We start from the raw sequence: 72,052 nt of genomic DNA on the forward strand, positions 1-72,052 counted from the left end.
AGTTTTCACGCACCAGCTGGGCTTGGTATCTCACGCCTGGTTAGAGGGGGACTGCCAGGTACAAAAGAAGAACAAGAACAAGAAAAGCAAACACGAGAACATGAAGAAGAGAAGACATGACGCAGCATAATTTGCGCACCTTGAAGACCTTGGTGGCTCAGTTCTGTTTAATGGCAGTCAGTTAAACACAAAATAAGAAGAAAATGAAGATGAACACGAAGATAAAGAATTCTAAGAAGATGAAGGAAAAAAAGAAAAAGAGGAAGAAGAAGAAGAAGAAAAAGAAGAAGAAGAAGAAGAGCGAATAGATGCTCTATGGGTCACAAGAAGAGGAAGAAGGCGCATCATCACGCGCCTACAATTTTAGTGATCAAGGCCTTGTTAATGTGAGGCAGCCAAGCACAAAAAGAATAAGGAAAAGCAAAAACAAAAATAAGAAGAATGAGAGAATGCATGAGAGCTCACAACAAGACAAACAAGACGCCATATCACGCGCCCAGGAACTTCGTGACACATACCTGGCTGATGGAAGACACCCAAGCACGAAATGACAAAATAAAGAACAAGAAGAAGAGTGACAATTGTAACGGTTCTCGTATGGCTCACACACACACACACACACACACACACACACACACACACACACACACACACACACACACTGGTCAACTCACACTTCACTTTTCGAGCGATTCAGTCTCAAGAGGTCTCGAATGATGTTTTGGGCCTGCTCCTGCCCATGGTTTTCAAGATTTCCCTCGCTTCACGAGGCAACAAAATAATAATGTATCGAGTCAGGGGCCGAGGTTATAAGAGAAGGGCACGAGGTAAACAAATTGAGTGGTCTCTCACCTTCTGCATTGACTACAGGTGGTTGGCCTTCCTGCCTCTTACGTTCCTCGGGTGTGACTCCTCTAAGTTAGGTAATGTGTTGGGAAACTTAAAACTTCCTTGTTGGTATTGCTGGACAACTCATTTCTATGTAAAACGCTAATATTAAGGCAGGATAAGGATTTATTGTTATTGCAAATTAATTGGAATTATATTCATTACAAGTAATTGGGTTTATTCTTGCCTTTATTCATTTACGTGTTCTAATATCTATCCGTTATATTCCTTCGAGATAATTTTGTTGAGTATATTATTACGATTTGTCAGTCTTTCCCTAGACTCATCACCTCTCCTAACTGTCAATCGTAGGACAATGTTTATGGGTCACGAGAGGAGGAAGAAGACGCATCATTACGCACCTATACACTTGGCGGCACTGGCTTGGTTAATGGAAGTCAGCCAAGCGAAAAAAGACAAAAAGGATAAATAAGAAGAACCAGAGTCTTAATCATAAGTTACAAGAAGAGAACCACGTTGCCAGACTGTCGTAATCAGCCTCTTATGTTTGCCGATTTCCAACCCCAAAACTGTCTCCTCCACCCCAATAACTGGCTGCATATATAGTTATCGTTAAAATGGTTAATTATTGGTGTTTCTTGGCAATAGTTATGCGCCAGAAATCGGGAAATACGATGCTCAGAGTACGATAATCTGGCAACGGTGAATTGGCCGCCCAAGTCACACACAGCCATGTTTTTAAACACTGCGGCGCCCACGAACACTTTTTTGACAAGGCTTTCGTAGGGTTTTTGAGTATTTCCATGGGTACTTATGACCCTGGCGGCAGCGTGACCATTTTCCTGCACCATGAATCTTAAAAAAAAGAAACTCAAGAAAACCCGAATAATCTTCTTTTCGACCTTTGGAAATAGTTGATGTGAGAGGCGGAAGCGTCTACCGAACATTATCACGCACCTATGAATTTGGTGACCAAGGCCTGGTTGGTGGGCGACATCCGGGCACAAACAGGGATGCTGGAGAACACATCCTCCCACGTGACGGCCGCCTGTGAGTTGACGCCCGAGGAGATGGTGCTGTGGAGAGGGTGGAAAGGGATGAGAGGGAGTGGAAATAAAAGGTGGAGGGTGGGGAGTGGAGGGTGATTGGGGGTAGCGTGAGAGAAGAAATAAGTGGAGGGAGGTGGGAGAGGGTAGGAGGGAAGTTGGAAGGGAGTGAAGGTAAAAGGAAGGGGGAGTGGAGAGTGGAGGGTGATTGGGGGTAGCGTGAGAGAAGAAATAAGTGGAGGGAGGTGGGAGAGGGTAGGAGGGAAGTTGGAAGGGAGTGAAGGTAAAAGGAAGTGGGAGTGGGGAAGGTGAAGGGGAGTGGTGTGAGACTGGGGGTAATGTGTGAGAAGGAAGAAGTGGAGGAATGTGGGAGAGGGTGAAAGGAGAAGGACGAGAGGGAGGGGAAGTAAAAGGTGTCGAGTGGGAGATGGGGAGTTGTTGGGGAGTGGAGGGGAGACTGGGGGTAGTGTGAGAAAAGGAAGAAGTGGAGGGAGGTGGGAGAATGTGGGAGGGGCGTGGGATGGAAGTGGGAAAAGTTAGAGGATGGAGCGTGAGTGGGAGTAGAGAGCGGGAAGATAAGGTGAGAGGAGTGAAAAGGAAAAAAAAATATAAGGAAGTGCATAGGAAGTAAATGAGTGGAAGGAAGGAGTGGAACAGGATGAGAGGGAGGTAAGTAAGAGGAAGAAGTATGAGAGGAAAGGAAAGCGTGTGAGGGAGTATTACAAAAGGAGGAAAATAGCAATGACATGTGAAGAGGAACAGGGACAATTTTTTTTTACCATACTTGTCTACACATTGATAACTTTTAAGGTTTTATTCATCTATTCATTTATTTATTTTTTTCATTAGTATCATTCATAAGACGCATTCACACAGCTCAATAACTAAGGGGGACGTCATAAAAAAAAAAGATAAGAGGGTGGGAGGGAAGAAAGGGGAAGAAGAAGAGTGAGGGAGAGGGAAAGAGTGGGCTGAGAGGAGGAAGAGGGAGGAAGAGAGAAGAGTGGGGGAGTGAGGGATAGGGAAGAGTTGTGTGGGTGAGGAGGAAGGGGGTGTTATGTGAGAAAAAAAATAGTGTAAGTGGAGGAGTGGCAAAGGTACGAAGAGAGAGAGAGAGAGAGAGAGAGAGAGAGAGAGAGAGAGAGAGAGAGAGAGAGAGAGAGAGAGAGAGAGAGAGAGAGAGAGAGAGAGAGAGAGAGAGAGAGAGAGAGAGAGAGAGAGAATAGTATTAGTATTAGTAGTATAATAGTAGTAGTAGTACAGTGGTGGAGAGTGATATCAGTGAAGGTCAGGAGTGACATGAGTAGGGAAGGAAAGGGGGATCTAGACGCAATAGATGATAGGGTGTTATGTATAGATTTAATGCTAAGTAGTCTTAGTGATAAGGTTGGATGCTAGTCTTTAGCGAACAGAGTTAGGGCTAATGACCTCTAAGGTATGGAGCCCTCCATGATTATGTGTCGGGAAAATAAACATGAGTGGAGGTATCTTTTATGTAGTAGAGAAAGTAGTAGTAGTAGTAGTAGGTACGATTATTATTATTATTATTGTTATTATTATAATATTATTATTATCATTATGTAGTAGTAGTAGTAGTAGTAGACTTTATGGAATTTGGGCTGGTGGTTGATAGTCGTATCAACCACAAGCTCTGTTAGCTTAAAAATAAAATGTTTAGTAAAGTTTGTAATATTAAATAAAGATGGTTGTCGGCCACAGTCATTGGCGGGGTGGGGCCAATGAATTGCTTTGTGAAAGGATATGAGAAAATATACCGCTCACAACGCAACTCTAATAGATGGAGGCCCGTTGAAAAAAAAAAAAAAAAAAAGTAGTAGTAGTAGACTAGTACCCAATTCTTCCGATAGGGTATGCGACACACACACACACACACACACACACACACACACACACACACACGTGGACTGGTCACGTGTCCTCGTATACATAACCGCTGCGTACAGAACTTGGTGTGCCTCTGGCCTTGTGGGGAATAAGGGACGGAGGGGGGGAGGAGGGCAGAGGGAGAGGTGCGAAGGAGAGGGGATGGAAAGCGGGTGCGAGAGAGCGAAAAGTTTTGGGATAGGAGTATTATTCAGGGGGAGCGAGGGAGGAAGGAATGACATTACCATACAAGCAAGTCTGGGTGCGAGAGGTATTTAATGAGGTCTGATCTTCGTCCAAGGGCACAATGCACTCAAGCTAGAAATCAAGCAAACAGGGTACTGGGATTCATTTCATATAAAGTAAGCAACAGCAGCGCCGAAGTCATCCCCAAGGTATATTTAGCATTAGTTAGACCTTATCTTGATTATGCTGTTCAGTTTTGGTCACCTTACTATAGAATGGACATCAAATTGTTAGAATCGGTACAGAAGAGGATGACTAAGATGATTCACGGGTTAAGAAACTTGCCTTACGAGGAAAGACTTAAACAACTAAACTTGTGTTCTCTAGAAAGGCGAAGGGTGCGAGGAGACTTGATCGAGGCTTATAAATGGATGAAGGGCTTTAATAAGGGAGATTTGATAAAGTTCTGATGGTAAGTGAACCGGGTAGGACACGTAGTAATGAGTTTAAACTGGATAAATTCAGATTCAAATGGGACACAGGCAAAAATTGGTTTACTAACAGAGTGGTAGATGAGTGGAACAGGCTGGGGAGTCATGTGGTGAGTGCCAATACAATAGTCACATTAAAAAAAAAAATTAGATAAATTCATGGACAGTGATATTAAATGGGGTTAGATTCCCATGAGCTTAGGTCCACAGGAGGTGCTTTGTATACAGGCCTACCGTCCTCTTGTCAGTGAGTTTCATAGGAAGAGAGAAACAGGAAGAGAGAAACAGGAGGTAAAAGTGAAGAGGAGTTTAGGAAGCAGTTGCCTAAAGAGAGAAATAAGCAGGTGGTCAGTCATGAGAGGTATGGAGGGAGACAGGAAGTAAGGGGCATGGGAGGGAGGGAATGAGATAGGAAGAAAGCGAAGAAGAGACGGGCAGTATATGGGAGAGGATTGTCTCCTATACTGACTGTAGTTTCTTAATTAAGGAACTTATCGTACCTTGTCAAAGTTTTTCTGGATATTTAGATATATAACATCATTTCAGATATGAGCAAGGTCCAAGGACCGTGGATGTGAGTATACCAGTTTTCATATATAACTTGGAAGAAGTCCAATAAATCCCGGCATGATGGCTCCTCTCAAGTACCTCAGTAGCACGCATTGCCACCCGTAGGAGTAATCACTAGAATTCATCAGAAAACTAAATAATAACGATAGAATCGATATTTTATCATCAGTACTGATGTAAAAGAAGAAAAAAAACTAGGCGCGCTGCTCACCTGTCAGGGGTGGGCGCCGCACCTATAAGTTGTCCGTTTAAGATGCGTTTTTGGCATAAATTACGTATGAGTGTTGACAGAGGCCATATATATCTGTAGCAGAGTTTTAGTGATTTTGAAAAATGTTCACAATTTTTCGATATATTCGAGGTGGGCGGTCTATTTCAGCAGACACGCTTATTTCTGTAGCTGTGCTGGATATCGGAAATCATAATATTGTCTTCTCGAAGAGTTTGTCTCATTTTTCTCAAGGCTATTAATGTCAAACTTATGGTTTTGTAGTTGAGGAAGAGGAAGGAAAAAGGAGTAGGAAGAAGAGTACAAGGTAGTTACATTGGAAGAGAGAGAGAGAGAGAGAGAGAGAGAGAGAGAGAGAGAGAGAGAGAGAGAGAGAGAGAGAGAGAGAGAGAGAGAGAGAGAGAGAGAGAGAGAGAGAGAGAGAGAGAGAGAGAGAGAGAGAGAGAGAGAGAGAGAGAGAGAGAGAGAGAGAGAGAGAGAGAGAGAGAGAGAGAGGATAAAAGGAAAGAAGGAAAGGAGAATTGGAGTGAAGGAGGGAAGGGTTCTTCTTCTTCTTTTTTCTTCTTCTTCTTCTTCTTCTTCTTCTTTTCTTCTTCTTCTTTTTTCTTCTTCTTCTTCTTCTTCTTTTTTCTTCTTCTTCTTCTTCTTCTTTTTCTTCTTCTTCTTTTTTCTTCTTCTTCTTCTTCTTCTTCTTCTTCTTCTTCTTCTTCTTCTTCTTCTTCTTCTTTTTTTTTTCTTCTTCTTCTTCTTCTTCTTCTTCTTTTCTTCTTTTTTTTCTTTTTTTTCTTCTTTTTTTTCTTTTTTTCTTCTTTTTTTTCTTTTTTTCTTTTTTTTCTTTTTTTTTCTTTTTCTTTTTTTTCTTTTTTTTTTCTTTTTTTTCTTCTTGTTCGTAGTAGTAGTAGTAGTAGTAGTAGTAGAACCGCATCACTATCAATATCATTACCATTATTATTTATATCATCATAATCATGAGTCAAAGCATTAGGCACTTATATTACACATCAAGGAAATGAGCTTCAAACGCTGACCACTTATTTGTTTATTCATAATAATTTCTCAATACTGAGACTCAATAGTGAGACCCTCTCTCCCTCCTGCTTTGAGGTATGAAATAGAGGGCTGGAACCAAGAAATAACTCTCTCTCTCTCTCTCTCTCTCTCTCACACACACACACACACACACACACACACACACACACACACACACACACACACACACACACTACTTATCTTTCCTCCTTTTTTCTTATCGCCTCGTCTCCTTTCTTATTCACATATATCTATCCCTCTGTCCCCCTGACAGAGGGAGAGGAAAAGCGACTCTGCCAGATTTCGTCTCCGTCGATTTTGAGTGTCCTGAGGAGCAATGGTTAAGATATACTTGGGAAGAGATCGAAAGAGAAAGAGAGGGATAGATATATGTGGAATAAGAAAGGAGACGAAGCGATAAGAAAAAGAAGGAGGCAAGAGAAGTAGGATGACCATCACAGGGAGGTGGGTATTCCCCGAAGCTAAGAAGAAAAAAAATAGTGTTCGCTTACATAAACCGCAAACGGGCTGGATACAGGTAACGGAAAGAAAGAAAGAAAGAAACAAACAAAGAAGAAAGAAAAAAAGAAGGAAGGAAAGAAGTATAGAAGGAAAGAAAGAAGGCAAGAAGGAAGGAAGGAAAGAAGGAAGGAAAGAAGGAAGGAAAGAAGGAAGGAAAGAAAGAAGGAAAGATCAACAGACAGACAAGCAGAGAGAACAGCTTGTCATTACCTGAGGGCGCCGGAAAAGGTGCAGGCCACAAAGAGTCCGGGAAGTCCAGGCACGGAGCTGAGTCTGTCCATGACGTAGAATGGCAGAATCTGGTCCTTCTGCTTGATGAGTCCGGCCGCCAAGGGGTCGCAACCTTCATACGTGGCAAACAACACCAGTCCTAGGCGGGTAGACATGTAGCCCTTGTTAATTAGACAGTTGGAGATAGATAAATATATAGATTGATGGACAGATTGATATACAATACGGATAGGTGTATAGAGAGGTGATTGAAGCTATTATTTTTTTTTTCTCTCCAACCTTTATTTCCCTTTTCACTCTCTCTCAATACCCCTCCTCTTCTTTCTCCTCCTCCTCCTCCTTCTGTCTCTTCCTCTTTCATTTCCTCCTCCTCCTCCACCGTCTCTTCCTCCACTGTCTCCTCCTCCTCCCTCCTGACCTACTTCCAGGGACGGACGTTGACCTTGCCGCTCCGGCACCTACACCTTACACCTGCTCTACGCACTTTGTTTTGTGAAACGACGCCTAATTTTGTGAATCGACTCCCTGTGTGTTACATTTTAACGTCACTACTTTCGAAGTCCGTTCATACACGTTTTAGATTGGCCGCGTTACTTTGGCACGTAAGCCTTCTCAGAGATCGAAAGATTAATTATGCTTGTTGACTTGTTTCAATTAGTGGTACCTGTTTCAATTAGTGCCATTCAACGTAATTAACGTCTAATTCAGTGGTGTGACGCGTCTAACTAGTGCCTAAAGTGTTGTGAGGATTACTTTACTAGTGAGAGGACTACCTTGACTGTGCGACCTACACGTGCTACAGCTACGAGCGGATAAGTTACATACCAACTAATTGTGTCTTCCTGTCTTTCCTCAGTAGTATTACACTTACACAACCTAACATAGCACCCTGTGAAAGACAGTGAGTTCTTTGTGTGTTACTAACGAAGAGATTCTTTGTGTCACTAGCGTAGAGATATAAGGCTTGAGCCGTACCAGCACACCTGTTTTAAAAAGGAGGAAGAGTTTAATCCCCCAGAGAATTTTAATCCCATAGAAAACAAAACGGGTGGGCCCGAGAGGCGGCACTCCATAAACTCACGGTAAGACTCAAGCCATCCGTTTTAACTCAAACCTCGTTTTGAAAGAAAACTATTAACAACTTTTGCAACACAACATTACTGTCTTACAGACGAGTACTTTTGTGACCAGGAAATAATTAGACAAATCATAACTAAACAACCCTCTCTACCGTCAAACTAATTATCTCTCCCGCGAGACTAGGCCCAACTCCTTACTCCTTCCAGATGTTCAGCACAGCCACCCACGCGGGTTCTAAATACATCTTAACTATAAAGTTTACCGTTATATCGTGTTGCTGCAGTAAATAGCAAAGTAACCATGCCGTCCAAATATTTCAATTGCGGTAATTGTATACAGAAACTCGCCGCTCTCCACTTCCGAACCAGCGAGTCTAAATGTCGGTATTGTGTCTTGGACTCACGTGTTCAAGCACTTCACTTGGCGAACGAGGACTTGAAACGCTCAAATGCCTTGTTATGGGAAACTGTTTCATCATTCCCCGCACTTCCTACCTCTACTCCTCCCACTTCCTACTCGTACTCTGATATTTTGAGTCAATCACATTCCTCCTCCTCCTCGTCTTCCCCCTCCCACCTTCAAGTCTCATCCTCCTCCCACCTTCCAGCCCCCTCTTCTTCCCCTCTCTCCTGCTCATCATCTTGCACCTCCTCCCCCCATCCACCTCCTCCTACTTCATCCACCTCCTCCCACTAACACTCCTCTTCCGGCACCTTTCCGTTCCCCTTCCTCCAACACCACATCCTCAACACCACCACACTCCAACACGACATCCACCAGCCATCCACTCTTCCCCAACCACCCACTACTTTCACTGCTACTCACGCCCTTCCAAAATAACTCACAAGACCATTCTCCCAGCTGTCATTTGTACGAATCAGACGCTATTTCATGGCATGGACAAACTGACTACTAGAGTCAACTTAGAAGGCGACAGTCTGATCAGGGGCCAACTCACGGAGTTTTGCGGCCGTAATATATCGACACGGAAGCGTTTCTGTATACCTGGAGCCGGACTGGACGATATTAAATCAGCTGTCAATGCTGTTTCATTAAGCGCGAAGGAAGACACAGTGTATCTCATCCATGCGAGAACTAACGACGTTCAGCCAACTCGATTTTAGGACCTGCTGTCAAAATACCGTCATGTCATTCGGAAATTCAAGAAAAAGTCCCCTCACATCATCGTCTCTGGGATTCTATCGAAAGTCAATACATTCGCCGGGTTTAACAGTAAAGAGTACAGCGTCAACACTAGTCTAAAGCAGTTATGTAACGATGAAAGTGTAGCGTTCACAAACGCCTGGTATCACTTCAATGAGCGCCCAGACCTGTTTCGTGATGATGGCCTCCACCTGATTTAGGTTTGTTCAGCGCGGCTTGGAAGGCTCATAAACGAGGCAGTTGAAAAAAGCTATTAAAAACTAAAGGCGAGGGCGGGGCAAAGGCAGCCCTTGATCAACCAACCAGTAGCGTCGATGCGGCTTACAAGAAACTATGTAACCAACGACGCCTCCGACAAGTGAACTTATATAATTCGTCGCTACAAACAGGAGTCACATTTCTGTTTTGCACACAAATGCACGTAGTTTATTACCCAAAAAGGACGAAATTAAGGCGTATATTGCAACAGATAAACCAGATGTGGTTGCCATCACAGAGACTTGGGCCAACTCTGCACATTTAATATCCGAACTGTCAATCCCTGGATACGAAAGCTTCCACAAAATTCGAATGCACAGAAAAGGAGGAGTAATTTGTTACGTAAAAAGTACGCTCCCTGCCATAAAAATAGACAAACATGACTCAGAGAAATGCGATTTCGTCTATGTGGAAATAAACACAAATAATAAGAAACTAACACTTGCAACCGTATACAGGCCCCCAAAACTACAGGCAACCGACGACACTGCCCTATACGAAGAGATTCACTTTCTAACACAAAACAAAGAAGCAATAATAATTGGGGACTTTAATTGCAATACCATTGACTGGGGACTGTTGACTGGAGAGGCTTATAGAAACGGTGGAAGATTCGTTCCTCACTCAAGTTAACTCAACCGACAAAAAAAAAACAATCTGCTGGATCTGGTATTAGTAAGCGACCCCGACCTCATTCACGACTGTGAACTTGGTGAGAAACTTAATGGTTGCGATCACCACTTAATCCGTTTTAATGTCAATATAAGTCACAAACTCATAGATAATCCGTCAGTGATACGAGCAATTTCAAAAAAGTAAATTTCAACTTAGCCCGTGAGCTGCCTCTCCTTGCGACCTGGGACCAACAACCTCACTGACAATACAATCGACAACGCGTGGAACGTCTTCAAAGATAAGTTCCTGGAGGTAGAGAAGGCTACAGTGCCTACAAAATCCAGGCGAGTAAATGGTGCCGTAGATCCACCGTGGATGATCAGAAAAATAAAAAGGGCAGTAAACTTAAAAAAAAGGAATTATAACCTAATGAAAGAGAATGACACGGCCGAAGCCCATACACAGTACCACAACAGCCTCAGAGCTTGTCGCACCCTTATTCGGAGTAGTAAACGCAACTATGAGACACAAATAGCGCGCGAAATCAAGACCAACTCCAAAAAACTCTTGACGTACATCAGATCGAAAAAGAAAGTAAAATCCAATATTGGTCCTCTGACAGACGAAACCGGATCTGTAACCCAGTACAGTAAACTGATGGCCTGAATCGTCACTAGTAACTTCGCATCCGTATTCACGGTCGAGGACATCGAAGCAATTCCCGAGGGCCCTGACCCGCCCAGGGGGATCACGCCCTTGGAAACTGACTCAATATGCGACCAAAAAGTGAAAAAGTACTTGGAAAAACTCGATACGAACAAGTCAACGGGACCCAACAACTTGTCCCCGCGGTTAATAAAAGAGCTTAAACAGCAAATACTTCAGCCACTCACTAACATATTTAACCGATCAGTACAACAGAACAAGGTTCCAAAAGACTGGAAGAGGGCGAACGTAACACCGATTTAGAAAAAAAAGAGACAAAAGCGTTGCATTAAACTACAGGCCCATAAATTTGACATCAGTGGCAGGAAAAATACTCGAGAAGATTATTAGAGACAAACTTGTCAAGCTCTAGAAGACAATAATGTAGTCTCCGACACCCAGCATGGCTTCAGAAACTAGCGCTCCTGCGTAACGAATCTATTAGACTTCTTTCAAGGTGTATATAAGAACTGGGAGACATCATCCCCAGTGATGTTATATACTTGGACTTTCAGAAAGCCTTCAACAAGGTACCGCACGAGCAAATCCTTAAGAAACTGCACTAGGCGGGCATTTAAGCCAATTTGATGGCGTGGATAAGAGATTGGCTCACCGACAGAAAACAACGAGTGCTACTCAACGGGCAGCCTTCCGATTGGCTTCCAGTCACTAGTGGAGTGCCTCAAGGGTCAGTGCTGGGTTCCATTCTCTTTATCATATATATCAAAGACCTAGAAACAGGACTGAAATCCACGATATCGAAATTTGCTGATGACATCAAGGTGGGTGAAAAGGCTCTCACCAAGACCGACTATGAAATCATTCAGAAAGACCTCAATCACATTATCGAATGGTCCGAAAAATGGCAAATGTCCTTTAATGTTGACAAATGCAAAGTCATGCAAATTCGGTCCAGAAATAGTAACCACACATACATCATGAATGAGAAACCTCTGCAGGCGATGCAGGAGGGAAAGGATCTTGGGGTCACTATTAGCAGTGACCTGAAACAGGCGAATCACTGTAAAAAAAAGCATATAACAAAGCCAACACTATGCTCGGGTTCATAGCGAGGAACTTCGAGTGTAAAACGTCAGACGTGGTGCTATCCTTTTATATTTCCATGGTAAGACCGCATTTCGAGTATGCAGTACAGTTCTGGTCTCCTAATTACAGAAAGGACATTGATTTACTGGAAAGGATTCAACGACGCGCCACGAAAATGATTCCAAGCTTAAGAGCTCAGCGCTACGAGGAACGACTCAAGGGAGGAAATCTCTTTACACTGGAGAAAAGAGGCCTACAAGGGGATATGATTCAAATCTTCATGTACCTGAAAAAGTTATGTAACGTCGATTACTCCAAATTATTTGAACTGCAAACCAACTCAAGAACTAGAAATAACGGTCTACCCAATCAGTCGAGTCGATGTAACACAGACATTGGAAGGAGTTTCTTTTCAAACCGAGTCATCCGCCACTGGAACAATCTTCCTTCAGAAGTAGTAAATGAGAATACCATTAACTCCTTCAAATATCGAATCGACCGTCATTTCGTTGCGTCAAAAGTAAACTGAATACCAAGGTGCTTTTATCTGCTCCCCAGGCCCTAAGTGGCTGTGGAGCAGATTAATTCACCAAAGCAGGCAACCTCGTAATGAGCCAATAGGATTTCTGTTACCTGCATTTCCATGTTTCCATGTTTCCATGTTTTATTCTCCTCCTCCTCCTCCTCTACCTCTTGACTCGCCATGTTTTCTCCCTTACACCCCTTTATACTTTCTATTCCCCATTATTTGCCCTCCTCCTCCTCCTCCTCCTCCTGCTGTCCGACACAAACCTGCAATCATGGTGAGGGAGATGAGGGTGATGAAGAAGGGGATGACGAGCATGAGGGACCTGCGAGGAAAGAGAAGAGGGGAGGGATTAGGTTCGTGGTGGTGCTTCACTTCGCTGGTACACCTTAAAACAAAACAATAAAGAAACCATTACTATATAATTTTATGTGAAGAGATAGGCAGTGCAGAGAGCTCCTTTCCCATTCACTCCTCTCCACCCACCAACACCCTGCCTGGTCAAGCTCTTTCGCCTCTGCCTATCAACATCTACCTTTCCTTCCTGCTGGAAGTACACCTTCGTACAGCCTGTGCCTAAAAAGGGTGACCGTTCCAATCCCTCAAACTACCGCCCTATAGCTTTACATTCCTGTCTATCTAAAGCTTTTGAATCAATCCTTAACCGGAAGATTCAAAAGCACCTTTCCACTTCTAACCTTCTATCTGATCGCCAGTATGGGTTCCGCAAGGAGCGTTCTACTGACGATCTTCTTGCTCTCTTAACTGATTCTTGGTCATCCTCTCTTAGCCGTTTCGGTGAAAGTTTCTCAGTTGCACTAGACATATCGAAAGCCTTCGATAGAGTCTGGCACAAGCCTTTGCTTTCTAAACTGCCCTCTTTCGGATTCTATCCTTCTCTCTGTTCCTTTATCTCCAGTTTCCTTTCCGGCCGTTCTATCTCTGCTGTGATAGACGGTCACTGTTCTTCTCATAAACCTATTAACAGTGGTGATTCACAGGGCTCTGTCCTATCACCCACTCTCTTCCTGTTATTCATCAATGATCTTCTTTCCATAACAAACTGTTCTATTCACTCATACGCTGATGACTCCACTCTGCATTATTCAACTTCTTTCAACAGAAGACCCTCTCAACAGGAATTACATGACTCCAGGCTGGAGGCTGCAGAACGCTTAACCTCAGACCTTACTATCATTTCCGATTGGGGTAAAAGGAGCCTTGTGTCCTTCAATGTCTCAAAAACCCAATTTCTCCACCTATCAACCCGACACAATCTTCCAAACACCTATCCCCTATTCTTCGACAACACTCAGCTGTCACCTTCTTCAACACTAAACATCCTCGGTCTATCCTTAACTCAAAATCTTAACTGGAATCTTCACATCTCGTCTCTCACTAAATCAGCTTCCTCGAGGTTGGGCGTTCTGTATCGCCTCCGCCAGTTCTTCTCCCCCGCATAGTTGCTATCCATGTACAGGGGCATTGTCCGCCCTCGTATGGAGTATGCATCTCACGTGTGGGGCTCTTCGTCTCATCAGCTCTCTTCCTCTTACTGATAGTCTTCTACCTCTTAATTTCCGCCGCCATGTTGCCTCTCTTTCTATTTTCTATCGATATTTTCATGCTGACTGCTCTTCTGAACTTGCTAACTGCATGCCTCCCCCACAACCCCACCCTCACCCCCCCCGCGGCCCTGCTGCACGCGACTTTCTACTCATGCTCATCCCAATACTGTTCAAACCCCTTATGCAAGAGTTAACCAGCATCTTCACTCTTTCATCCCTCACGATGGTAAACTCTGGAACAATCTTCCTTCATCTGTGTTTCCTCCTGCCTACGACTTGAACTCTTTCAAGGGAAGGGTATCAGGACACCTCTCCTCCCGAAATTGACCTCCCTTTTGGCCACCTCTTTGGATTCTTTGTGTGAGCAGCGAGTAGCGGGTTTTTTTTTATTATTATTGTTTACTTTTTTGTGTCCTTGAGCTGTCTCCTATGTTGTAAAAAAGAAAAAAAGAAACTCGCTACTTTTTAAATCAAAGGTATAGTAAGAAGAGGAAGTAGGTTAGCGGAGAAGGTATAGGTGAGGGAGAAGGAAAGACAGTACATAGAGGTGTACAGTTGTGTGGTGTGGGTTTGTTAATTGTTGTGATGTAGTTATCGATTATTTGTATACCACCGGCGTGATGGGGGAGTGTGTCTGATTTGTTTTCTCTCCCTCTCCCCCCCATCACACACACACACACACACACACACACACACACACAAATGCTCACAATGCTCCAGCCGGAATATTTTCGCTGAAAAGAAGTAGTTACTGTCCTCCCTTGAGCAAAGGGTATGGGGTGTGTGGTGTGTGAAGGTTCCAGCAGTGCCCAGATATCGACTATTATAATTAGACTGCTCTTGTCGGGAGGGTATTTGCTAGCGATTGGAGTTCGACTCGTGATCAGGCGGTGATGGTTAATTACGTAAGACTGGAGCAAAATCTTCATGCTGGCATACCGCAGTATATTGAGCTCCATACCGACCCTTTCCAACCCACCCACTCATCCACACATTCCTCTTTTTTTAATCAAGGGTATAGTAGATACTTCTTTCTCTCCCTCTCCCTCTCCCCCGCCATCCCCCGACATACAAACGCACACTCACATATAAGCGTGGGACAGACTCTTCATGCTGGCGTAGCGCTGCACCGTGGTCTGGGTGCAGCCGTACTGAGATAGCTTGCCCACTAGCGAGCCGATGATGATGTTAGGCACTGTGTGTCTCTGGAAGGGAATGTAACCGTACCTGTGGAGATTCATAGAGAAATAGATAAATAGCTAGATAAATAATAGGATATGTGTTATTATTGGTAGTAGTTTTGGTATTATAAGGAACGAAAGAAGACGAAAGAGAAGAGTGTGGACACTATAAGAAGTCTGTTCAACAGCCCCCAGACACATGAGACGCCGAGAATAGGAAAATGAAAGTACAATCATTACCTCGCATGTCTTTTTTATCTCTCTCGTCTCCTCTCTATCTTTTTCTTTCGTTTCCTCTCCATTCCCTCTCTCCTCTTCTCTCTTTCTTTCCCTTCCATTCCCACGGAGATAAAAAAAAAAGGAGCGGCAAAATACAGCCGGCCACAATTTCGTGCAATTTACCTGTCTGTGTAACCATTAATTTACCTCTCTCTCTCTCTCTCTCTCTCTCTCTCTCTCTATATATATATATATATATATATATATATATATATATATATAAAGGTTGAAAGGAGGTTAAAACCGTTAAGTATTTTAAAGCACTCGATCAGTTTTCCTCTTAAGCGGCGTTTTTCTAGAGAAAACAGGTTTAGATGTGACAACCTTTCCTCGTAGGGTTTGTTTCGTAACGAAGGAATCATCTTGGTTGCTCTACGCTGAACACCTTCTAATTTAGCAATGTCTTTCGCAAGTTGGGAAGACCAAAACTGCACGGCATACTCCAAATGAGGTCTGACGAAACTATTTTATTGTATATTGTCTCAAATAATTTACCAATAATTGAAGTTAAGCTGATTGTCCTCTAATTATCTGGTAATTTTCGGTCGCCTTTTTTGAAAATTTGTGTTACGTTAGCCATTTTCCAATCACTAGGAACGATACCATGGTGCAAAGACATTAAACAGCATTGTTAAAGTCCTGGGTATCTCTGTTGATATTTCTTTAAGTAATTTTGGATATATTTTGTCGGGTCCTGGACTTTTGTTAGTTTTGAATGACTGTAGCGCTTTGAGAACTTTATCTGTACTGATTTCAAAGTCAGGGAGGGAATGACTGGGATTTTCACTAGTGTTAGGAAGAGCAGCAGTTTCGGTAGAATTACTATTAAAAACCGAGGCGAAATAAAAATTGAACGTGTTCGCTATGCGTTGGCGGTCTGTCACGATATTGCCCGAATTATCAGTTAATGGGCTAATCCCACCTCGAATCTCTTTTTTGTCATATCTAAAAAAAACTTTTAGGATCTGACTTGCAATTTACCGCAATGTTTACTTCGTACCTCTGTTTCGCCTGTTTGATTAAACTTTTGACTTGTCTTGCTTCGTAGTACCGTGTACTATTTTCAGTAGAGTTATCGGTTTTCTTTTGCCTATATAACAAGTTCCTCCTTTGTTGAGCAATTTTGGTTTCATTATTAAACCACGGAGGATTTTTAACTTTTCGGCGCTTTTCACAAGATTGCACGGATTTATTTTGTTCAGTTAGTAATCGAGCTTTAAAGGGTTACCAAAATTTTTCGACGTCGATGTTGGATACTAATTGAAAGCTCATTAATGACTGTCTTATTCTTTTGAAATCAGCTTTTTTAAAATTGGGAACCAATATCTTATTCTTTGCAATCCTTGTTTGAGCTCTGATGTCGAGACGCACCAGTCTATGATCGCATGACCCGAGGTGTTCTCTTGAGTTACTAATACAAGATCAAAAATATTATTATCGCGCTTTGGTTCACTAACCATTTGGCTAAGGCAGTTGTTTTCAACGAAGTCTAGCATCCTGTGCGATTCCCCCTCGGATCCCGTGAGTGTCTACCAGTCCATATGCGGTAGATTCAAATCGCCCAAATCAATGCATCACTGTTTCGAAGTGTTCTTTGCAAAACGCTATACATTATTTCGTCATCTTCGCGTGATTGGCTCTAAGGCTTATAAGTGACGGATATGTTGATTTTAAATAGATCAGTATTTGTACTCACGCTCACGTATTCTACATTACTGGCCTTTGGTGTTTTATCAACGGGCTGTTAGCTACTATTGACGTAAAGAGCCACTCCTCCACCTCTACAGTTAACAGTCTTTTTTGAAAAAAAAAAACCTCTTATATATATATATATATATATATATATATATATATATATGCGTATATATATATATATATATATATATATATATATATATATATATAGAGAGAGAGAGAGAGAGAGAGAGAGAGAGAGAGAGAGAGAGAGAGAGAGAGAGAGAGAGAGAGAGAGAGAGAGAGAGAGAGAGAGAGAGAGAGAGAGAGAGAGAGAGAGAGAGAGAGAGAGAGAGAGAGAGAGAGAGAGAGAGAGAGAGAGAGAGAGAGAGAGAGAGAGAGAGAGAGAGAGAGAGAGAGAGAGAGAGAGAGAGAGAGAGAGAGAGAGAGAGAGAGAGAGAGAGAGAGAGAGGCGGGGCAATGAGGAAATGTTTGTATATGCATCTCTGAAAAAAAGATAGGAATGAATAAGAAGGAAGGAAGAGGGGTAAGAGAAGGAGAGAAAGAGGATGAGGAGAGGTGAATAAAGGTGAATAATGTAAGGAAAGAAGGAGTGAGGATGAAGATGAGTAGGAGAGGGAGAGAGACGAAATGTGGGATGGCTTGTATATGTATTTCTGAATGTAAGAGGGAAGGAAGCAGGTTGGGAGAAGGGCAAGAGGTGATAATAATGAGACTACAGCAATATTTCCAAATGCCATGATGACGAAAAAGACAACGCCACCATCACCAACAACAACAACAACCACACCACCAGATGAACGTAAGAAAGAGCGCGAAGAAACGATTTGATATTGTAAAGGTCCATATATGCATCTGCAAAGTAAGGTTGTGAAGGTGAGGCGAAAAGATTAGTCTGCGGCAGTATTACAAAAGGACAGACTAAAGCAAGAAATATTGCTAAGAAAAGTTAAGGTATTGTAAAGGCCCGTACAGAGGGGTTGCTCGTGACGTCATCATCAGCGATCAGCTGATTACTTCTCAGCTGCCCCGCAAGGGTCCGCCATTTTGGGAGGCACATTTACCGCAAGAGAGCTCCTCAGCTTTTTCCCGCCATGTTGCTGTGTTGGTGTTTGTGTTAGTGGCCTATCTATTACTGTGTGGGTGTGGGTGTAAATGTCCATCTATTACTGTGTGAGTGTGTGTGTTAGTGTCCATCTGTTACTGTGTGGGTGGGTGTGTTAGTGTCCGTCTATTACTGTGTGGGTGTGGGTGTTAGTGTCCATCTGTTACTGTGTGGGTAGGTGTGTTAGTGGCCCATCTATTACTGTGTGGGTGTGGGTGTTAGTGGCCCATCTATTACTGTGTGGGTGTGAGTGTTAGTGTTCATCTATTACTGTGTGAGTGTCTGTATTAGTGTCCATCTGTTACTGTGTGGGAATGGGTGTTTAAACTGTTAGTGTCCATCTATTACTGTGTCAGTGTGTGTGTTAGTGTCCACCTGTTATTGTGTGGGTGTGGGTGTTAGTGTCCATCTATTACTGTGTGGATGTGGGTGTTAGTGGCCCATCTATTACTGTTACTGATAGGTGCTACACTGCCACTCGCGGTAGGTAGACAGGGGCTGCCAAGTATAGGTCAGTGGGCTTTTTGTGAACCCCTTACGTTCTTATGCTCTTACTAAACACCGCCCGGGGATGCCCGGGGTTAAATTATTCATATATTCATTGTTCTTATCATCAAATATATCTTGAAGTTTGATAATAAATGTATATACTGTATGTCCATCATCATTTGGTAGCATAATGGATAGTTATATAACAAAGCCTAGCCTCGCTGTCCAGATTTTTTGCAGATTCACTTAGATTGTGATATGAAGACGGGAGGCACAGGCCAGCCTTCATCAGGGAGCAGGGGCTCAGCTGATCGCTCTTGCCTCCCAAAATGGCTGACAGTTGTTTTTCCTAAAACAAAAGCGAAGCGGTGTGACTTCAGTGCAACCCCTCTATATGCATCTGAAAAGGAAGGAGGTTGGGAAGGAAGTGAAGTGAAAAGTATGAGGCTGCTGTAGCGTTTCCAAAGGCTAGATAAACGTAGGAAAAGTGCTGAGAAAAATGTTAAGATATGTTGAGTTTTGTATCTGCATCTGAAAACGAAGGAGGATGGGAAAGAAGTGAAAAGGATGATATAAAAAGGTGAGTTTGAGTGCATACTCTATAGCAGCGCGTGGGTGCGGTGCTGATCTCCATCGCAAATAAAAAAAAAATGAGGTTGTTGCATTAACAGATAAAGTCAGATAACAGCAAGAAGAGCGAGGAGAAAAGTTAAGATATTGTAAAGGTTTGTAAATATATCTGGAAAGGAAGGAGATTGGGAGAAGGGCATGAGGTGAGGTAAAATTGCAGCAACGTTTTCATAGGCCAGCCTAATGGATGTGTGATAGGTATCTACGGTCCTTTTCAAGTTTCCACGGGATGCTCCTGGACAATCTGCCTCAGCCTGATTGTCCGCGCTTCCTGGTGCTTCAGTATTTACTCGTCCCAGGATACACCGAAGGACGACAGGACAGACCGAGGAAACCAACGAAAATATATGCAAGAAGAGAATGAGTGATGAAGGCAAGTACAGGAGAGAACAGAGAGAGGAGAGGGAAAAACGAAATAATGAAAGACGAAAATAAGAATATGAGAGAGTTGGAGAGGAAGGAGGGTGAGGAAGAGAGAGAGAGAGAGAGAGAGAGAGAGAGAGAGAGAGAGAGAGAGAGAGAGAGAGAGAGAGAGAGAGAGAGAGAGAGAGAGAGAGAGAGAGAGAGAGAGAGAGAGAGAGAGAGAGAGAGAGAGAGAGAGAGAGAGAGAGAGAGAGAGAGAGAGAGAGAGAGAGAGAGAGAGAGAGAGAGAGAGAGAGAGAGAATTAGAGACGAAAATGAATACTATATGCATGACGGAGAAATATAAAAATGAAAAAGGAGAAAATAGATATTTGATAGAACTGAATAGGAAAGACGGCAAAGAAGAGAGAATGAGAGAGAGGAAGGCTATGAAAAGTGAAATGGAGAGAGAAAAATGAGAGAAATGAGAGAATGAGTGGCAAAAAAAAAGGAATGTGAGAGAGGCAAAGATGTAAGATGGTAAGTGTGGAATGAGAGAGAAAAAAAAAAGGGAAATAAAGAATGCGGAAGGGAAAGAAGGTAGAGTGATAATGACAAGTGAGTAAACAAGAGAGCAACAATGAACTCGAGAAATCAGTGAATGAAGGGAAGAAAAAGAAGACTGTGACAGGAGTGGAAAAGTAAGGCAGCGAAGGAATGAATATCGTGGAGGGAATGACAGAATAATGAGGTCGAGGGAGAGAACAGAGAGAAGAAACAAAGAAAGACAGAGGAGAAACAAAATAGCTATCATGCTCATTATTACCGTTAAAAATCAAAGAGAGTGTGCAAACAGGTGCTATCAAATGCAGTAGGCAAAAAAACACGTAAAGCAATCATCATCATCATGAAATTAATAAGCCTGGGACCAGCCCTGTGACACGACGCACACCAAATGAAGAAAAAATAATAAAAATAAATAGCGGTGGAGATCCTAAAAACAAGACAAGCAAATATATTTATAGAATAATGATGATGGTGATGATGATGATAATAATAATAAAAAGAAGAAGAAAAAGAAAAGAAGAAGAAGAATCATAATAAGAAGACGAAGAAGCAGTAAATGAAAAAAAATATTAATAATAATGCTAATAATAATAATAATAATAATAATAATAATAATAATAATAATAATAATAATAATAATAATAATAATAATAATAATAATAATAATAATAATAATAATAATAATAATAATAATAATAATAATAATAATAATAATAATAATAATAATAAACATCATAAAAAAAATAATAATAATAATAATAAGAATAATAAGAATAATAAGAAAATGCGAAAAATAATGAAAATTAAACACACCCTTCACAAACTCAAGGACTGATGCGACTAAGATGAGCATCGAGGCATCGCACAGCTATAGCAGAAGGACCCAGACATTACCGTATATTATCCCCCTTGAAAACAGACATACTCACGTGAATATCTGCGGGCCAGCTCGGTCATGGGCTACAGCGATCTCCCACACCTTGCCGAGGCTGCCGAAGTCGAGGAGTCCCTTGATCACCACCGCCACCAAGCCGATGAGCAACACGAACAGCTGCAGCACGTCCGTCCAGATCACCGCCTTCATGCCGCCCTGAAAGAGAACCATCACACAAGGTTGCCAACGAGTAGTTCAGCCTTTCCAACGGGGTAACTTTTATCTTGAAGGAATAAAGGTTTACTATATAATAATACACACGCACACACACACACACAATCACGCACGCACGCTCTCTCTCTCTCTCTCTCTCTCTCTCTCTCTCTCTCTCTCTCTCTCTCTCTCTCTCTCTCTCTCTCTCGCTCTCTCTCTATCTCTCACACACACACACACACACACACACACACACACACACACACACACAGTATTATTATTCTTATATCTTTTACTTTGTTTCCTCAATATTCCTATATATATTGTAAAATTTTTCTTATTTTCTCTTAATTTTTTTTTGTCTTTCCCTCTACTTACAACGGTTATTCTTTTCTCCCCTTTTCTTGCATGATTTAAAACGCTGCCTAAATCTCTCTCTCTCTCTCTCTCTCTCTCTCTCTCTCTCTCTCTCTCTCTCTCTCTCTCTCTCTCTCTCTCTCTCTCTCTCTCTCTCTCTCTCTCTCTCTCTCTCTCTCTCTCTCTCTCTCTCTCTCTCTCTCACAGACGGCTCCCAATAATTAGAAAACCAATCAATAAAAAAAATAAAGTGAAATGAAGTAAAATGATAAAAAAAAAAAAGTTAAAGAACTTTGATGTAGTGAAAGCAGTAATAACGCAACACTTGAGTCGTCAGAATTTGGTGACTTATTACATTGGACTTTTCATACGTGTAGCTACTCAATAAGCATTTCTAACGATTTCAAACCAGTACTTGTCCGACACGAAAAAAAATCAGACGAACTCCATTGACGAAACGATTAAAATGAAGACGGGTCTGAGACGCGTCAAGTTCACATCCGCGGTGGTCTATGGGTCTCCGTCTAGGAGGGGCTCTCAGCTTCTTAGTCTCGGTAATGTAATGATGACGCGGGGAGCGGCATCCTGCTGAACCTGACTTGTGAACTTTCACTGGTAGTATTCGGTCTTCTAAGCTCCAATAACTTTATACGTGTTAGCTCTGTACAACATCATTCTGTGATGACAAGAATTTGCAGTGAAAAGCTGTGGTTGGTTGTGTGAAACGTGAAAATATTACAGACAGCTGCATGACCACCGAAAAGGGCGAGTGAGTGAACTGGTGCGTCAGGGCCGTAGTTTCTGGGGTATGTGTGCTAGGCCGGCCATAGCTTCCCAATTTTTTTTCTGTATCGGTCTCAAAAAGCCCCGAAAACAGCTTTTTTTTTTTTTAAATTCCCCTCCTGCGCGTGCCCTTCGTTCGCCACTCTACCCCTCCCCCACACCTCATGAACCTATGATCCCCTTTAGCCCCCTGTGTATGAGTATTAGTATGGTACTGTGGTTATACTAGTGTTGTTGTGGAATGGTGGTAGTGTACAGAGTAAAGTAAGAATGTGTTTTGTGGTAGTATGGCATGGCAGCGTGGTAAGGTGTGTGACATGGTGATATGGTAGTGTGGGAAAATGTATGGTATGGTGGTGTGGTAGTGTGGTAAAGCATGTGGTATGGCAGTGTTGTGATAATGTGGTAAGGTGTTGTAGTGTGGTGTGGTGTGTGGTATGGTAGTGGTGTAGCATGATGGTGGGCATTGGGCTGGCAATATTGCAGTAGTGTGGTGTGGTGTGTGGCATGGTAGTGGTGTGGCATGATGGTGGGCATTGGACTGGCAGTATTGCAGTAGTGCGGTAGGGAGTGTGGTATGTTAGTGGTGTGGCATGATAGTGGGCATTGGATCGGCAGTATTGCAGTAGTGTGTGTGGTAGGGTGTGTGGTATCATTTATCAGTATTTTCATACACACATAAGACGGAGCTTATAAAATGCAGTTGATGCCATTGTTCTCACCTAACTGGTGATTAGGTAATTTGTACACTTTGGATGAATATGTGAATTATACAATAAAATATTTTCATTGTCTTTTAGCGATCAAGTTTCTTATCAAATTTGCTTCTTTGAAAACAAGACGATACAGTGTAACAACAAATCAATACTTTCAATTAAACAGCACCTGCCTGCACGCTACCATAATTGCTATTGTTCACATAGAAACATACACAAAAACAAAATATGATATATATATATATATATATATATATATATATATATATATATATATATATATATATATATATATATATATATATATATATATATATATATATATATATATATATATATATATAATTATGAAAAGGGTCCCTGGCCTGAGGTAGCCCCTATCGGGCCCCAAGTACTATTATTCGTTTCAAGGGCCTTGACCCATCGTTTTTCGCAAATATCTTCTAAAAAAACAGCTTGAGCAGTGTGGTCTTTTGGTACAGCATTGTCGACACCCTGCCCTAATTTTTTGGCAATGTAGTGCTTTGCAAAATGTGAATGATTAAGGCGCTTACTCCTGACTTTATCGGCGAACCCTGGCATGGCCATCTAGACATTCGAACAGGGGAAACGTGACGTTGCTGTGACGTATATACCCACACTCTCCTGTCTTCCCCTTTCTCCCTTCCTCCCTCCCTCCTCCGTCTCCCCTGCCCTCCCCCTCGCCACCCCCCACCTCTCTCTCTCTCTCTCTCTCTCTCTCTCTCTCTCTCTCTCTCTCTCTCTCTCTCTCTCTCTCTCTCTCTCTCTCTCTCTCTCTCTCTCTCTCTCTCTCTCTCTCTCTCAACAACAACAAAAAAGAGATTTGAAGTGGGATTGGCCCATTAACTGATAATTCAAGCAATATCGTGACAGACAGCCAGCGCATAGCGAACACGTTAAATTTTTATTTCGCTTCGGTTTTTAATAGTAATTCTACCGATACTGCTGCTGTTCCTAACAATATTGAAAATCCCTGACTTTGAAAAAAAGTACAGATGAGGTTCTCAAAGCGTTGCAGTCACTTAAAACTAACAAAAATCCAGGACCCGATAAAATATATCCGAAATTACTTAAAGAAATATCAATAGAGATACTCAGACCTTTAACAATGCTGTTTAATATGTATTTACACCATGGTATCGTTCTTAGTGATTGGAAAATGGCTAACATAACACCCATTTTCAAAAAAGGCGACCGAAAATTACCGGATAACTACAGGCCAATCAGCATAACTTCAATTATTGGTAAATTATTTGAAACAATTATTCGAGATAAAGCAGTTAACTACCTAGATTGTAATTCGCTAATCCTGGACTCGCACCATGGTTTCCGTAACAACAGATCTTGTTTGTCGAATCTATTAACATTCTATAACGAGGTTTTTGCAGCCTATGATGTTTCTGAATCACTTGATATTATTTATTTGGACTTCCAGAAGGCGTTTGATAAAGTTCTACACTACAAGTTGCTTCATAAAATCAAGGAAATAGGCATCGGGGGTAAGCTTCACGAATGGATCAAGCACTGGCTAAACAATAGAAAGCAAAGAGTTGTAATAAATGGAGTGACCTCTGAGTGGATGCCAGTCACTAGTGGTGTCCCCCAAGGCTCTGTACTGGGACCCGTTCTATTCGTTATTTACATCAACGATATTGACCTTGGTCTCAATAATTTAATTAGTAAATATGCGGACGACACGAAAATCGGCAATGCGGTACAAACAGAATGTGACAGGCGTAGCCTACAGGAAGATTTGCGTAAAATATCAGATTGGTCAGTAAAATGGGAGATGCCTTTTAATATAAACAAGTGCCAGATTCTGCAGGTTGGATCTAGAAATATAAAGAAGGACTATGAAATGTGCGGCGTTAAAATTAAAAGCGTCCACTCGGTCAAAGTTCTTGGCGTCATAGTCGCGTCTAGCCTCAAGTTCTCCCAGCAGTGCAACGAGTCCGTTAAAAAAGCAAACAGGATGATGGGTGATGGGTTTGATTAAAATAAATTTTTCACTCAAGAATAAAGATGTTATACTACCTTTGCATAATAGTTTCGTCAGACCTCATTTGGAGTATGCCGTGCAGTTTTGGTCTCCCCACCATGCGAAAGACATTGCTAAATTAGAAGGTGTTCAGCGTAGAGCAACCAAGATGATTCCTTCATTACGAAACAAACCCTACGAGGAAAGGCTGTCACATCTAAACTTGTTTAGAAATGTTTAGAAAAACGCCGCCTAAGAAGAAAACTGATCGAGTGCTTTAAAATACTTATTGGTCTTACTAACGTGGATCCGACCATGCTGTTTGTGATGGATGATTCGACGCGAACGAGAATTGATGGCGCTAAACTCAAATGTAGACAAGTTCATTCAGATTGCACAAAATTCTTCTTCACTAATGCTGTCGTTCGAGATTGGAACAGAGTACCACCATCAGTGGTACAGTGTAACTCTATTGCATCGTTTAAAAATAATCTTGACCGCTATCTCCTCCATCTCAATGTTCACTAGGTCAGTTTCAACGTCATGGTGGCCGCATAACAACTGTCACTTAGGTTTAGGACAGACCACCTAGTTTGGGCCTTAGGGCTTGTGTGGTCTGGTTATCTATGTAATTATATGTAATTCTCTCTCTCTCTCTCTCTCTCTCTCTCTCTCTCTCTCTCTCTCTCTCTCTCTCTCTCTCTCTCTCTCTCTCTCTCTCTCTCTCTCTCTCTCTCTCTCTCTCTCTCTCTCTTTTGTTATAACGACCCAAGATAACCTAGTCAGTAATGTCACGGTAGGAGAACACCTCGGTTCTTGCGATCATAAATTAGTCCGCGTCGACATTAGAGCTCAAACATCAGTGACTGAAAATAAAGTAAAGGTGCCCGATTTCAAAAGAACTAACTTCGTAAAAATCCGACGAAAACTAATAGCAATGCAACTATCAGATGATGGTAACGTAGAGGACGCCTGGCTAAGCTTTAAAAATCATTTACTCACTCAGCAGAACACATTCGTCCCTTTGTGTGAGAAGCGAAGTAACACCGATAAAAGCCCACCTTGGTTTAACAACAAAATTAAACACTCAGTCAAGGAGAGAAAATTGTTTTACAGGGTAAAGAAAGAGCAAAGCACGCCCGAAAACATTAGACTTTACCATGATGCCAGGCAACGAGTAAAAAGATTAGTATGTCAGGCAAAGCGTAGATATGAAGAAACTATTGCGGCCAACTGTAAAAATAATCCGAAATCCTTCTTCAGTTACATAAACAATAGAAAGGCGATCAGAAGTGGAATTGGACCACTAACAAACAGCGACGATGCACTAGTGACTGACAGCCAACACGTTGCAAACCTATTAAACAATTACTTTTCCTCGGTGTTTAATACTCACAGTCCTCCCATCACTACCACCAACACCAGCACTAATGTAAATCCCGAGCATGCATTACCTAACTTTGAAATAACAACCGATGAAGTCCTTAAAGCCCTCCAATCACTTAAAACAAATAAAAGTCCTGGACATGACAAAGTATATCCAACTCTGCTCAAAGAAACAAAGAGTGAAATAGTCTCCTCCCTCACAACCATATTCAATATGTCCTTGCGACAAGGCATCGTCCCTTCGGATTGGAAAAAGGTAACGTGACACCGATTTTTAAGAAAGGAGACAAAAAAGTACCAGGTAATTACAGGCCCATTAGTCTAACTTCGGTTGTAGGTAAGCTACTTGAGAGCATAATTAGCGACAAAATTGTGAGTTACCTTGAAAGGCACTCATTAATTGGGGACTCACAACACGGCTTCCGTAACAAAAGATCCTGTCTATCAAACCTATTAACCTTATATAGCGACCTCTTCACGGTTTATGACGTAACCAAATCACTGGACGTAGTCTATCTTGATTTCCAGAAAGGGTTTGATAAAGTCCCAGATCATAAATTACTTTACAAATTAAAGCAAATAGATATTGACGGTCAAGTACACCAATGGATCGTGAATTGGTTGAGCAACAGACAACAAAGAGTGGTGATTGACGGATTTAACTCAGAGTGGGCGCCGGTCACTAGTGGCGTCCCTCAGGGCTCGGTTCTTGGCCCAGTGCTCTTCATTATTTACATCAACGATGTGGATGTCGGACTCAGTAATCGCATTAGTAAATTTGCAGATGACACAAAGATAGGTAACTCGGTTCACACTGACGAAGACAGGCAAAGCCTCCAAGAGGATTTGCACAAAATTTCAGATTGGTCTGACAGATGGGAGATGCCCTTTAACGTAGACAAGTGCCAGGTCCTTCAAGTTGGAACAAGGAATAAGAAGTTCGATTACGAAATGCGCGGCGTTAAACTCAAAAGCGTTCAATGCGTTAAGGACTTGGGGGTCAAAATCGCGTCAAACTTCAAATTCTCACAGCAATGCATCGATGCACCAAATAAAGCGAACAGAATGTTGGGCTTCATTAAAAGAATTTTTTTATTCAAGAATAAAGATGTAATACTTCCACTCTACAATAGTTTAGTCAGACCCCACTTGGAATATGCGGTGCAGTTTTTGTCTCCCCACCATGCAAAGGACATTGCTAAATTAGAATGTGTTCAGCGTCGGACATCAAAAATGATCCCTTCCTTGCGCAACAAATCTTACGAAGAAAGACTTTCCACCCTTAACATGTTCTCTCTTGAGAAACGTCGCCTCCGAGGAAAATTGATCGAATGTTTTAAAATACTTAATGGTTTCACGAATGTAGACAGATCAACATTGTTTATGATCGATGACACTTTACGTACGAGGAACAATGGCGTAAAACTCAAATGTAGACAAGTAAATTCAGACTACACCAAATTTTTCTTCACCAACGTTGTAGTGTGAGACTGGAATAAGCTCCCACCGTCAGTGGTCCAGTGTAACACGATTGACTCCTTCAAAAACAGGCTCGACCGTCACTTCCATCAACTTAATATCAACTAGAGTTGAAATGCATCGTTTTGGAGCCTTCTGATTAAAGTAGAATCTCTTAGGTTTTAAAGAGAGACCACCTAGTCTGGACCATGGGGTCTGTGTGGTCTGATTTTCTATGTAAATCTATGTAAATCTCTCTCTCTCTCTCTCTCTCTCTCTCTCTCTCTCTCTCTCTCTCTCTCTCTCTCTCTCTCTCTCTCTCTCTCTCTCTCTCTCTCTCTCTCTCTCTCTCTCTCTCTCTCTCTCTCTCTCTGAACAATGGGCATCGCTTCCTGCATCACCTCAATTTTTCTACAAGGTCACATTAGTTTTCAATGAGATACAAGGGAGGGAAGGAGGGAACGAGAGAGAGAGAGAGAGAGAGAGAGAGAGAGAGAGAGAGATTTACATAGATATTCAGGCCATATAGACCCTATAGTCCAGAATAGGTGGTCTGTCCTTACAATCTGGTGATTTTTTTTATCTAATGGCCATCATGACAGCACTACTGCTTGAACAAGCATTAAGGTCGAGGAGGTGGTGGTCAAGCTTGTTTATAAACGAGTCAAGCCTGTTACACTTGACCAACAAACGTGGGAGTTTATTCTATTCTTTTGCTGCAACGTTAGTAAAGAAAAAAAGTGATATAGTCTGAATTCATTTCCTTACACTCAGTTTTTGTGCTATTATATCTCGGTAGCGACGCTTTTCAAGACAAAATGTGAACAGATCATAAAGTTTGACAGAGAGAGAGAGAGAGAGAGAGAGAGAGAGAGAGAGAGAGAGAGAGAGAGAGAGAGAGAGAGAGAGAGAGAGAGAGAGAGAGAGAGAGAGAGAGAGAGAGAGAGAGAGAGAGAGAGAGAGAGAGAGAGAGAGAGAGAGAGAGAAGGAGAAAGAGGGAGAGAGAGAGAGAGAGAGAGAGAGAGAGGAGAGAGAGAGAGAGAGAGAGAGAGAGAGAGAGAGAGAGAGATGGAAGGGGGAGAAGAAAAAGAGATGGAGGTAGGTAAATGGCCTGAATGGGGGATGAGTAGAAATAGTAGTAGTAGTAGTAGTAGTAGTAGTAGTAGCAGTAGTGGTATAGTCATTCGCACATATCTTTTGTTCCCCCCTTAACTGTGTAGCTTTACCTAATTTAAACAACCCTAACTGTATAGACGCTCGTTATTTATCATTCATCCGTCCTCCAGTTGGTCCTTTTTTTCTTCCACGCCGGTACGTTTCATCACTTTCTCCTCCCCGGCTGGATCTGTCCGCCTACCTTTACCTTCACATTTAAAGGCACAAAAGCAGGTCAATATCACACACACACACACACACACACACACACACACACACACACACACACACACACACACACGTTTATGATAATTGAAATGCTTTCTCTCTCTCTCTCTCTCTCTCTCTCTCTCTCTCTCTCTCTCTCTCTCTCTCTCTCTCTCTCTCTCTCTCTCTCTCTCTCTCTCTCTCGTTCCCTCCCTCCCACCCTTGTACCTCACTGAAAACCAATGTGACCTTGTAGAAAAATTGAGGTGATGCAGGAAGCGATGCCCATTGTTCAGAGAGAGAGAGAGAGAGAGAGAGAGAGAGAGAGATTCGCCAGGTTGCCTCAGAAGGAAGAAAGCAAACAATTGTATATGTGGCCTAAGTGTGTCTCAAACTGTTGTTTTTTATTGCTTTTTTTTAACTTTTTCATTTCTTCTTCTTCTTCTTCTTCTTCTTCTTTTAGATTTAAAATTTCCATTATATTGTTCTTCTTAATCGTATTTTCACTCTCGTTCTTACTCTTCTAATACTTTTCAGTGGTTAAGGTGCCGGCGCCGTGTCCGGGAGATCCAGGAGGGACGCGGGTTCGAATCCTGGCCACCATACAGCTGGGACTTCTATCGGCGTCACAGACGCCGATCAACAGATTGCCAATCTTGTTAAGTCACCGCCGAGTGGATTAAAGCCCCGTTCACACTGTGCCGACTCTGGGCCACGACAACCCAGCGACTTTTCCATTTGACAATTTGGTTCCCACGCTCCAAGAAGGGGGAGTGGGTTACTGGGGTCTTGGTGTCTTGCCGACTGTCTAGGAAACTCGGCCAACTTTTTTTTTTTTACAGCAAAGGAGGCAGCTCAAGGGCACACACAAAAAAAACAATAATAAAAAAAAGCCCGCTAATCGCTGCTCCCATAAAAGAATCAGAAGAGGTGGCCAAAAGCAAGGTCAAATTCGGGAGGAGAGGTGTCCTGAAACCCTCCTCTTGAAAGAGTTCAAGTCGTAGGCAGGAGGAAATACAGATGAATAAGATTGTTCCAGAGTTTACCAGCGTGAGGGATGAAAGAGTGAAGATGCTGGTTAACTCTTGCATAAGGGGTTTGGACAGTATAGGGATGAGCATGAGTAAAAAGTCGTGTGCAGCGGGGCCGCGGGAGTGGGGGAGGCATGCAGTTAGCAAGTTCAGAAGAGCAGTCAGCGTGGAAATATCGACAGAAGATAGAGAGGCAACATCGCGGCGGAATTTAAGAGGTAGAAGACTATCAGTAGGAGGAGGAGAGCTAATGAGACGAAGAGCCTTAGCCTCCACTCTGTCCAGAAGAGCTGTGTGGGTGGAGCCCCCCCACACGTGAGATGCATACTAGTTGCCAGCATGTCGTGCTAACCCTCACGACTCCAGACTCCCGTCACGACGTCGGCGCAGTAATCGCCAACAGTCTCAAGACCTCTTTCAAGACATGCCCGACACTTTCACATCAACAGCCAAGACCTCGTGTACCCTAGAGTCATGGGTAGACGTGGCCCAGAGTCGGCACAGTGTGAACGGGGATAAGGACTACCCACATGCTGCCCTGAAGACCATCTATCAACCCGGACTCTAGAATAGCTCTCCAAAGAGAGGCCTAAAGATGAGCTCCGGGGGGCAGTATCAGCCAAAACAAGATGGCGCCACTATAAGCATTCGCCTGCGCCACAACGGGCTGGGCCACCAGACCCCACCAGTGAAAATGCCTAACGGCGCAATAGGCCGCGACATGAAAAAAGTTTTTATTGTTCTTCTAGTTCAGTTTTCTAATAACCGTTATTTCCATTTTATCCCTGTTTATGTTGCCTCTCTAAGCTAGGTTATTTTATTCTATTTATGTTATTCTTTTCTTTAATAGCACACACATCTGTAAAAACGCACCTCACTCATTAACAAACAACAAAAACGCACTTTAGTCATACACATCTAACAAAAGCCTCACCTAAATTCTATGGAAATAACAAACAAACAAAAAAAGTCTTCTTTCACACACACACGCAACATCACCGAAGGACGTAGTAAAGCTGTCAGTCAACTTTTTTTTTCTGCAGCTGAACCCCGTGTCCTGCAAGACTTCTTTTAGCAAATCTAATTACCTTGCATCTCCTAAAAGAGGATGAAGAAGATAAGAGATAAACTTAACTAATATTACTAGAACCACTACCACTACTGCTACTCTACAACAACAACAACAACTACTACTACTACTACTACTACTACTACTACTACTACTACAATATCTTTTACTTGTTCAGATATTTTCCACTCCCTTTAAAATAAACTTGCCTGTATTGAAAATTAAGAAAAAAACGAAAATACTAATGTTAAAAAGAATTGATACAGGCCTGGATGCACTGAACTTTATACTGAAGAATAAAATTTAAAGATAAACGAGGAAAGAAGAAACATATTTGCCGAGTTATTGATCGAGAACAATTTTGGTGATAGCCAAGAGTTTGTTAACATTAAAACACACACACACACACACACACACACACTACTACTACACGACCACGGTAGCTTAGTGGAGAGAGTGTCTCCCTCACAATCAGAAGGACCGGAGTTCGATTCCCCGGCCGGGTGAAGAGAAGTTGGGTTTATCTTCTTTCAGGTGTAGCCACTGTTCACCTTGCAGAGAGTACATTGGTACCCGACGTCATGCAAGGAGTTGTGACCTCGTTGTCGCGGTGTTTTGTGTGTGAGTGGTCTCAGTCCTACCCAAAGATCGGTACTATGAGCTCTGTGCTCTTCCGTAGGGGAACGGCTGGCTGTCTCGAGAGAGACCCGAAGCAGACCAAGAGGTGAATTACACACACACACACACACACACACACACATACACACACACACACACCAGGCGGCGGTTCGAGCCCCGCTCAGGCCGGATTCTTTCGGTTGGCTAGGAGTGGTTACCGTCCCCCCTTGAGCAAGGGGGCTGGGATGTGTGGTATGTGAGGTCCTGGCAGTACCCAGAGATCGACGATAATGATCACTAGTTCACGTCAGGAGGGTAGTTGCTGGCGAAAGCGAGTCCAACTCGTGATCAGGCCACACACACACACACACACACACACACACACACACACACATGGAGCACCTGAGAATACAATTTACTTCTACAAAGATTAGTTTGCGACAAGCAGACACCCGCACAGCGGGAGGAAGTAATCATGGAAATACTACGAGGAGGAAATACTCATGTAAACACTACAAAGAAATCAGGCTTTCTACAACAACACACTGCAGTATAAGCCACTGTGCAACTAAATCATCAGGGAAATCCGCAAAGCCAAAGCCTCCTACTACCCATAAAAAATCCATGGCCTCAAAGAAACCAACCTAAGCCAGTGGTATCAGAAAATCAGGGATTTGTGCGGATTAAAGTATAACAGACAAGCCCCTCTCCCCTGCGTCGAACACCTGACCAAGGAAGAGGCTGTGGAGACAATTAACACCCACTTCTCCAATATCTGTCAAACACTCCCTGTCCTCGACCTCACTCACCTACCAGCCTACCTACCAACCCATGAGCCTCTACCTGAAATATAGGTGTTTGAGGTAATGAGGTCATTGTCAAAATTAAAGGCCAAACGCTCCACCACACCACTCGACATACCAGTGAGGCTCTACAGAGACTTTGACGCCGAGCTAGCAACGCCCCTCTGCTCCATGATCAACACCTCCATCCAACAGAGCCCCGCCCAATGAAAGACAGCATTTGTCACTCCCATCCCAAAAGCTTCCAGCCATCCCATCCCAAGCCTGTTATGTGAGGAGTTCATCTTCAAATGGGTCTACACACAACTTGCCCCCCACATAGACGCTCAACAGTTCGGCAACGTGAAAAGCTCCTCCACCACACACTGCCTCGTCAGCCTCCTTGATTTCACATACAAAGCCCTCGAGAAACGGTAGACCTCTGTAGCTCTTGTTTTCGTTGAGTTTCAATAAGGCTTTTGACCTTGTTGATCACACCACAGTGATCAACGAGGCCATTAACCTGGGGCTTCACCCAAGCCTGGTAGCGTGGATGGCTGACTACCTTAGCGCGCGTCACCAGGTTGTCAGATTCCAAGGCAGGACCTCGTCACCCAAGCCCCTCACCTGCGGGGTCCCCCAGGGCACGAAAATCGGCCCTTTATCATTTTTAATCCTCATAAATGACGCGATGATCAACACTCCCTCGCGGTGGAAATACGTCGATGACTCCACGGTAGGGAGCACTATTGACAATGTAAACCCTGACTACAGCCACCTGCACAACACACTTGACGACCTTCAGGACTGGACGAGGCTAAACAAGGTGACTGTCAACCAGAACAAGCAAGCCTTCATGCACGTCACCACCTCCACAACAGCAGCACCTCCACCAGTATATTATCATTATTATTATTATTATTATTACACACACACACACACGCACACACACACACACCTAGCAAACACGAAACACACTTTACACTCACGATAGCAGTGTAGACGGAAGCGATGACCCCCACTGTGATGACGGAGACCCAGAGCGGGAAGTCGGTGACGGAGGCGAGGGCGAGGGCAGGGGCGTAGATGACGACAGCTTGGTACAACAGCATCTGCACAACAAACATGCCGCCTGCAACACACCGGACCCAGCGTGTGCCGTACCGCATCTCCAGGTACTGACGGGAAGAGAGGAAGATATTGATGTTAAGCTACTGGAAATATTAACAAAGAGAGAAAAGGACGAGGTGAAGTTACTGGAATTAGAGAGAAAAATATGTGGTGGAATTAGCAGAAAGGTTATTTAAGAGGAACAAATATTTTTCAAGATCTAGTTATGTCAGATTCAAAGCGCTCAATTGGAAGGAGAGAAAGAAGAGAGGAACGTGTGAACGGGAATCGAAGGGGAAAAGAGGAATGTGGAGCGAGACCAGGGCGCCATTATCTGAAGCTTTTATAATGATGAGAAAAGGGAAAGTTGTTTAGAAGTTAGTGAAAGCCTGAAGACAAAGTCAGGGAGGTATAGATAGAAAGGAAGAGAGATATATATATATATATATATATATATATATATATATATATATATATATATATATATATATATATATATATATATATATATATATATATATATATATATATATATATATATATATATATATATAAATATATATATGATATATTTTTATATATATATATTTATATATAGAGAGAGAGAGAGAGAGAGAGAGAGAAGGAAATAACGAAAAATTGAATGAAGGATATATCGAAAATGAAAGAGAGAATGAACGGAAGAAAGGATAATAAAAAAAGAGAGGAAAAATAAAAGCATGATGAAGAGAATCAGGAAAAAAAAACACAAATTAGGGAGGGAAGGAAAGACGGAAGGAAGAAATTAAAGAAAGATAGGAGAAGAAAAGAGGGAAGGAAGAATGAAAACACGAAAGAAGGTAGAAAGGAAGGAAGGAAGAAAAGAAAGAAGAGAAAAAAAGGAAACAAAAATAAGAAAAAGTAAAAGGAGAGAAACAAACTGACACAAATTCTTGGCGAGAAAAAAAAATCACGACAGCAGCATCTTAATCATCAATACTAACAACATCAGCAATACTAATAACAATAACAATAATAACATACCTACACAGTAACACCCATTCCTTACCTCATACACCGAGGTCAGCTTCAGCTCATAGAAAAAGGGCATAAAGATGAAGGCAGCGACGGGAAGAGCCGCCTGATCGGCACAGATCACCCACCACTCAATGCCGTGGTAGTATGCCTCAGCGGGGCCCCCTGTGGTAGTAGTAGTAGAGGTAGTAGTAGTACTGGTAGTAGTAGTAGAGGTAGTAGTAGTAGTAGTACTGTAGAAGTAGTAGTAGTAGTAGTAGTAGTAGTAGTAGTAGTAGTAGTAGTAGTAGTTGTAGTAGTTATAGTAATAGTAGTGAGGGTGAGGGATGTGTTAATTTCTGATTTTATTTTATGTAGTAGGAGGAGGAGGAAGAGAGGCAGGAAGAGGAGGAGTAGGAGGAAGACGAAAAAGAAAATAAGGAAGACATAGAAACATGGAATCATGGAAAGACAGGTAATAGGAAGCCTATGGCTCATTACGGGCCGTGATCTGTCTGACAATCACTTTGTGCATGCTGAGCAGATCGAAGCAATTCGGTGCATCTTGTCCGTTTACTCTTGTTGTCACGAAGTAACGATCGATGCGATTTTTGAAGTTTGATTGTTTCTGCACTCACTACTTCAGAAGGAAGGCGTATGGCTCGGTTGGAGAAGAAACTCCGACCAATGTCTATACTGAATCGCTTCGCTTGAATGGATAGACTGTTGTTTCTAGGTATTGAATTGGTTTATAGCTAAAAAAAAAATGAGGTGGGTGACGCTATTGAAGTTCTTTAGGTACTTGAAGACCTGAATCATCTTCCCTCGTAAGCGTCTCTTTTTCCATCGAAAAGAGGTTGAGTCGCCTGTGGTCATACATACGGCAGAGGCCTCGCGAGTGGAATAATTTTCGTAGCGCATCGATGAATTTTGTCTAATAATTTAATGTCTTGCCTGTAATTAGGAGACCAGAATTTCACTGCATGCTCCAGGTGAGGTCTTACTATTAAGCTAAATAACTCACCATTACTTCCAGTGTGGAACACTCGAAGTTTTTCGCTATATACCCGAGCATTGTGTAAATTTTGTTATATGCTTTTTGCGGTGCTTTGCGTGTTTCAGGACACTGTTGGTGGTGACTCCAAGATCCGATTCCTCCTGCATGACCTGCAGAGGTCTCCTACACATGTTGAAAGTATGATTACTATTTCTGGATCCAAAAAGAATGACTTTGCATTTATGAGGAACAAAGATTAGATTTATTAGGAAAAAGAGAAGGAAGAGGAGGAGGAGGAGGAGGAGGAGGAGAAAAAAGAAGTAAAGGAAGAAAAGGAGGAGGAGGAAAAGAGAAGGAGAAATAGAAGGGGAAGGAGGGGGAAATATGGAAACATGGATGAGCAAACAGCAGAAAGCCTATTGGCTTATTGCAAGGCTGCCTGATTTCAGCGGTTCAATCAATCCGTCAGCCACAGGAGTGACCTGTGGAAAGGATTTAGCACTACTGTACGTACTCGTGGATGCATTCAATTAATTTCCGACGCAGCCAACTGACGGTCAATGCGATTCTGAAAAGAGTTGACTGTTTCCGTACTAAGTACTTCTGCAGGACGGTTGTTCCAGTGGACTACAACTCTGTTCGATAAATAACTCCTGCAGATATCTGTACTACATCGTCTCGCTTGAACTGAGGAGGAGGAGGAAAACAAGAAGGAAAAGAAGGAGAAGGAAAAGGAGGAGGAGGAGGAGGAGGAGGAGGAGGAAACATCGACGAGCAGGCAGCAAAATGCGTGTTGGGTCATTACGAGGCTGCCTGCTTTCAGTGATTTAATCAAACTGTCAGCCACAGGAGTGGCTTGCGGGAAGGACTGAAGCACTTCTGTACGTACTCGTGGGCACGTTTAGCTCACTTCCGACGCAGCAAAGTGATGGTCAATGCGATTTTTAAGAGAGTTAATTGTTTCCGCACTAACCACTCCTGCAGGAAGGCTGTTCCAGTGGCGGACGACTCTGTTCGAAAAATAACTCCTGCCGATATCCGTAAAGCATCGCTTGGCTTGAATTGTTTAACCGTTGTTTCTTGTTCGCGGGTTAGTTTGTAGTTTGGAGTGATCAACATTGCTGAACTTGTTCAGGTACTTGAAGACTTGTATCATGTCTCCCCGCAGTCGTCTCTTTTCCAACGTGAAGAGGTTGAGTCGCTTGAGTCTTTCTTCATAAGGTTGCGTTCTCAGTGATGGTATATATAATTTTCGTAGCGCGTCGCTGTACTCTCTCGAGTACTTCAATGTCTTTCTTTTAATTAGAAGACCAGAGTTGCACGGCGTATTCCAGGTGGGGTCTTACCAGCGAGTTATATAAGAATAGCATAACTCCCGGCGTCTTGTATTCAAAGTTCCTCGCTATAAACCCGGGCATAGCGTTAACTTTTTTTACAGGCGGATTTGCAGTGATTTGTGGGTTTCAGGTCACTGCTGATAGTGACCCCGAGGTCTCTCTGCTCCTGTACTGCCCGTAGTGATTCGCTACCCATGTAGTATGTGTGGTTGCTGTTTCTGGACCCGATGTACATTTGGTACATTACATTTGGTAGTGTTAAAAGACATCTGCCACTTTTCCGACCACTGAGTGATCTGGTCCAGGTCTCTCTGGATAGTTTCGCAGTCTTCTGTCGTGAGGGCCTTCCCTCTCACCTTGGTGTCATCAGCAAATTTAGATAGAGTGGATTTTAATCCTAGTTCTAGGTCGTTGATATATATAATAAATAGTATGGAGCCCAGCACTGACCTTTGTGGCACTCCACTTTTAACCAGTGAGGTAATCTTTTATCCACGCAATCAGATTGTCTCCTAGTCCCGCCGATTTCAGTTTCTTGAGAAGTCGTTCGTGTGGTACCTTGTCAAAGGCCTTTTGGAAGTTTAGATAGATAACATCGCTGGGGACGTGATTATCCCAGTTTTCATATATACCTTGGAAGAAGTCCTGTAGGTTGGTCAAGCAGGAGCGCTTATTCCTGAAACCGTGATGAGCATCAGAAATAATATTGTTGTCTTCAAGAAACTTGACGAATTTCTCTCTTATAATCTTCTCGAAAACTTTTCCCGCCACTGAAGTCAAGTTGATTGGCCTGTATTTCAAGGCCACGCTCTTGTCTCCCTTCTTGTAGATCGGTGTTACGTTCGCTTGCTTCCAGTCTTCGGGAACTGTATTTTGTTGTAGTGTCGAATTATAGATGGCAGTGAGTGGCTTGAGTATTTTCTGCATGAGTTCCTTGAGCAGCCTGGGTGACAAGTCGTCGGGTCCGGTCGATTTGTTTGTCTCTAGTTTATCTTGGTACGTTTGAGCTTTTTTGAGCCAATTTCTAGGGGTGTGACTCCCCTCGGTGGAATAGGACTCTTGGGTATCGACTCTGTGTTCTCGACTTTGAACACAGACGCGAAGTTCTTGTTCAGGATTTCGACCATGTGTCTGCTGTGTGGTTAGGGCGCCGCTTTCATCTTTTAGGGGACCAATTTTGCTTTTCGACTTCTTTTTTTGTTCTTATATAAGTGAAAACCTTTTTCGGATTAGACTTGGATTCGCGTGCTATTCGCTTCTCATAGTCGCGCTTACATTGGCGGATGAGGGTTCTGCAAGCTCTGAGGCTGCGGTGGTAATGTTGATGTGCTTCATCTGTGTTGGTTTACTTCAACAAATTATACTTTATTTTCTTCAAATTTATCGCCCTTCTGACTTGGATAGTAATCCACTGTGGATTTACGCCGTTGTTTGTTCTCGTAGTCTTCATGGGGACCGTTGTCCTCTCTACTTTTAGGAGTTTATTTTTTAAGTAACTCCACGCGTCGTCGGCAAGGGAGAAGATTAGGTGTTATCAAGTAGTTTGAAGTAATAGTTCACGAGCAAAATTAAAACTAGCTTTTCTGTAGTCTGGCATCTTGGTTGTGTTTTATATAAGCCCGTGTTCCGTTCTAATGCTGAGGCGAATTTTTTTTATTATTTTTTTTTTCAGCACAGAGAGCAACTCAGGGCAAAGAAAAAAATGTAAAAAACAAACAAAAAAACGCTAATTGTTCCTCTCATACAGTGATAGGTATAGAGGACAAAAGAGAGGTCAATTTCGGATGGAGAGGTGTCCTCATACACTCTTCTTGAAATAGGTCAAGTCATAGGCAGGAGGAAATATAGACGAAGGAAGACTGTTCCAGAGTTTACCAGAGAAGGGAATGAAAGAATGGAGATACTGGTTAACTCTTGCATAAAGGGTTTGGACAGTATGAGGATGAACATGAGTAGACAGTCGTGTGCAGCGGTGCCGCAGGAGGGGGAGGCACGCAGTTAGCAAGTTCAGAGGAGCAGTCAGGATGAAAATATCGATAGAAGATAGAAAGAGATGCAACATGGCGGCGGAATTTAAGAGGTTGAAGGCTGTCAGTAAGAGGAGGAGAGCTGATGAGACGAAGAGCTTTAGGTCGGTATTACAAGAGACTTTACTTTCTCGTATCAGCTATTTCTAAAGGTCAAAGAAGGGGTCAGTCGGGTTTTAATGAGTGTTTCATTAGGTTCACAGTACAGAGGAAGAGTCACACTACCACCAGGGTCATAAAACTACCCCTGGAAATGCCCACAACTCCTAAGAAAGCCTTGGAAAATTTATGCTTTTGGGCGGCGAAATGTTTTATAATACGACCTTTAGACTCCACTCTGTCCAGAAGAGCTGTGTGAGTGGAGCCTCCCCATACGCGTGATGCATACTCTATACGAGGGCGGACAAGGCCATTATATATGGAAAGCATCTGTGCGGGGGAGATGAACTGGGGGAGACGATACAGAACGCCCAACCTCGAGGAAGTTGATTTAGTAAGAGAGATGTGAAGTTTCCGGTTGAGATTTTGAGCTAAGGATAGACCGAGGATATTTAGTGTTGAAGAAGGTGACAGCTGAGTGTTGTCGAAGAATAGGGGATAGGTGTTTGGAAGATTGTGTCGAGTTGATAGGTGGAGAAATTGGGTTTTTGAGGCATTGAAGGACACAAGGTTGCTTTTACCCCAATCGGAAATGATAGCAAGGTCTGAGGTTAAGGGCTCTGCAGCCTCCAGTCTGGAGTCTTGTAATTCCTGTTGAGAGGGTCTTCTGCTAAAAGAAGTTGAATAATACAGAGTGGAGTCGTCAGCGTATGAGTGGATAGGACAGTTTGTTTTAGAAATAAAATCATTGATGAAAAACAGGAAGAGAGTGGGTGATAGAACAGAGCCCTGTGGAACACCACTGTTGATAGGTTTAGGGGAAGAACAATGACCGTTTACCACAGCAGAGATAGAACGGCCGGAAAGGAAACTGGAGATAAAGGAACAGAGAGAAGGATAGAATCCAAAAGAGGGCAGTTTAGAAAGCAAGGACTTGTGCCAGAATCTATCGAAAGCTTTCGATATGTCTAGCGCAACTGAGAAAGTTTCACCGAAACGGCTAAGAGAGGATGACCAAGAGTCAGTAAAGAGAATAAGAAGATCGCTAGTAGAACGCCCCTTGCGGAACCCATACTGGCGATCAGATAGAAGGTCAGAAGTGGAAAATTGCTTTTGAATCTTCCGGTTAAGGATTCCTTCATAAGTTTAAGATAGACAGGAAAGTAAAGCTATAGGGCGGTAGTTTGAAGGATTGGAACGGTCACCCTTCTTAGGCACATGCTATATGAAGGCGTACTTCCAGCAGGAAGGAAAGGTAGATGTTGATAGGTAGAGATGAAAGAGTTTGACCAAGCAGGGTGTCAGCACGGAAGCACTGTTTTTAAGAACAATAGGAGTCACTCCATCAGCTCCAAAAGGCTTCTGAGAGTTGAGGCCAGAGAGGGCATATATAGCATCGTTCTTAAGAATCTTAATAACAGGCATAAAGGAGTGAGAGGGGGGATGTGTAGGAGTTTTTACAGAATGTTTGAGAGAAGAGTTCAGCCTTAGAGATAGATGAGACGGCGGTGCTGCCATCAGGGTTAAAGAGAGGGGGGAAAGATGAAGAAGTGAAATTGGAGGCAATATTTTTAGCTAAGTGCCAGAAGTCCCGGGAAGAATTAGAAAAAGCGAGGATGAAGAAGTGAAATTGGAGGAGATAGCAGAAGTCCCGGGAAGAATTAGAAAAAGCGAGGTTTTGTGGTGATCGCAACCGTTCAGTTTCTCACCGACCCTCCCTTCGCGTACGAGATCGGAGTCAGTCACGAGTACGAGGTCTAGGATATTGTTTTCTCGCGTTAGTTGAATAATAATCTGGGCCAGAAATGTGTCTTATAACATTTCGAGTACCCTATTACCCTCCTGGTCTCCATTCATTGTGTTCCAGTTGATTTTGGGACAGTTGAAGTCCCCAATAATTACTGACTGCTTGTTTTGTGTTATGGTATGAATTTCTTCATACAGTGCTGCGTCGTCAGCTGCTTGTTGCTTAGAAGGTCTATATACGGTACCAATCGTCAGCTTGTTATGTTTGCTAGTTTCTAGCTCGATTAAGAGGAGAAGGAGGAAAAGGAGCAGGAGGAGGAGGAGAAAGAGGAGGAGGGAGGAGGAAAAAGAGAAGGAGGAGAAGAAGGAAGAGGAGGAAGAAGAGGAGGAGAAGGAGGAGGAGGAGAAGAAGGAAGAGGAGGAGAAAGAGGAGGAGGAGAAGGAGGAGAAAGGTAGAAGGGGCATATGTAGAGGTTTAATTTTCTGTATAAAAGTTAAATCCTCGTCATCATCAACCCTACTAGTCCACACAACAGGACAAATGTCTTAACGGGCGTCCTCCACCTCCGTGTCTGTTTGATAATGTACTCTGCCCCCCTCTACCCCGGTTTTAATCTCATCCCTCCACCGCGCACTCTGTCTGCCTTGACCTCTACAGTTTCTTAGGCTGCCTCACTGTTATTTTGTTTGTCTATATTCTATCAGTTGTACGCATGATATGACCTGCGTAAGTCCCTTTTATTATCTCAAAATAATCACCACTGAGTGCCGGAGTCGATCGATCGATAACTAACGCCATAAGCAAGTTTGCTGATGACACTTCAGGAGGAACTAAATGCCCAGTATGAGTGGGCCGACAAATGGATGATACAGTTCAATATCGACAAAAGCAACGTCATTTGTGTGGGAAAGAATAATCCCCAGACTAATTACACATTTAATACCGAGCCTTTTGACAACTCAAGCTGTGAGGGGGATTTGACTGTGCGTGTGAACTCTGACCTGCCATCCAGAAATCAGTGTATTATCGCCAGAAACCGTGCAAATAGAATCTTGGTTTTATTTCGAGAAACGTAAACAACCACAGCTCAGAAGTTATCCTCAAGTTGTAATTGGCACTAGTTAGACTTCACCTGGATTATGCTGTTTTTTGGGTGCCCATATTAAAGGGTGGATAGATTCACTCGAAGCAATGCAGAGGAGAATGACGAAAATGATTCAAGGACTTAGGAGCCTACCGTACAAACAAAGCCTAAAGCAACTTAACTTGCATCCATTAGAAAGACGTAGAGTGCATGGGGATTTAACTGAGATATTTCTAAAGGGATGAAGAGGATTAACAAGGGCAATTTAAATAAAGTGCTTACATTAAAAACCGATGTGAAAACATGCAGTAACGGGTATATGTTGGATAAATTCAAGGTCAGGACTGCTCCTCTGAACATGTATGCATCCCCTCCACCCGCGGCCCCGCTGCACACGACTTTCCAGTTTTGTTCATTACTATTTTGCTCAAATACCTTATGCAAGACCTAACCAGCATCTTCAGGCTTTTATCCCTTCCGCTGGTTAACTCTGAAACAGCCTTCTTTCATCTGTATTTCACTATTTCTTTCTGCCTACGACTAGAACTCTTTCAAGAAGAGAGTGTATCAAGTCACTTCTCCACCCGAAATTCACCTCTCTTTTGACCTCTCGCTCTGTTTTCTTTTGTTGGAGCAGTGTCTAGCGTTTATTTTATGTTATTGTTTCTTCCCCTTGAACTGCCTCCCTTGTTATAAAAAAATAGGAATTAACTAATTCATGAACAGAGTGGTGGATGAGTGGAAGAAACTGAGCAGGTATGCAGTGGAGGCAAACACAACTGAAAGCTTCAAACGGAGATTAGATGCATTTATGGACGGGAAGGGAATTCGGCGAGTAACCCATCTTCATCTACAGCTGCCTTGTGTACGCCGTCTGGCCTCCTGTAGTCTCCTTACATCTTTGTGTATCATTGTGTTTAACAAACCCGGGCCTTCAGAATAGAAGTCAGGGCTGCATACAGGTTCGATTCCCGGCAGTCAGTGGTATACGTTTCCAAATGTTTCACTGCTTTACTACAGTTCTCTGATCGATTTTTTCTTCTAAATTATCACTAGAATATCTTCGACTTTTATCCGTTCTTTATGAAATATGAAATATGATATATCAGTAAAAAGACACACGGAAACCTTATATAAATTAATAAAGAAAAATAGCATATAAGTTAATTAAAGCACATAACATTCACTTACCCAGCACAAGAATAGCAGAAATGTAGGACGCAAGGAGGGAGATTGAAACAGGAAAGCATGTCAGACTTCGACCACCCAACAGGAACTCATCATTGGCCTTATTTCTGCTCTTGATGGCGTAGTATATCCCGATAGCGAGGGAGGCAGCCAGCATGCTCCCGAAGACAAGGTAGTCAGGCCAGGTAAAGGTCCCCCGCATGCCCTGGGACCAGTCAAATACCCCTTCTAACATCTTGGTGGCTTCTGTTTAGATTACGTTGGCAGGAGGTTTGAAACACTGAGGTTGCTTGCGTATGTTGTTTGTTGTGGATTTTGTAAATCTGCTACGGTGACGGGAGGAAAGTGACTGACGTAGGTTGAAGACACTGAGACTGCTTGCTTGTGCCGTTGTCTTGGGATCTTGAGGATTTGCTACGTGTACGTCAACAGAAAGGAGGTGAGTGACGCAGAGTTGAGACGAGACTCGGGATTTTGTGGATTCCCTACGTTGACGGGAAGGGGTGAGTGACGCAGCGGTGACGATGTGGTTGCTTGCTTTTATCGTCGAGTCGGTGGTGCGTGCTTCCTATTCATCTTGTGTTGCATTCCCGTTTTATTCTCTCTCTCTCTCTCTCTCTCTCTTCACTTTTTCACTTGTCACTTCTATCCATTTCTCGTTTAATTTCTCTTTTTTTTCTTTATTCTCTTCCACAACTTTTTTTTCTCTTTATTCTCCTTGGTTTATTTCGTGACTAATATATTTTTCCACATCGTATGATTTTCTGTTCTCACTTTATAAAGCGAATCACTGTCTTTATATTATCTTCGTTCACTTCCTCGTCTTCTCTGGCTCAGCGGAAGGTCATTTCCGTCCGGTCTGAGAAAAAAATTTATGCAAGGTCGGTCGTGATTGGCTTGATAAAGATTTGTTAATTTCGTTATTTGTTTATTTGTTTGTTTGTTTGTGATGTGTGTGTGTGTGTGTGTGTGTGTGTGTGTGTGTGTGTGTGTAAGGATTAGTAAATGAAGAATATAAGACCTACACACACACACACACACACACACACACACACACACACACACACACACACACACACACACACACACACACACACACACACACACACACACACACACACACGAACACACACACACAAACACACACACACACACACACACACACACACACGGCCCAGACCTGACCGAGGTCAGACGTGGGTCACGGCGCTCCGAAAGGAGCAGCCAGGGGCCAGCCTGTTGGCCTCCCCCCTTTCCCTCCATCCCCCTCTCCCTTTTCATCAAAACCCAACACCGAAAGATACTTTTGTGACATCATGGTGACAGACAGTGAGTGCAGTGCGTTTGTGATGCCGTGAAGACACTGAAGAGTAGAAATGGTCGGTGTGACGTCGACGCGGCCTTACCATCCAACCGACGCCCCAGGTGCCCCCAGGTACACCAGCCCGACCATCATGGTGCTGGGAGAATTCGGTTCAGGTGCAGTGCAGTGTTGAGGCCCGTCACTCAGGTGTACTCATGGTTGGGGCAATCAGCACGCCGCTCAACATACAAGGCAGTGCAGACGATATAGATGTTCCCACGCCTACTGCCGCGCGGTCCACCTCTTCCTATCTTGTCACACCGGCTGGATAGAATAGCAGGTCATCGCTAAGCCCATAAGCTGAGTGACGGCCGACACCGCCTCTACCTGCACCCCTGACCCTTTTTGACCTGGGATTGACCTTGGGCTTACACCTGACCCGTCATCCGAAAAAACACACCGTCCCCTACCGCACCAGCGCACTGCATTCCACCACCTCACCTCCCCCCCAGACCCCCATATCCCTTTCACATTGTACATTTTTTTTTCTATTATATTCCAAAACTGTATTTGTAACATGTATATTTCCAGCTTTACAGCTGCTATTATTTAATAAACCGTTTATTATTATTATTATTATTATTATTATTATTATTATTACACACACACACACACACACACACACACACACACACACACACACACACACACACACTACTACATACCGTCTAAATAACTTAAGTAAGAGATCAGGAGAGCGACTCAATCCAGTTATAATCTATCAAAAAAACAATGCATTTATTGAACATGATAATGCACAATGATATTAATAATGATGATGATAATAATAACTAATAATAATAACAGTAATTATAATAATATTATTATTTTCATTAATAATAATAATAACAATAATAATAGTAATAATAAAAATATAATAACAATAACAATAATAATAACGATAATAATATTAATAATAATAATAATAATAATAATAATAATAATAATAATAATAATAATAATAATAATAATAATAATAATAATAATAATAATAATAATAATAATAATAATAATAATAATAATAATAATAATAATAATAATAATAATAATAATAATAATAATAATAATAAATATAATAAATATAACAATAAAATAGTAATAATAATAATAATTATAATAATGATATTTATAATAATAATAATAGCTAACAAATAAATTAATAAATCTGGCAATATTATATAATGTATAACTCTCAGTATATACGTATTAATAATATAGTTTTATAACTCTCTCTCTCTCTCTCTCTCTCTCTCTCTCTCTCTCTCTCTCTCTCTATATATATATATATATATCAGGAAGGGGTCTAGATGGTCAGCCAGGTCAGTGTGTGGGCACAATGCTCTTGCACGCCGTTACAAGCCGACAATTTCCAGTCCTCGACGAGGGCCGAAGACAACCCAATTGCCGTCCCGATGACCACCTAGAAACTCAGACTTTAAGTTGATTTAGATTTTTGAAAAATATTTGTCAATTTTTTTATTATTATTTCATCGCACTTTAAAAAAAAATCACTATTATGAAAAAACAAACAATAGCAAACTTTAATTTCCTGTCCTTTCTGATTAAAATGCTTTTAAAATGAAAGAGATCGGCCCATAAATTAGGGAGGAGTTACACTTAGAACATAAGGAATTTAACATAGAATTCGCAGTTTTAACCCCCCCCCCTTAAAAACAAGCTACTGTCCCTGCACTCACCATGTGATTGCTGAGTCTATTCCATTCCCCCACCACCCTATTACTAAACCAATGCCTGCCTATTTCCCTTCTAAATCTATACTTTTCTAATTTAAATTCATTATTGCGTGTTCTATCTTGGTGGCTAATTCTCAGTACTTTACTTATATCGCCTTTGTGGCAACCCTTGACCCATCTGAATATTTCTATCAGATCTCCCCGCACTCTTCGTCTTTCTAGAGAATGTAAGTTAAGATGTTTCAGTCTATTTTTATATGGGAGGTTCCTAAGTCCCAGAATCATCTTGGTCATCCTCCTCTGAACTGATTCTAACAAGTAGATGTCCATTCTGTAGTGTGGGCACCAAAACTGGACAGCATAATCTAAGTGAGGCCTAACTAACAACACCTGCCTCTGTCACATATGTGCATATAATGTATCAATTAACACACACACACACACACACACACACACACACACACACACACACACACGTCTGCTAACCGGGTTGTGTTTTAGCATGGTATGGGGGATGCTCTGAGTGGGCCCGTCTTCCATTTATAGCATTTAAAGCTGGTGAAGGATGAGTGAGGAGGATGATAAGTGGGAGACACCGAAAAGAAGAGGAAAAGGAACTGGAACAAGACAGAATATGCGAGAGGAAGCTATGAGAGGTTGTGAGGATAGCGAAGATGACTGTTACGAAACTATCGAGCCTAGCTTCTCTGGATTTGGTAATATGGAGTCGGCATTGTACAGAAGAGTGTTGTGGATGGAGAAGAAATTAAATACGTGGATCGCAAGATTGAAGTTCATGGAGGAGGAAGACAAGCAAGGTAAGAAGATGCACAGTGATTTACGGTCAAGAGTGCGCAGCCTAGAGGACAGCGAAAAAAAAAAACTACTTCAGGAAAATGAGGAGTTGAGAGAGAAGTTGGAGAAATATGAAAAAAAATGATGAAGGAAGGACCAGGAGTCGTAAGAAAGGGAAATGAAGACCTGATGGAGATAATGGGCAAGGAAGAAAAGAGAGTAAGGGAGGAAATGTTGGGTGAAATGAATACCTGGAAAGTAGAACATGAAAAAGCTAATGTAAACTTCAAGGAAGTAATTGAAAAGCAACTGAAGGAAGAGAAGGAAAATGTAGAAAAAGAAGTGGTCAAGGTTAAAAAAAAAATAAGATTTAGTAAGAGATGTGGCGGATAAGAAAAAGTGTAATAATATTTGGAATGAAAAAAAAGAATATAACGTATAAACCAAGAGGGTAAAAGGAAGAACTAAAATCAGTGAAGGACTTACTGAAAAACCTTAATGATGAAGAACTAGAGTTAGGCTGGGCCCTTATATAGAAGGTAAAACGAGGCCAGATAAATTAAGATTAAAATCACAGCAGGTAACTGAGGATATATGGTATAGAACAACTAGACTAAGGGAAATAGATGAATGTATGGAAATATATATATATATATATATATATATATATATATATATATATATATATATATATATATATATATATATATATATATATATATATATATATATATATATATATATATATATATATATATATATATATATATATATATATATATATATGAAGAAAAATAGAAATGAAGAAGAAAGGAAAAAATGGAATGAAATGCAAACAGATGCAAAGTAAAAAAATAATGCAAGATCAGAAGAGGAAGAAAATTTTTTTGGGGGGGGGGCGGGGAGAGTTTTGGGGGACGGCGAAGAAATGGTACGTAAGGGAAAAGCCAAAATTGAACCGAATCTAGACAAAACTGGAACAACTAAAGGTTTAAGTGTAATATACACCAAAATAGATGGGATAATACCTAGAAAATTGGAATTACAAGATTACCTAAAGGAAAAGGAACACAAGATTGTGTGTTTAACGGAAACAAAGCTAAAAGAGGAAATTCAAATAGTTTTTAACAATAACTACAATGTATGGAGGAAAGATAGGAAGGGTAAAGGTGGTGGAGGAGTGATGATAATGACGAGAAAGGAGTTGTTAGTAAAATCAGTAACAATTATATGGAGAAGGAAAGGCGGAAATAGTGAGTGTTAACTTGGAGGATAAAAAACAGAGAAATGCTGACGCTAATAGTAACCTATGTACCACCAAAAACAAACTCATGGAACAGAGAAGATTATGAGACGATGACTGAGGATATCATTCAGTGTTTGAGTAGATTACTTAAGCAAATAAGTGTCTTGTTGGTTGGTTGGGAAACATTCGAAGGTGGAGGAAGTGAGATGGCATAGGGGGAAAGATTCCAAAAACTGACAATGGAAAACTTAATGATGCAGTGGGTGACTGAAAATACAAGATACAGGAGTGATGACGAACCAGCGAGACTGGATCTGGTACTGACGAAGGGAGTGCACCTGTTAAAATAACTAAGATATGTGTGTCCCATGGGAAAAAGTGATCATGTGATAATAGAGTTGGAAACCGATGAAGAAGTCACTGAGAAAGACGAATCATATAAAGGAAAAAGGAGAAACTACAGGAAAGCGGATATAGAAAATCTTAAGAAATATTATGAAAAACTGGACTGTGGAAAGTTAAAAAGAACAAACGAGGTCCAGGTAAAGTATGATATTTTCATGGAGGCATATGAGACAGGGGTAAAAAAATATGTCCCATTATATAAACCAGTAGAAAGAGGAAAGAAAGATTGGTTTAATGCAAGATGTGCAGGTGCAAAGAAAAAAAAGAGACAAAGCGTGGAAGAGATTGAAAAGAAATAAGAACCAAAGGAATAAAAAAGACTTTAAGATAGCAAGAAATGAATATGTGAAAATAAGGAGAGAAGAAGAGAAAGGATACAAAAAGGATATTGTTGAAAAGTGCAAGGAAGAACCTAAATTGTTTTATAGGTTTATAAATGGAAAAATCAAACCAAAGGAAAAAATAGAAAGATTGAATGATGGAAATATGATTATTGAAAATCCTAAAGACATGACTGAGCTACTAAACAAGAGGTTTCAACAAGTTTTTACAAAAGAATCAAAATTTAATGAATCATAAGATGACAAGTTAAATGTTCAAACGGATGAAGTAATAATAACTAAAGAAGAGATATATAAAATGATGAAGGAGCTGGAAGGGAGGAAAGCAATAGGACCGGATGAAGTCTCAGGTTTAATTCTGAAAGAATGCAGAAATTAGCTGGTTGGACCAGTATATAATATCATAAGATGCTCAGTATCAACTGTTAAAGTACCTCAGGAGTGGCGGAGGGCTGAGGTGGTCCCTATATATAAAAGTGGGAAAAAGGAAGAACCTCTGAACTATAGACCAGTATCATTGACCAGTATAGTTTGTAAAATATGTGAAAAAGTGACAAAGAAATAATGGACAAAATTTCTAGAAGAACACAATATAATTACAGAAAACAGTATGGCTTTAGAAAAGGGCGTTCATGTGTAACAAACTTATTGAGCTTTTACTCGAGAGTAACGGACATAACACAGGAGACGGATGGATGGGCAGACTGCGTGTATTTGGATTTAAAGAAGGCTTTCGACAAAGTTCCACACACAAGACTACTATGGAAGCTGGAAAATAGAGGAGGATTGAAAGGGAAAATGAAAAACTGGATGGAAAGTTACTTAAAGGGAAGATAAATGAGAACAGTGGTAAAGGACATGAAATCGGAATGGAGAAATGTAGATAGTGGGGTGCCTCAAGGATCGCGTTTGACACCAATACTTTTCCTAGTATATATAAATGATATATCGGAGGAAGTAAATAGTTACATGAGTTTGTTTGCAGACGATGCGAAACTGCTGAGACACATAAGAAACAGTAAAGACTAAAATTCTGCATGAGGACCTAAATAAAATTTGGGACTGGAGTATGAAATGGGGGATGGAGTTCAATGTGAAGAAATGTCATGTAATGGAAATGGAAAAGAGTGAAGGGAGACCAAAATGGACATATAGAATGGGAGATGGAGAAATATTAAAAGTTCTAGAAGAGAGAGAGAGCTGGGAGTGATAATACAAGATAATCAACAGTCTGAGAGTCAACTAAATAGGATATTCGGAATGGTGAGAAATATAGGAATAGCATTCTATTACATGGATAAAGATATGATGAAAAAGATGATTAACACTATGATTAGACCAAAGTTGGAATATGCGGAAACTGCGTGGTCTCCCCATGAGGAGAAACACGTAAAAAAACTACCAAGAATACAAAGGATGGCAACGAAAATGGTACCATAACTGGAGGAATTGTCATATGAAGAAAGGTTAAAGGAAATGGACCTGCCAACATTGGAACAAAGAAGAAAAAGAGGAGACCTAATACAGATTTACAAATTGTGGAATGAAATGGAAGAAGTAGATAACGAGGAGTTGCTACTAAGAGAAGTAAGAAACACCAGCAACACACGAGGACACAGTAAAAATATTGAAAAAAGGAATATACTTGAAACACATAAAAAAATATAGCTTCCCGCAAAGAAACATGGAGGTTTGGAACAGACTAAGTGAGGGTGTACTATCGGAGAGGAGTGTGCACAAGTTTAAGGAAAAACTGGACAAGTATGTACAGATATGGAGACGGGACCACACAAGCATAAGCCCAGGCCCTATGAAACTACAACTAGGTAAACACAACTAGGTAAATACACACACAGTCCGTGGCGCAGCTGGTAGAGCCCTGCGCTGCCAGGCTTCACGGTCTGACAGGGCGGCGGTTCGAGACCGCTCAGTCCGGATTCTTTCCGTTGACTAGGAGTGGTTACTGTCCCCCCTTGAGCAAGGGGGATGGGGTGTGTGGTGTGTGAGGTCCTGGAAGTACCCATAGATCGACGATAAAGAGCACTCGCTCATGTCGGGAGGGTACCTGCTGGCGATTACGAGTTCAACACGTGATCAGGCCGTGGTGAATTACACACACAAACACTTACTAACCCATCCACCCACACTCCTTCCCTCCCCCACACAGAAACACCCAACCAGCGAACACACACACACACACACACACGCACACACACACACATTCCTTCGTCACAAATCTGCATTATATATCACCATAGCCGACAATTTTCAGCTCATCGCTACACATGATTGCACAGAAAGCTTCATTAGTTCGTATTGATGACATTGTTTATGGGTGTGGTTGAGACGGCTATGGGATGCGGAGGGTGGTTGTGTTGGTTTTGGCGGTAGCGACAGTGAAGATGTGGAAAGGGAAACAGTGTGTGGTTGTTTTGGTTTTGGTGGTGGTGGTGGTGGTAATGTGGAAACGAGAAACTGAGTGGTAATGGAGGACGGTGGCTGGTGGTAAGGTTATGTGTTAGGGTAGCGATGTAAGTTGTTTCTTTCGTGGTGATGTGTTATTGTTGGTTGAGAGAGAGGCACAAAAAATTTTCACCGTAACTTTGATGTAGTGAGGATGATAAATTTTGCTTGATGCACCGAAACGAATGATAGGAAAAATATATATGTATATATGAACATTTTCTCTCTCTCTCTCTCTCTCTCTCTCTCTCTCTCTTCTCTCTCTCGACCATTGGAATGTCAAGTCGATCAGAGAAGAAAATACACACACACACACACACACACACACACACACACACACACACACACACACACACACACACACACACACACACACACACACACACACACACAATACCTCGAGCAAATACTGTGACATCCCTTCAAGGCTTTCTCCTGACTGTACATATATAGTATCTCTCTCTCTCTCTCTCTCTCTCTCTCTCTCTCTCTCTCTCTCTCTCTCTCTCTCTCTCTCTCTCTCTCTCTCTCTCTCTCTCTCTCTCTCTCTCTCTCTCTCTCTATGAGTGCGCGTCGACATTAAAGCTCAATCATCAGTGACTGAAAATAAAGTAAAGGTGCCCAATTTCAAAAGAGCTAACTTCGTAGAAATCCGACAAAAACTAACAGAAATACAACTATCAGATGACGGCAACGTAGAGGAAGCCTGGCTAAGCCTTAAAAATCACTTACTCACTCAGCAGAACACATTCGTCCCCTTGTGCGAGAAGCGAATTAACACCAATAAAAGCCCACCGTGGTTTAATAGCGAAATTAAACAATCAGTCAATGAGAGAAAATTGTTTTACAGGTTAAAGAAAGAACAAAGCACGCCCGAAAACATTAGACTTTATAATGATGCCAGGCGACGAGTAAAAAGACTAGTAGGTCAGGCAAAGCGTAGATACGAAGAAAATATTGCAGCCAACTGTAAAAATAATCCGAAATCTTTCTTCAGTTACATAAACAACAGAAAGGCGATCAAAAGTGGTATTGGACCTTTAACAAACAGCGACGGTGCACTAGTGACTGACAGCCAACACATTGCAAACCTCTTAAACAATTACTTTTCCTCGGTGTTTAATACTAACAGTCTTCCTCTCGCTACCACCAACACCAGTACTATTGTAAATCTCGAGCATGCATTGCCTAATTTTGAAATAACAACCGATGAAGTCCTTAAAGCTCTCCATTCACTTAAAACAAATAAAAGTCCTGGACCTGACAAAGTATATCCAACTCTGCTGAAAGAAACAAAGAGCGAAATACTCTCCTCCCTCACAACCGTATTCAATATGTCCTTGCGACAAGGCATCGTACCTTCAGATTGGAAAAAGGCTAACGTGACACCGATTTTCAAGAAAGGAGACAAAAAAGTACCAGGTAATTACAGGCCCATTAGTCTAACTTCGGTTGTAGGTAAGCTACTTGAGGGCATAATTAGAGACAAAATTGTGAATTACCTTGAAAGCCACTCATTCATTGGGGACTCACAACATGGCTTCAGAAACCAAATCACTGGACGTAGTCTATCTTGATTTCCAGAAAGCGTTTGATAAAGTCCCGCATCATAAATTACTTTACAAATTAAAGCAAATAGGTATTGACGGTCAAGTAAACCAATGGATCGCGAATTGGTTGAGCAACAGACAACAAAGAGTAGTGATTGACGGATTTAACTCAGAGTGGGCGCCTGTCACTAGTGGCGTCCCTCAGGGCTCGGTCCTTGGCCCAGTGCTCTTCATTATTTACATCAACGACGTGGATGTTGGACTCAATAACCGCATTAGTAAATTTGCAGACGACACAAAGATTGGCAACTCGGTTCTCACTGACGAAGACAGGCAAAGCCTCCAAGAGGATTTGCACAAAATTTCAGCTTGGTCGGATAGATGGGAGATGCCCTTTAACGTAGACAAGTGCCAGGTCCTTCAAGTTGGAACGAGGAATAAGAAGTTCGAATACGAAATGCGCGGCGTTAAACTCAAAAGCGTTCAATGCGTCTAAGACTTGGGGGTCAAAATCGCGTCAAACCTCAAATTCTCACAGCAATGCATCGATGCAGCAAATAAAGCGAACAGAATGTTGGGCTTCATTAAAAGAAACTTTGTATTCAAGAATAAAGATGTAATACTCCTGCTCTACAACAGTTTAGTCAGACCCCACTTGGAATATGCGGTACAGTTTGGTTTGGTCCCCACCATGCAAAGGATATTGCTAAATTAGAAGGTGTTCAGCGTCGGGCAACGAAAATGATCCCTTCCCTGCGCACCAAATCCTACGAAGAAAGACTTTCTACCCTTAACATGTTCTCTCTTGAGAAACGTCGCCTCCGAGGAAAACTGATCGAATGTTTTAAAATACTTAATGGTTTCACGAATGTAGACAGATCAACATTGTTTATGATCGATGACACTTTGCGCACGAGGAACAATGGCGTAAAACTCAGATGTAGACAAGTAAATTCAGACTGCACCAAATTTTTCTTCACCAACGTTGTAGTGCGAGAATGGAATAAGCTTCCACCGTCAGTGGTCCAGTGTAACACGATTGACTCCTTCAAAAATAAGCTCGACCGTCACTTCCTTCAACTTAATATCAACTAGAGTAGAAATGCAACGTTTTGGAGTCTTCTGATTAATGTAAGATCACTTAGGTTTAAGGACAGACCACCAAGTCTGGACCATGGGGTCTGTGTGTTCTGATTTTCTATGTAAATCTATGTATATCTCTCTCTCTCTCTCTCTCTCTCTCTCTCTCTCTCTCTCTCTCTCTCTCTCTCTCTCTCTCTCTCTCTCTCTCTCTCTCTCTCTCTCTCTCTCTCTCTCTCTCTCTCTCTCTCTCAACCATTGGAATGTCAAGTCGATCAGAGAAGAAAATACACACACACACACACACACAATACCTCGAGCAAATACTGTGACATCCCTTCAAGGCTTTCTCTTGACTGTACATATATAGCCTCTCTCTCTCTCTCTCTCTCTCTCTCTCTCTCTCTCTCTCTCTCTAATATAAACACGTGGTTTGCAATTTGTTATGGATCAGACGTTTAAGTACACACACACACACACACACACACACACACACACACACACACATATTTAGGGAGGCGGTGGCGAAGTGGTTAGCGTGCGGTCTTGATGAGGCCGTGGACCTAGGTTCGAGTACCACCGCAGCACGCTGATTTTTCATATCATCGCCGAGTGGCGGAAGATTACCCACATGCTGCACAGATTTTCATTCAACCCCTACACACACACACACACACACACACACACACATACACACACTTTATTTTGTGCTGCCTGTGACACCGTTAGGTCAACTCACTTGTCACTACTGCGCATCCTAAGTGACGTCACTATGGAGTGTGGCTCACGACCAATGAGGCGTCGCCTGGATGCCTGGCAGGACAAACAAAGTAACCAATGGAGAGGTCTGGAACCCCTTTCGGAGAGACAAGGGAGGAAAGGGGAGGGGGGGATAGAGAACCCATTTTTTTCATACTCTCTTTCTTTCTTTCTTTCTTTTCTCTCTCTCTCTCTCTCTCTCTCTCTCTCTCTCTCTCTCTCTCTCTCTCTCTCTCTTGATAAAGAGTCCAGGATTCTGTTTGCGATTAGAACGACATCCTTTGAAGATACAGAGAATCAGTTTTCAAATTTGAAAGCAAATTTCCCCATAACAGTACACTAATTAGTGGAGCTCCTTTGACATTCTCGCGGCGACAGGTCTGACCAGACTGACCGGATCATGAGCGGTCAAAACCCCCTGCTGCTCACTCTATAGTGACGTCATGCGCGGAGCGCTCCAAAATAAGCCCAAATTGAGGTGATCTTGTTATGGACGGCCCCATCCCGGTAGTGGATGCCGTGATAATTATATGGTTCTTGCTCGGCCCATGCTGCTTCCCGGTGCTCCTCTTGACTGAAGTCGCTGAAGTTAGAACATAAGAACATAAGAACATAAGAACGTAAGGAGTCTGCAAGAGACCGGTTGGCCTATACAAGGCAACTCCTGTACACTCAACCCCACCTTCCCTCACCATCCATGGCGTTATCTAACCTCTTCTTGAATGTATCTACAGTATTGGCACCCACAACATGGCCCCCAAGCCTGTTCCATTCGTCCACCACTCTATTGGTGAACAAATTCTTGCCTATGTCTTTGTTGAATCTGAATTTGTCTAACTTAAAACCATTGCTACGCGTCCTACCTGGCTCTTTTACTATCAAAATCTTATTGACATCCCCTTTATTAAAGCCCTTCATACATTTATAGACTTCGATCAAGTCTCCTCACAACTTTCGCCTTTCTAGCGAGTGTAGATTTAACTGCTTCAGCCTGTCTTCATAAGGCAAGTTTCTCGCCCCCTGAATCATCTTTGTCATCCTCCTCTGTACAGATTCTAACATCTTGATATCCATTCTATAGAACTGAACTGCATAATCGAGACGAGGTCTAACTAGTGCTAAGTAAAGTTTGAGGATGACTTCAGCGCTCATATTGCTTACGCTCCTTGAGATGGAACCAAGTACTCTGTTTGCCCGATTTTTAGCCTGAATGCATTGACCCCTAGGACGGAGGTCAGCGCTCACTAGGACTCCTAAGTCTCTCTCACGCCCAGACCTACTTAGAGCAGTGCCATTTAAGGAGTAATTGTGTGAGGGATTATTCCTACCTACACTCAGAATGCTACACTTCCCGACATTGAATTCCATCTGCCACTTCTCCGCCCAATCATATAGTCTGTCAAGCTCATCCTGGAGAACGCTAGCGTCCCTGTCTGATTGGATTACTCTACCGATCTTGGTATCATCTGCGAACTTGCTGACATCACTACTAATTCCTGTGTCCAAGTCATTGATGTAAATAATAAAAAGCAGAGGACCCAGCATCGACCCTTGTGGGACGCAACTCGTAACACTGCCCCATTCAGATTTTTTACCATTGATTTGCACTCTCTGCTTCCTACCACTAAGCCACGCCCTGATCCAGTTCAAAACTTTCCCATCTATGCCGTGATCCTGTAATTTTAGTATTAGCCGATGATGGGGAACTTTGTCGAACGCTTTACTGAAATCTAGATACAGTATGTCATAGTTTTCATCTCGGTCAACCGCCTCGATTACTTTAGTGTAGAAGGACAACAGGTTAGTAAGGCAAGACCTTTGTGGGTCCATGCTGTGAATCATGAATTAAATTATGCTTTTCTAGATGGTCTCGAATGCTCCCGGCTATAATTGACTCCAACATCTTTCCTACAACTGATGTTAAGCTAATTGGGCGATAATTTGAGGTGGCTGACTTGTCTCCCATTTTGAAAATCGGCGTCACATTAGCTACTTTCCATTGATTGGGCACATACCCAGAATCTACAGACATCTTAAAGATATCGGTAAGCGGGCCACCGAGGACCTCCTTGCACTCTTTCAGCACCCTTGGGAATACTTCGTCTGGGCCCGGCGATTTGTTTTTCTTCAACCTACTAATCTCATCCTGGACACACACACACACATAGATACACACACACACACACACACACACACACACACACACACACACACACACACACACACACACACACACACACACACACACACACACACACACACATAAATGAAATGGATAAAAGAAGGAAAGGCTGGATAAATGTAGATATGGAGACTGGACCATTAGAGCTCAACTCTGGCCCGGTAGACTACAAATAGGTAAATACAAAGAGGTAAATACACACACACACACACACACACACACACACACACACACACACACACACCTAGATATATACCTACACACACATACACACACAAACACACACACACACACACACACACACACACACACACACACACACACACACACACACACACACACACACACACACACACACACATACACACACACACACACACACAGGATGACGCAAAATATAAGGGTATCATTCCATTTTATGGGCAAAGAAATGATGATAAGATCAAAGCTTGAATATGCTGCAGTTGTGTGGTCGCCTCACCAAAAGAAGGATATCAGAAAGTTGGAAAGGATACAGGGAATTGCAACTAAAATGGTTCCAGAACTCTCCAATATGACGTATGAAGACAGATTGCAGATGTACTTGACGACACAGTAACAAAGACGGGAGAGAGGAGATCTGATCACGCTGTATAAGTTGGTAAATAAGTTTGTTGAGGTGGATAGAGGTGATCTTTTCTTAGCTGCGAGAACGCAGGGGCTGAGAGGACATAGGAAGAAACTTAATAAAGAAACCTGTTTGAGCGACTTAAAAAGTATAGTTTTCCACATAGAAGTGTTAACACCTGGAACAGCTTGCGGGAAGAAGTGGTGGAGGCGAACAGTGTCCAGCAAATGAAGGAAAGGCTGGATGAATGTAGATATGGAGACGGGACCATTAGAGCTTAGCTCGGGCCCGGTAGACTACAAAGAGGTAATTACATGTAGATAAATGCACACACACACACACACACACACACACACACTTAGATATATACCTACACACACACACACACACACACACACACACACACACACACACACACACACACTTAGATACATACCTGCACACACACACACACACACACACACACACACATGCACACACATAGATATATAGGCTATACCTACCTACCTACTTACCTACACACACACACACACACACACACACCATCACAATCACCACATCCTCTACCACCGCCATACAGCAATATACTGACCTTCTCTCTTCCTCACCTTCCCGTTTTGAGCAGCGTGGAGGCTCACGGGCTGCTCACCTGGCGAAGTGTTTGGCAACTTTGCCACAGAGAAGATGCCGAAAGTGTTACAAGTTTCGACGTAACTCAACACATCTGAGAAGCCTATAATTACTCCATCAGTTTTGATTGATCTAAAAGTTTTGTTTCAGAAGTAAATTATTAAATTGTAAATCAGAGCTGGTGCAAATGTGTGTATGTGGGGTACCTGAGTGTGTGTGTGTGTGTGTGTGTGTGTGTGTGTGTGTGTGTGTCCATTACCCCTTCCTGTATCTGTTATTTTGTCCATCATCCGTTCACTTTATTGACCATTGCATCCACCGACCCTTACCCCATTCTTCGTTCCATCCACTACCTTCCCTCTATCCACTTCTTGGTCCAATGTCTATGTAAAGAGCCTGATTTCAACCAAGGTCTAGGGAAGGCTTTGAATGAACCAAGCAAACACACTCCATCAGTCTTCCCCTTATCATCAGTCCATTCATCGACAACACTTCTCGTATCCACTATAACTCTTTCCCACTTCCACAGACCTTATCTTTATCCACCACTTTTTCCTCTAACCCTCATCATATCAACTAGTCTATCCATAAATGATCCTCCATCCACTATTTGTAAACCATTTTATCTACCAACCCTTCTCTAATCTAGTATTCCACCTAACAACATTCTTTTATCCTCCACTTACCGTCCTCTATCCACTTATCCACTAACCAACCCTTCCCCTATCCACCATTCCATCCACTAACCCTTCTTTATCCAAGTCCCCTTACATCGGATTAGGAAGCAACAAGAATAGCTTTCCGCAGTCTATACATGGTAACAAGATAGGAGTCCCAAGTTCTATAGGTTAAAAGGCACTACCAAGGGCAAAACGCGGTGATGTTTATGCACGCCTAAGGGTACCCTTTTCAGTATGGTCCACCCGCTATTAAACGTGAAAAAAAGATTGTCAGAGAGAGAGAGAGAGAGAGAGGATCGCGGAAAGAATTCCTCAACTACCGTAAGACACCAATTTTCTGGCTGGGAGGAGTAAGTGAAGGTCGGGAGGAAGGAGAGAAGGACATATGGCGAAACTTACGCTATGGAAGAGAGGAGGCTAAGCGGAGGAGTTAAGAAGTGGTGGTGATGGTGATGGTGGTTGAGTAGCAGGAGGAGGAGACAAGGATGCAAGGATGAGAAAAAGGATGAAGTCTTACACGAATATAGAAAATTGTGGTAGAATTGCAAATGGAGAGAGAGAGAGAGAGAGAGAGAGAGAGAGAACACAAAAAAACACAAAGAAAGAACAAACAACAGCAGACCTGCTGGTCCTTACGAGGTTGTTTGTGACAAGCTACACTAACTATCTAATCAAAGGTGGAAGATGAAGGACAGCAAAGGCGAAGGCTCCTCCCCACCCCCCCATCCCTCCAGCCAAAGCTGGCAGGAAAGGAAAAAGAACCATGCAGCATGGAAACTGCATGGAATTTATGTAGGAAAGAGGAGAGAACTACCATTACTGCTACCACTAACCGGGCGATAAAAGCGGACAAGGACACCAGTATTCGAAAGAACTTAACGTTATTACGACAATGAGTAATATCTTAGTTGCTGGTTGGATTCAAAACACTTGTCTAATCTATTCTTGAAGGCCGTAACTGTTGTACTATCAACGACATCACAAGGTAGAGAGTTCCAAACATTAACAACTCGATTGAAGAAGAAGTGTTTAGCTTCGTACGACGAGAATCTTTTACCACTTATCTTCAAATTGTGATTTCTTCTTGTTCTATTTGATCGATCAATTGTAAAGTAACCTTCCGCATTAATACCACTGAATCCTTTGAACATTTTAAACACTTCTATTAGATCGCCTCGCATTCTTCGTTTTGATAGGCTGAATAAATTTACTTCTTTAAGCCTTTGTTCATATGACAAATTTCTCAACCTAAGACAGAGAGAGAGAGAGAGAGAGAGAGAGAGAGAGAGAGAGAGAGAGAGAGAGAGAGAGAGAGAGAGAGAGAGAGAGAGAGAGAGAGAGAGAGAGAGAGAGAGAGAGAGAGAGAGAGAGAGAGAGAGAGAGAGAGAGAGAGAGAGAGAGAGAGAGAGAGAGAGAGAGAGAGAGAGAGAGAGAGAGAGAGAGAGAGAGAGAGAGAGAGAGAGAACATAAGAACATAAGAGACTGCAAGAGGCCGAATGGCCTACACAAGGCAGCTCAATATTCCTCCCCCCCCCCCCACTATCACCTGTCATCCTCGTCCATGTAGCTATCAAGTCTACTCTTAAAACAAGCTATCGTCCCTGCACTCACTATGTGATTGCTGAGTTTATTCCATTCCCCCACCACCTTATTACTAAACCAATGCCTGCATAGTTCCCTCCAAAATCCATACTTTTCTAATTTAAATCCACTACTGCGTGTTCTATCCTGGTGGCTAATTCTCAGCACTTTACTTACATCGCCTTTGTTGTAACCCTTGACCCATTTGAATACTTCTGTCAGATCTCCCCGCACTCTTCGTCTTTCTAGAGAATGTAAGTTGAGATGTTTCAGCCTATCTTGATATGGGAGGTTCCTGTCCCTGAATCATCTTGCTCATCCTCCTCTGAACTGATTCTAGCAAGTTGATGTCAATTCTGGGGCACCAAAACTGGACAGCATAATCTAAGTGTGGCCTAACTAACGCTAAATAGAGTCTGAGGATGACCTCTGCACTTTTGTTGGTTACCGTCCTGTTAATAAAGCCTAATACCCTGTTAGCCCTATTCCTCGCAATAATACATTGCATCCTTAGTTTTAGGTCAGAGTTCACTTACACTCCAAAATCCCTTTCATACTCTGCCCTGCCTATCGCTGTGGAGTCTAAACTATACCCGTGTAATGGTTGCGTGTTCCTACACTTAGTACGCTACACGATGTTAAAATTCATCTGCCATTTCTCTGACCAAGCTGACAGTTTGCTAAAATCCTCCTGCAGCGCTCAAGCATCCCCTGTCCTACTAGTGCGCCCTATTTTGGTGTCATCTGCAAATTTACCAATGTCACTGGTTATCCCATTGTCTATGTAACTGATGTAAATAATTAATAAAAGCGGGCCTAAAATTGAACCTCGAGGACCCCCACTGGTAACACTACCCCATTCGGATTTTTTTAACGCTAATGGTAAGCCTCTGTTTCCCGTCACTAATCCACGCCCTAATCCAATCATAAACCTTACCTCCTATTCCATACATAAACTATACCCGTGTAATGGGTTGCGTGTTCCTACACTTAGTACGCTACACTTGATGTTAAAATTCATCTGCCATTTCTCTGACCAAGCTGACAGTTTGCTAAAACCCTCCTGCAGTGCTCAAGCATCCCCTGTCCTAATAGTGCGCCCTATTTTGGTGTCATCTGCAAATTTACCTATGTCACTGGTTATCCCATCGTCTATGTAACTGATGTAGATAACTAATAAAAGCGGGCCTAAAATTGAAACTTGAGGAACCCCACTGGTAACACTACCCCATTCGGATTTTTTTTACCGCTAATGGTAACCCTCTGTTTCCTGTCACTAATCCACGCCCTAATCCAATCATAAACCTTACCTCCTCTTCCATGAGCCCTGACTTTTAATAGTCTCTGGTGAGGTACCTTATCGAAGGCCTTACTAAAATCAAGATAAACTACATCGTAACTCTCATCATTCTCAGGTGCCTCGTATACTCTATTGTAAAAGGATAAAAGATTAATAAAGCAAGACTTTCCTTTAATAAACCCATGCTGTGAGTCGTGAATTAAATTATGTGTGTCAATATTGTCCCTAATACTATCTGTTATTATTGACTCAAGTATTTTACCTATATCTGACGCCAAACTTAGCGGCCTATAGTTTTGCATCGAAGATTTGTCTCCCTTCTTATATAATGGAGTAACGTGTGTCTGCCTCCATGAAACAGGCACCACACCTGTGTCTAGCGACTTCCTAAAAACTTCTGTTAGATTCTCACTGATTTCAGATTTACATTATTTTAATACACTGGGAAAAATTTCATCTGGCCCTGGCGCCTTAGTATCTTTGAGTCTATCTATCTGTTTAACCAGGGAGGACTCCCCTTCAGGGTGCCGACCCGAGAGATGTCTTAATAGCTCCTCGAACCTCTTCCTTCTCAATTTCTGCAACATTCGCGGTCTTTGTTCTAATTTTCATTCTGTGGAACACCATCTCTCTACCTCTAAATCTCACCTTCTCTTCCTCACCGAAACACAGGTTTCTGAGGCTACTGACAGCAATCTCTACTCTGTTCCCTCCTACGATCTCTATCCTAAATTTCAATCCAAAGCTGGATGTTGCGCCTACGTGCGCAACGACATCACTTGCTCTCGTACCCACGACCTTGATTCTTCAGAATTTTCCACCATCTGGCTAAGACTTCATTGTCATTCTATTACTAAATACATCTGTGCTGTTTATCTCTCGCCTAACTCTACTAACTATGTAAAATTCTTTGACTACTTGAACTCTAAAGTGGAGCACATCTTGACCCACTCTCCCTTCGCTGAATTCTCCATCCTAGGAGATTTCAATGTCCATCACCAGCTTTGGCTTTAATCCTCTTTCACTGACCAGCCTAGTAAACAAGCCTACAACTTTGCTATCCTCAACGATCTAGAGCAGTTGGTCCAGCACCCTACACGTATTCCCGACCATCTTGGAGACAGGCCCAACATTCTAGACCTCTTCCTTACCTCAAACCCTTCTGCTTATTTTGTCAAACTGTTCTCTCCGTTGGGCTCCTCCAATCACAATCTTATTTCTGTATCCTGTCCTATCGCTCCTGTACACCCTCTGGACCCACCGAAGAGGCGATGCTTCTGGCATTTTGCTTCAGCTCGGTGGGACGACCTGAGGATGTTCTTTTCCGATTTCCCGTGGAATGATTATTGCTTCCAGGATAGAGACCCTTCTGTGTGTGCTCACTGCTCAGCGCATCACAGAGGTGATTGTCTCTGGAATGGAGGCATACATTACACGCACTTTCTCTACTCCTCACGCTAAAAAGCCTTGGTTGAATCACGCTTGTTCTCGTGCTGTCAATGATAGAGAGGCAGCTCACAAAAGGTACCAGAGCCTTCGAACTAATGCTAACTATGAACTTTACATTTCTGCCCGGAATCGTGCCAAATCGATTCTCTGACTAACCAAAAACTCATTAATAGAAAATGCCAAAACCTTGCTTCTTCTAATTCTTCCTGTGACTTCTGGCATCTAGCCAAAAACATCTCCTCCAACTTCACTTCTTCATCTTTCCCTCCACTCCTCAGTCCTGACGGCAACACTGCCGTCTCATCTATCTCTAAGGTTGAGCTCTTCTCTCAGACTTTTTCTGAAAACTCCACTCTGGACGATTCTGGGAATATTCCTCCTACTCATCCCCCCTCTGACTCTTTTATGCCTGTTATAAAGATTCTTAAAAAATATGTTTTCTATGCCCTCTCTGGCCTCAATCATCAGAAAGCTTATGGACCTGATGGAGTGCCTCCTATTGTCCATAAAATCTGTGCCTCTGTGCTGTCACCCTGCCTGGTCAAACTCTTTCGCCTCTGCCTGTCAACATCTACCTTTCCTTCCTGCTGGAAGTACGCCTTCATACAGCCTGTGCCTAAGAAGGGTGATCGTTCCAATCCCTCAAACTTCCGTCCTATAGCTTTACTTTCTTTTCTATCTAAAGCTTTTGAATCACTCCTTAACCGGAATATTCAAAAGCACCTTTCCATTTCTGACCTATTTGATCGCCAGTATGGGTTCCGCAAGGGGCGTTCTACTGGTGATCTCCTTGCCTTCCTAACTAACTTTTGGTCATCCTCTCTTAGCCGTTTCGGTGAAACCTTTGGTACTGCGCTGGACATATCAAAAGCTTTTGATAGGGTCTGGCACAAATCTTTGCTTTCCAAACTACCCTCCTACGGTTTCTATCCTTCTCTCTGTACCTTTATCTCCAGTTTCCTTTCTGACCGTTCTATTTCTACTGTGGTAGACGGTCACTGTTCTTCCCCTAAACCTATTAACAGTGGTGTTCCACAGGGTTCTGTCCTATCTTTCTTGTGTTCACTGATGATCTTCTTTCCAAACCGAACTGTCCTATCCATTCTTACGCCGATGACTCCACTCTGCATTACTCAATTTCGTTTAATAGAAGACCCACCCTACAGGAACATAGCGATTCAAGGCTGGAGGCAACAGAACGCTTAGCCTCAAACCTTACTATTATTTCCGATTGGGGCAAGAGAAACCTGGTGTCCTTCAACGCCTCTAAAACACAGTTTCTCCACCTATCCACTCGACACAATCTTCCAAACAACTATCCCCTATTTTTTGACAACACTCAGCTATCACCTTCTTCAACACTAAACATCCTCGGTCTATCCTTAACTCAAAATCTCAACTGGAAACTTCATAATTATCTCATCTCTTACTAAATCAGCTTCCTCGAGGCTGGGCGTTCTGTACCGTCTCCACCAGTTCAAATTCTCCCCCGCACAGTTGCTATCCAATTACAGGGGACTTGTCCGCCCTCGTATGGAGTATGCATCACATGTGTGTGTGTGTGTGGGGGGGGGGGGGGTAAATTTGCAGATGACACCAAAATAGGACGCACTATTAGGACAAGGGAGGATGCTAGAGCACTGCAGGAGGATCTCAACAAACTGTCAACTTGGTCAGAGAAATGGCAGATGAATTTTAACATCACCAAGTGTAGCGTATACTATATGTAGGAACACACAACCCATTACACGGGTATATTTTAGACTCCACAGCGATAGGTAGAGCGGGGTGTGACAGGGATTTGGGAGTGTTAGTGAACTCTGACCTAAGACTGAGGAAGCAATGTATTAGTGCGAGGAATAGGGCTAACAGGATAATAGGCTTTATTAACAGGACGGTGACCAACAAAAGTACAGTCATCCTCAGACTCAATATAGCGTTAGTTAGGCCACACTTAGATTATGCTGTCCAGTTTTGGTGCCTACACAACAGAACGGACATTAACTTGCTAGAATCAGTTTAGAGGAGGATGACCAAGATGATTCAGGGGCTGAGGTTTTAGACCCTTCTTTTCTTGTATCAAATCAACTCTTTTATCACTCATTAATTACTCCATAAATGATCTCACCGTCTCGTATCCCTGGTAGCGTGATCCGGCTTAAGTTGTTATTGGAGACTGGTGTTCGGGGATAAACAAGGGAAAAAGATAATATACATTTATTTAAAATTAAATGAAAGTAATTGCCTTACGCAATATTCTTTGCTCAGACGATCATAACACTGGCATATTCAGCAATGGATGCAACATATGACAAACGACATGTCTTAAACATAATACTACAATATGTGCTCAGTTGTTGCCAATAATAATAACACTCGTCGTTCCACAAGCAGTGGTTTGTATCTCTCTGCTTACATCACAATCATTATGTACTCTCTTCACAAAATCCTAATAACACATTCCTGTAGTATAATCTACTACAAGTCATGGAAACACCCAATTTTACCACACCCAGTGGTTTTACCTTTGCTTTACATCGCAAACAAATAATCACAATCCTGTCCCACTCACAATCCTACTTCACATCTCCTACATTATAATCTCCAGGACAATACAGTCGGTTTCCCTTAGATTCTCGAATTTCTACTCACGATTAAGATCACAACAGCCATCCTCGGCTGAGTGAGTAGCAGGTCTGCTTGAGGCGAGAACCAAGCTCGGTCTACTCATACCACTGATTTCTAGGCCACATTTTTCTTTGCTTTAGGCGGACTTACATCCTTGACACGCCCTTAATTTTCTACATAACCAATGGCCAATACTTCCTGTCACACCCATCTGCTAGCTCATTATGTTGTATTGTTTTACTTCTCCTGCTATTCGTGAGTCAGTCTTAAGACACTCCCTCAGTGATTTTTCTGTTAAATTATTGGCTCATAACATGTCGCCACGACTGACGTCACGGGTCAGAGTCTTTTTCAATGGTTGTTCACACTTTCTGACCACGCCCACTGGGCATCTGTTTTCTGTATCTGAGTCTGGGTATCTGTTTTCCTTTACCCTCGTTGTTTCCCCTCTTTGGTACTTGAGATGCTTACACTGTTATATATGTCACTTTTTTTGTTAGTGTTTGTCCTGTCAGATGTCTACACAGTTGTATACCTGCCTTTCCTCTCTGGGTATCTGTTTTCCTTTACCCTCGTTGTTTCCCCTCTTTTGTACTTGAGATGTTTACACTTATATATATGTCACCCTTTTTGTTAGTGTTTGTCCTGTCAGATGTTTACACAGTTGTATATCTCACTCCTCTGTTTCCTCGTTTTCTGGGTCCTGACATACTTCCCCTTCCGGAAGATCTCGCCCCTGAGATCTCACAGGTGTTGGTGGAGAAGATACGCCTTGCAATGTCTGCAGTTGGTTCGAGTCTGGAATTAGGCGGCGTCGTGCGTAGCGTAGGACATAGGAATACCCCACGGCAGACGTCACCAGCAGAAGAACCAGGATCACGACAATGGCGAAGACAATCCACCAATGGATTGCGGGTTGAAAGGGCTGATCCGGCTCGACCACATAATTTAGGGGCTGCAAGCCAGCTGTTAGCTCCTGTAGGGGGATGGACTCAGCACTGCGAAGAGAACCTTGCCGAAGCATCAATATCCCATTATCCGTCAGGCTGACAGTATGTCTGTTTACAGGATGGGTAGGGCATGTGAGTGTCAGAGTGATGGGGGAGGCAAGTGAACAGGTCCAGTAGCCAGGACCTTTTATAAACATAGGGGGAAATGTTTTCAAGACTATTGTGTGGCAGAGGTTGATCACTGACTCATGTTTCAAGAAAGCAGCCGATTCACAAGAGGCTGCGTTACTAGCCTCATAGACGGGGCCTGTGGGAGGACAAACTAACATATGGTTATTCTTGTTACAGTGTTTTATACTAGAAAGCATAAAATATATTTTCCTATTCTCACTGAAGGCAATACATCTTGAATCAACACTATACATAAGAAAGTAAGTGCTATTCTGCACAGAAAATGGAAGGGAGTCGATTCGAAAGACATCAAAGGTGTCAATCGGATCTCCTCGCAAAGGTTTGGTGAAATAGAAATTACGAGAATCGTGCAAAGCCGTTGTCCTGGAGGACAGTTATTACATCCCTATATAGAGCTAAAAAATCAAGAACTGCAAGGCACAAAAGACCTGGAGGCCGATCCTAGGCTTCCTTTAATGTACTGAACAACTGTTTGTTTCACATAATGGTTGGAGTTATGTATGTTTGCAGGGGAGCCTGCAGACTCAAATATAAATCTTGTATACCTGGTCTTATGTGTCTCAATGCTAAGTCAAAATATAACAATTCTTGTAGGAGCTTTTTTCTCTTCCTAATGCCATAGTCTATACTAAAATGGCGCACAACTTGGTTCAATACATCTACAGCTGAATATAGCCTGTTAAAGGCAGATTGCATGGCATGCATATTACTTAATGATGTTGAGTTTTCCATAATAAACATTTAACTATATAAAATCTTTCTCAGTTAATGACTCTAGTCCTCTATTTTTTCATGAATAGCATCAACTTGAGCCTGGGTCGCAGTACCAAATAGGTTATTAGACAAGGATCCTCAAAAAAATTATTTCCCGTTTTTTTTCTTTTCTCTATAATTCATAGAAGCATGAGCTTGTTTTGAATAGTAGTCATCACATAGCCTAAAACTTTTTTTAGGTGATGCAACAATAAACTGAATTCGTTTTCAAAATTAAAGAGTGTGTATTTTATTGCTTTTACAGCTGGATACTCAGGTGACATTTGAATAACATTTCAAGTAACGAAGCAGTTAAAATCCGTGCTTTATATAATGTAGCTAAAATATCTTCTGTGAGGCTAAACGGTACTATAGTCTCTGTCTGTGAGGACTATAATATAGATAGTATGTTGGTGTGAAACTTTGGCCAGCACGTGTTGGGGACTCCTGTTGTGTCAATGAGTCGTACACCGAAAGAGTCAAATCAATCTGTGGTTTATTTCGTCATATTTCCGCTCAATTATTGCATTTTCATCCTTATGCATTATTCCTGTTCTATATCGTAATAGTTTTGACATTACATTAGGCAACTCTTGTACCGTCGAAGAGCGAAGGCTTTATCTATGCCGAGGTGGCTCTGAAAGTTTGGGAGTAACCTGAGAAGGTAGGGCCTGTGCATCAGCTGTTTATTGCTGTTGTAGAACGAACATTATTTAATGTGTCATGAGTAGCAGTCACCTCTCCGCTACGAGTCATTATTTTCGGTAGAAGTTTTCTCAGCGATTTCAGGGTTGAGCAATGCAAAGAATAGATCAGTGTCTGTCTCTGGATTTAAAGGGTATGCTCGCCTAATCGTTGGACATTGCTGCACGTCGATGCAATCTTCATGAAGGACTTTTACTCTATCTGTGGGGACCGTTGAAACCTTACTAGTCCTGAGGTTTATAATTTTTACCATTATATCACTGATCTTCTCTGTTACCCTGTAGGGTCCATCAAAAATAAGTTACAACTTTTTATTTACTTTTTCTGTGGTCTCGTTTGAGGAACACTGTCTCCAACGTTGATAGTTTTGATTTTGAAGCTTTGTATTTCTTTTCTATTTCTTCTCTACCTTTTTCAATGTAAACCTGGCATCTATCATAAACTTTATTTGCAATTGCAGCCATTTCCTTTTCATAGGAGTCAATATCATAAACTTTCCTTGCAATTGCAGCCATTTCCTTTTCATAGGAGTCAATATCATAAACTTTCCTTGCAATTGCAGCCATTTCCTCTTTATAGGAGTAAATATCATAAACTTTCCTTGCAATTACAACCATTTCCTCTTTATAGGAGTAAATATCATAAACTTTCCTTGCAATTACAACCATTTCCTCTTTATAGGAGTAAATATCATAAACTTTCCTTGCAATTACAACCATTTCCTCTTTATAGGAGTAAATATCATAAACTTTCCTTGCAATTACAACCATTTCCTCTTTATAGGAGTAAATATCATAAACTTTCCTTGCAATTACAACCATTTCCTCTTTATAGGAGTAAATATCATAAACTTTCCTTGCAATTACAACCATTTCCTCTTTATAGGAGTAAATATCATAAACTTTCCTTGCAATTACAACCATTTCCTCTTTATAGGAGTAAATATCATAAACTTTCCTTGCAATTGCAGCCATTTCCTCTTTACAGGAGTCAATATCATAAACTTTCCTTGCAATTGCAGCCATTTCCTTTTCATAGGAGTCAATATCATAAACTTTCCTTGCAATTGCAGCCATTTCCTCTTTACAGGAGTAAATATCATAAACTTTCCTTGCAATTACAACCATTTCCTCTTTATAGGAGTAAATATCATAAACTTTCCTTGCAATTACAACCATTTCCTCTTTATAGGAGTAAATATCATAAACTTTCCTTGCAATTACAACCATTTCCTCTTTATAGGAGTAAATATCATAAACTTTCCTTGCAAATACAGCCATTTCCTCTTTATAGGAGTAAATATCATACCAGGGCTGCTGAATTTTTTCTAACATAGTGTAGGGTACAGGAGGATCTCTAAAAATCCTCTCTCTGTCTCTCTCGATAAAATGGGGACTCCTTTATGGTGCGATAATACGCAGGATTATAGGCCAAGATGTCTATAAGTAGCATTATATCCCAAACGGACACATTTCCTAAAACATTCTCCTCAAAATGTTAACAACAGTATAATTTGCGCGCTTTATTATTCCATTCCCATTTGTATGGTAAGCCGTTATTCGCGTGTCGCACAGGTAGCTTCCAATTTATCTCCTGCATCACGGAATTAACGAACTCTGAACCTTGATCTGTAACAACTGTCTGAGGAACACTGTGTACACAAACAACATCCACGTACAACGCCCTTGCCATTTCGCGGGCTTCCTTACTCCGTAAGGGTACTATAATCAAATACCTTTTAAAAACATCAACTATGGGCGTTACGTATCGAACCCCATTGTCCGATACACCCATGGGACCCACAAGGTCCATGTGTATTCTTCCAAAAGGAGCGGTGACGTCTGGATATTGCCGCCAAGGAGCAGGGTGCAAGTTCCCAACTCACTTTTAAAACGACTACCATGACGCACTTCCTTACATAATTTTCTACATCCCGTTTCATTCCAGGCCAGAAAGCGAACTTTCTACACCGACATAACGTAACTTTGGTTCCTCCGTGCCCTGCAGTGGCGACGAATGAGCCAGAGTTATCGCCTTGGAAATACTTGGGGGGTAGAATCACCACCTTAGTGGCTTCTCCGTACGGACTCACTAAAACACATCATTTATTTCCACCTGTAACTCTGACAGGGGCGGCATCTCACATTATGCCCATCTTCAACACAATATAACATAATTTCCACCTGTACCTCTAACAGGGGCGGCATCTCAGATTATGCCCATCTTCAATACAATATAACACATTTTCCACCTGTACCTCTAACAGGGGCGGCATCTCAGATTATGCCCATCTTCAACACAATATAACATAATTTCCACCTGTACCTCTAACAGGGGCGGCATCTCACATTATGCCTTTTTTCTCTGAGTCTTTGCTCAATTTTCATTCATGGGGCTTCCTTCTTTTAGCAAACTTATATGCCGGCTGCTCATCATGCAGCTCACTAATCTCCTGAATACTCCAGTCAAGTGTGTGGCCAATACACTCACTATTCAGGTCCATACATATCATATATTTTATTTTCTAATTTTTCGGCGCCTGTTTCTTTTTCTGCACTAGTGCAATACCTTGCCCCTCATTATCCACGTGTTCCACGGTTTTTGTTGTTCCCCATCCACAAACATTATCGCGCGTGTCCTTCTAATTCAATCTCAGTGTCCTGTGAGCCTTCATCCTTGATAAAAAAAATCTGCTACTATATTTTCCTTGCCAGGCAAATGATTGATTGTGAAACCATACTCACTCATGAGAGTCTGCCATCTAGCTATCCTGCCGTTGGGACTAGCTACCTGTAACAACCAGATTAAAGGTCTGTGACCCGTGTGGATCTCAACAGGGTAACCCAGTATTAATGGGCGGTTTACGTGTAACCCATAAATTACAGTTAAAGCCTCTCGTTCAACTATACTGTACCGCTGTTCTGCCGTAATCAATTTCTCACAAAAAAAGATACAGGTCTTAGTTTATCATCATTATCCTGTTATTGCAATACTCCACCAGTATTGTAGTAGGATGCGTAGAGTGACTGTACCAAGCATTCTATCCTTAAGGGTTGAGAACGCAATTTTTGTTTCATCCGTCCATATGAGTGGAGTTTTAATTATTTATTTATTTATTTATTTATTTTTTGTGTACCTTTCTTCCCTTTGTAAATCTTTAGAAAAGGAGCAACAATTTGTG

The 72,052-nt window shown here is 42.1% G+C and overlaps 1 protein-coding gene across 2 annotated transcripts; it reads right to left on the reverse strand.

Annotated features, from left to right (window-relative positions):
- Positions 1-1,734: 1,734 nt before the first annotated feature.
- On the reverse strand, positions 1,735-58,585 carry LOC126997906 (sodium-coupled monocarboxylate transporter 1-like). 2 transcript variants are annotated; one of them, XM_050859119.1, is made up of 9 exons: positions 58,519-58,585; positions 43,522-44,377; positions 35,095-35,225; positions 33,926-34,114; positions 21,218-21,378; positions 15,087-15,227; positions 12,699-12,757; positions 7,017-7,176; positions 1,735-1,925 (listed from the first exon to the last, which is right to left on the reverse strand). In XM_050859119.1, the coding sequence occupies exons 2-9, from the start codon at positions 43,751-43,753 to the stop codon at positions 1,799-1,801; spliced, it is 1,200 nt and encodes a 399-aa protein (XP_050715076.1). In that variant the 5' UTR covers positions 43,754-44,377; positions 58,519-58,585; the 3' UTR covers positions 1,735-1,798. The 2 variants fall into 2 exon arrangements, with proteins under 2 accessions (XP_050715076.1, XP_050715075.1); XM_050859118.1 differs by having other exon boundaries at positions 58,547-58,582.
- Positions 58,586-72,052: the final 13,467 nt, after the last annotated feature.

The sequence above is a fragment of the Eriocheir sinensis genome, chromosome 13 (genome assembly GCF_024679095.1).
Source record: "Eriocheir sinensis breed Jianghai 21 chromosome 13, ASM2467909v1, whole genome shotgun sequence".
Lineage (NCBI taxonomy): Eukaryota > Metazoa > Arthropoda > Malacostraca > Decapoda > Varunidae > Eriocheir > Eriocheir sinensis.

What these genes read in the sequence shown, in the direction of transcription:
- LOC126997906 (XM_050859119.1), bottom strand. Translation starts at nt 43,753, where the DNA reads ATGTTAGAAGGGGTATTTGACTGGTCCCAGGGCATGCGGGGGACCTTT. An exon ending in CTCCCTCACCATGATTGCAG is followed by an intron (nt 7,177 to 12,698) that starts GTTTGTGTCGGA and finishes CTACCCGCCTAG; the next exon opens with GACTGGTGTTGTTTGCCACG. An exon ending in ACCTTTTCCGGCGCCCTCAG is followed by an intron (nt 1,926 to 7,016) that starts GTAATGACAAGC and finishes CCCTCTCCACAG; the next exon opens with CACCATCTCCTCGGGCGTCA.